At 59.7% G+C, this 66,687-nt stretch overlaps 1 long non-coding RNA gene across 1 annotated transcript; it reads right to left on the bottom strand.

Moving 5' to 3' along the window:
- Positions 1–8,769: 8,769 nt before the first annotated feature.
- LOC121274763 lies at positions 8,770–25,769 on the bottom strand. The gene is made up of 2 exons (XR_005942294.1): positions 25,601–25,769; positions 8,770–10,209 (listed from the first exon to the last, which is right to left on the bottom strand). It is a non-coding gene; the product is annotated as an uncharacterized LOC121274763 (long non-coding RNA).
- Between the last annotated feature and the right edge of the window lie 40,918 nt (positions 25,770–66,687).

Consider the following 66,687-nt stretch of genomic DNA (forward strand, 5'->3'; position numbering starts at 1 on the left):
GTGTGTGTGTATGTGCGTGTGTCTGTGTGTGTGTGTGTGCGCGCGTGTGTGTATGTGTGTGTCTGTGTATGTGTGTGTGCGTGTGTGTCTGTGTGTGTGTGTGTCTGTGTGTGTCTGTGTGTGTGTGTGTGTGTCTGTGCCCATGTGTGTGTATGTGTGTGTGTCTGTGTTTGTGTGTGTGTGTATGTGTATGTGTGTGTGTGTGTCTGTGTGTGTGTCTGTGTGAGTGTCTGTGTGTGTCTGTGTGTGTGTATGTGCGTGTGTCTGTGTGTGCGTGTGTGTCTGTCTGTGTGTGTGTGTGTCTGTGTGTGTGTGTCTGTGTCCATGTGTGTGTACGTGTGTGTGTCTGTGTGTGTGTGTCTGTGTTTGTGTGTGTGTGTATGTGTATGTGTGTGTGTGTGTCTGTGTGTGTGTCTGTGTGTGTCTGTGTGTGTCTGTGTGTGTGTATGTGCGTGTGTCTGTGTGTGTGTGCGCGCGTGTGTGTATGTGTGTGTGTGTGTGTGTGTGCGTGTGTGTCTGTGTGTGTGTGTCTGTGTGTGTCTGTGTGTGTGTGTGTCTGTGTCCATGTGTGTGTATGTGTGTGTGTCTGTGTGTGTGTGTCTGTGTTTGTGTGTGTGTGTGTGTGTGTCTGTGTGTGTGTGTGTCTGTGTGTGTGTCTGTGTGTGTGTATGTGTGTGTCTGTGTGTTTGTGTGCGTGTGTGTGTGTGTGTGTGTCTGTGTGTGTGTGTGTGTGTGTATGTGTCTGTGTGTGTGTCTGTGTCTGTGTGTGTGTGTATGTGTGTGTGTATGTGTGTGTCTGTGTGTGTGTGTGTGTGTGTGTGTGTGTCTGTGTGTATCTGTGTGTGAGTGTGTGAGGTTCAATTGTTACTGTCAAATTCAGCAGGTTCCTCTAGCATGTTTCAGTGGGTTAAAGTGCAGACAGAGGCCATTTGGCCCATCCTCTCCTTGTCAGCCCTCTGCCAGACCAACTCAGCTAACCCTTCTCCCGACCCCACCAACTTTCCCCATTGGCCTCCAATCCCTTTCTTTATTTAACCCAACCCCCAACTCCACCCCCACCCCGCTCCCTCCAAATCTGTTCAGCCCCGCTTCCCCAAATCTGCCTCCCCCCTCCCCCTAAACCCCCACCTCCAACCAGCCAAGAGTATCGAACGCCCCCCTCTTCCCAAACGCTCGGTTTGTGCCCGTCCCTTTAAAGCGCTTCCCACGGGTAACAAGCTGCGCATCCTTGAGCGGGGAACGTCCTGGGGAGTGACATAACTTTACCAGCCCTTCACGTGCATGGGGAGGGTGGAGGGAGGGGTGGAGGGGAGTGGAGGGGAGGGTGAAGGGGAGGGTGGAGGGAAGTGGAGGGAAGGGTCGAGGGGTGGGTAGAGGGGAGTGGAGGTAAGGGTGGAGTGGAGTGAAGGAGAGGGTGGAGGGGAATGGAGGTGAGGGTGGAGGGGAGGGTGGAGGGGAGTGGAGGGGAGGGTGGAGGGGAGGGTGGAGGGGAGGGTTGAGGGGAGGGTGGAGGGGAGTGGAGGTGAGGGTGGAGGGGAGGGTGGAGGGGAGTGGAGGTAAGGGTGGAGGGTGGGTAGAGGGGAGTGGAGGGGAGGGTGGAGGGGAGTGAAGGGGAGGGTGGAGGGGAGGGGTGGGGGGAGTGGAGGGGAGGGGTTAGGGGAGGGTGGAGGGAAGGGGTGGGGGCAGTGGAGGGGAGGGTGGAGGATAGGGGAGGGTGGAGGGGAGGGGAGGGGAGTGTGGAGGTGAGGGTGGAGGGGAGGGTGGAGGGGAGAGTAGAGGAGAGTAGAGGGGATGTTGGAGGGTGGTGGGGAGAGTGGAGGGGAGTAGAGGGGAGTGGAGGAGAGGGTGGAAGGGAGGGTGGAGGGGAGTGGAGGTGGGTGGAGGGGAGGGTGGAGGGGATTAGAGGGGAGTAGAGGGGAGGGTGGAGGGGGGGAGGAGGGGAGTGGAGGGGAGGGGACGGTGGAGGGGAGTACAGGTGAGTAGAGGGGGGCACTGGCCTCTGGTAATCCGGAGACAGCCCCCCCCCCGCCCTCAGGGTGATACTCCCGGGACTCGGGCTTGAATCGGCTGTGCCAGGTTTTGGGATTTTTATTTGGGCCAATCAGAATCTGGAGTTGAAGGTCTAATGATGACCATGAAGTGGCTGCAGTCTGTCCCGCAGGGCCCACAGGTCAGCAATCCTCACCCGGACTGGACTGCGTGTGACTCCCAACCTCAAAGCGGCTGGACTTTTAGAGTGGACACTCGGTTATAAAACATTAAATGAGGAAGGAACGGATACACACAGACACACACTCACAATCGCACAGCACAAACGCACAGACACACTCACACACATGCATACTCACACTCACACACACACTCACACTCGCACAGCACAAACTCACAGACACACACACACACATACTCACACTCACACACATACATACACTCACATACACACTCACACAAACACACACATACACACACACTCACACTCGCACAGCACAAACTCACAGACACACACACACACACACGCTCACACTCGCACAGCACAAACTCACAGACACACTCACACACACACACACACGCTCACACTCACACAGCACAAACTCACAGACACACACACACACGCTCACACTCGCACAGCACAAACTCACAGACACACTCACACACACACACACACACAAACGTTCACACTCGCACAGCACAAACTCACAGACACACACACTCACACACATACATACTCACACAAACACACACTCACACTCGCACAGCACAAACTCACAGACACACACACACACACACGCTCACACTCGCACAGCACAAACTCACAGACAGACACATACACATATATACTCACACTCACACACACACACACACTCGCACAGCACACGCTCACAGACACACTCACAGACATACACACTCACACAGCACAAACTGACAGAAACACACACACATGCTCACACTCGCACAGCACAAACTCACAGACAGACTCACACTCACACACACACACTCACACTCACACAGCACAAACTCACAGACACACTCACACTCACACACATACATAGTCACACTGACACACACACACGCACACACACACACACACGCTCACACTCGCACAGCACAAACTCACAGCCACACTCACACATATACATACTCACACTCACACACACACACTCACACTCGCACAGCACAATCTCACAGACACACACACAGACTCACACAGCACAATCTCACAGACACACACACAGACTCACACAGCACAAACTCACAGACACACACACTCACACACACACACTCACACTCGCACAGCACAAACTCACAGACACACTCACACACACACTCACACTCGCACAGCACAAACTCACAGACACACTCACACACACACACACACACACTCGCACAGCACAAACCCACAGACACACTCACACTCACACTCACTCACACACACACACACATACACACACTCACACACATACACACACTCTCACACTCGCACAGCACAAACTCACAGCCACACTCACACTCACACACACACTGACACACACACTCACATACTCACACTCACACAATCACACACATACACACTCACACTTGCACACACTCACACACACACAGACACATACATACACACACTCTCACACTCACACAGCACAAACTCACAGGTAGACACACACTCACACACACACTCAAACACACACACTCACACACACATACACACACACTCACACACACTCACACACAGACACACACACACACACGCTTACACTCACAGACACACAAAGACACACACACACACACATACACATCACACCCTCACACGCACTCACACACCAACTCACACACGCAGAGACACACATACAGACACACAAGCGCACACAGTCACACATGCACACTCAAACACGGACACACTCAGATACACACAGATGCACACGCATACACACAGACTCAAAAACACACAAACACACTCTCATACACACACACTCACACACCCAAACACACCCACACAGTCACACTCACACACACTCACATACACACACACACAGACACACATACTCAACTCACACAGTCACACTGACCAACACACACACAGTCACACACACACGTACATACACACTCACTCAAACACACACCCACACAGACAAAAATACACACACAGACACACGCAAACACACATGCAAACACACACACACACACTAACATACACATACACACACTCGCGCACACACATACACACACTCACATACACACAGATACAAGCACACACACAGACACACAGACACACAAACATGCACAATCACACACTAACACAGACCCACACACACACACGCCCCAAAGTAATAACAGAGGAATTCCGACAAAGGTTTAAAGTCAATGTTTCAGGGTAAACGGACAGCGATGGGGGTTCGTTGAAATGGAGTCCGGTCTTATCCGCTTGCTCGCTCGGTGCTGGTCCGAGGAACAGTCGATGACGCTTGCTCCACTTTTCAGTCGGATCCCAAGGGAAACTTGCAGTCTGCCAAGTTCGGAACGGGGTGCGAATTCGGAGCAAACCCCGGGTCACTTTTGGCTTCGGGACCAGGTCCTGGAGCTCCTGGGAGCCTGCTGAATCATTTACTCAAGCAGTTGGTCCTTCATGATTTAACCCCAAAGTAAAACCAGACACGCAGCTCTGAAAACCCGGTTTCACAGGCCGGGGTGGTGGGGGTGGGTCTTCTTTAAAGTGATTTAATTACCTAGTAGTGTAAAATGCTGTCTCTTCCAGGAAAAATGGCTACCACAGCCCCTGCATTAACCCATTAAGAGACAGTCGCTCTTAAAAAATATCGTACCAATTCTTCCAGATGCTCTTAGTCCACGAAGATGTTGCGTACAGTGTTCATGACAGTGGGCAGACGCTCTCCCCTCTCTGTTCCGACACTGATGCCAGAGAAGGTTATACCCACCCAGGCAATTCTCGCCTGCATTTTTTATTCACTCACGGGGAGGTGTGGGCTGTCGCTGGCCGGGCCCAGAACTTATTCCCCTCCCCTAATTGCCCCCTTGAGAGGGCGGTGGGTGAGCCGCTTTCTTCAACTGCTGCAGTCCCCGTGTGGTGTAGGTACACCCATGGCACTGTTAGGGAGGGAGTTCCAGGATTTTGTCCCCGTGTGGTGTAGATACACCCGTGGCACTGTTAGGGAGGGAGTTCCAGGATTTTGTCCCCGTGTGGTGAAGGTACACCCGTGGCACTGTTAGGGAGGGAGTTCCAGGATTTTGTCCCCGTGTGGTGTAGATACACCCACGGTGCTGTTGGGGAGGGAGTTCCAGGATTTTGTCCCCCGTGTGGTGTAGGTACACCCACGGTGCTGTTAGGGAGGGAGTTCCAGGATTTTGTCCGTGTGGTGTAGGTACACCCACGGTGCTGTTGGGGAGGGAGTTCCAGGATTTTGTCCCGTGTGGTGTAGGTACACCCACGGCGCTGTTAGGGAGGCAGTTCCAGGATTTTGAGCCAGCGACAGTGAAGGAGCAGCCGATATATTTCCAAGTCGGGATGGTGAGGGGCTCAGAGGGGAACTTCCAGGTGGTGGTGTTCCCCATGTGTCTGCTGCCCTTGTCCTTCTAGATGGTAGAGGTCATGGGTTTGGGCAGCGCTATCGAAGAAGTCTTGGTGAGTTCCTGCAGTACATCTTGTAGATGGTACACACACTGCAGCCACTGTGCGTCGGTGGTGGAGGGAGTGAATGTTTGTGGATGGGGTGCTGATCAAGCGGGGCAGCTTCGTCCAGGATGGTGTCGAGCTTCTTGAGTGCTGTGGGAGCTGCACTCATCCAGGCAAGTGGGGAGTGTCCCATCCACACTCCTGACTGGTGCCTTGTCGATGGTGGACAGGCTTTTGGGGAGTCAGGAGGTGAGTTACTCTCCGCAGGATTCCCAGCCTCTGACCTGCTCTTGTAGCCACAGTATTTATATGGCTGGTCCAGTTCAGTTTCTGGTCAATGGTAACCCCCAGGATGTTGATAGTGGGGGATTCAGTGATGGTGATGGCATTGAACGTCAAGGGGGTTATGGTTAGATTCTCCCTTGTTGGAGATGGTCATTGCCCGACACTCGTGTGGGGCGAATATTACTGGATGTGTGTTTTATTGCCAAATGAGACAGCTCGAGAGATTGCGCTGCCTCTGCTCAACCCCTGCCTCGTAGTTGATGGTCGGAGAGTTGAACTTCTGAATCAAATCGTGAGGCAAGGTGTTGTTCCCCGGGTTTCACTGACAATATGCAGCAGACCGAGGGCAGAGAGGTCAGTGTGAGAACATGGGGGCACACTGAAAGGACAGGCCGCTGGATGCTCGGAGCTACGCTTGTGAGCTGAGTGAAGGTGTTCCGCAAATCGATCACCGAAACTGCATTTGAGGTCCCTGTAGAGGAGACTGCATTGCCAGCGGTGAGCTCGGTAGACGAAAGTTATAGAAGTGCGCTCAAAGCACTGTTTCGCACAAAAGGAGTGCTTGGGGCCTTGGTGGGTGAGGGAGAGGGGGGGTGGTGAATAATTAGGCATTGAAAGTCCAGTGCTAGCCGTTGGATTGACAGCTCGGTGGGGAAGGTAAGCTGTGTGCAGGACACAAAGAGGCCACAATGAGATTAACTCTCATTAAGTGAGCAGGAAACATAATGGCACATGGAGTATAAGGTGTTGAAATGCAAAGTTGTTGACTTTAGGCATAAGAGTAGAAAACTACAGCATTATTTAAAGGGTGAGCAACTTGTACATGTGGATTTTCAGAGGGATCTGGGTGAGATTGTACAAGGAATGCAGGTAGTTGGCATCCCTGGTGCGGCCAGTAATTGGGAAGGGGAAGGGGAAGGGCGTGTTGAAATTTATTGCAAGGGGTTTGGAGTACAGGAATAAGGAAGTCTTGCTCCAATCGTACAGGACTGTGGTGAGGCCACACCTGGAATACTCTGGACTCCATATTTGAGGAAGGACACCCTTGAGTTGGGAAGCGGTGCAGTGAAGGGTCACTCGATTGGTCCCTGGGACGATGGGGGGGGGGTTTCCTGCGAGTAAATTGGGTCTGCATTCTCCGGAGTTTCGAAGAATGAGAGGCAACCTCATTGAAACCTACCCCTATCCCTCGGCACTGACCGTCTGACAGTGCGGCGCTCCCTCAGCGGTGACCCTCCGACAGCGCGGCGCTCCCTCAGCGCTGACCCTCCGACAGTGCGGCGCTCCCTCAGCACTGACCCTCAGACAGTGCGGCGCTCCCTCAGCACTGACCCTCTGACAGTGCAGCGCTTCCTCAGTACTGACCCTCCGACAGTGCAGTGCTTCCTCAGCACTGAACCTCCGACAGTGCGGCTGTCCCTCAGCACTGACCCTCCGACAGTGCGGCTCTCCCTCAGCACTGACCCTCCGACAGTGCGGCGCTCCCTCAGCACTGACCCTCCGACAGTGCGGCTCTCCCTCAGCACTGACCCTCCCACAGTGCGGCGCTCCCTCAGCACTGACCTTCCCACAGTGCGGTGCTCCGTCAGTACTGACCCTCCGACAGTGCAGCGCTCCATCAGTACTGACCCTCCGACAGTGCAGCGCTCCCTCAGCACTGACCCTCCCACAGTGCTGTGCTCCATCAGTACTGACCCTCCCACAGTGCAGCGCTCCATCAGTGAAGACCCTCAACATTGCGATGCTCCCTCAGAGCTGACCCTCCGACAGTGCAGCGCTCCCTCGGTGAAGACCCTCGACATTGCGGCCCTCCCTCTGCACTGCCCCTCTGACAGTGCTCCCTCAGCACTTCACTCTGGTAAGCCTTGATTTTTGTGCTCAAGCACTTTGAGTGGAACACGCAAACAGCTGTCTCTTTTGCAAGAGACTTCGACAAGTTGTGTGGGTGTCAGAGCCCCTCCGAACGATCTCCAGTGACAGAAATTGAAAAGCTGCCTCTGAACCCTTCACCCAGTCTCCTCCTCCCAGCTTTGTTGGCCTCCCTATGTTTGATTTGGATATAATTGAACCTGACCATCCCTATCTTGTCTCCACTGTAATAACTAACAAGGTCAAGGAAGCCATTTTGATACTTGAGGTGGCCTCTGTCACTCGCTTTCAGAGTGTCATAAGTCTGACCACAGGATGCCTTTTGGTTTACATGGAATGTATATTTACTGTGGACATTAAGAGTATCAGGTATATTTTGTAACTAGTGTTATCCTTACAGATCTGTATATATCTGTCAAAGTATAGTTGTGGGTGAAGGAGCATTGTAATATATTTCATCTTCTTTTCTTCACTACATGTTTCATTCCTTTGTTAAAAGTTCATCAACTGACTCCTGTGACTCTGCTCAGTAGCCCCTCTCCACGTATATCAGCAAACAAATAAAATTTAGGACCTATCAAGTTGGGTTTCACACTTATCCTGGGGTAATCGCACAGCAAAGGCATAAAGCTTGAACGTGTCTCATTTCTCAGTGATGCTCAACTGTTCATTTGTTTATCCAAACAGTTTACGGCAGGTTAGAGATGGTATTTATCTGGAGTAGGACTGGCGTGTTCTGATTTGCTTCTGTTACCATCTGTGCTATCACGTAACCCTCGTTTATAAAGTGTAATCTATCATTGTTTTTTAACAATGAACATTTATTTAAAAAGTATATGACAGCTGGAGTGTTGTGATTGATGCAGTTGTCAAAGCAGAGTTATTTAAAATTCCCAGTGGGAAACATTAGACAACTGTTATAACCTTCAATTTTAGGTGTTATGTTCGAGATGCAGCTCTAAATTCAGGAAGCAGATGACCAGTTCTCAAAGTTTTACATTAAACTAATTGAACCATTTTATTAATTTATACAGGTTAAAATATATATATATAGACCTGGCTACAAATTACTACTTTCAGAATTTTCAACAAGTTCCCAAACTAATCTCTACTAAGGCAAGAGCAACCCATAGGCTTAACCAGGCACCAGGCAAAGCAGTTTCACCTTACGAATTCAAAATGAGTTTCTTTTCACTTTGGTTCCTGTGGAACCAGTTGGAGGCTTACAGCTACCTTCTGATCACCCTCTGCTCCACACACCTGAAAACTACTGAAGTTATACCTGCCACCACTGATAGAATTCAAATTCTCTTCATATTACCAACCTCTATGAGCTTTACTTTTTAACAATGAAATCCCATTCCTAATACCAATTTTATTAGCAATATAAACACGTCACTTGGTCTCTGCTAGATAGGTGCTAGATTTCACCCCACTTTATTGATTGCTCTATTCAAAGACTGCAAATGCACTCTACCTCCCTCCCATCTCAAAACTAGTACACATCAAAGTACCCAGGCGAGTTGGCTTTAATCCAATTAAGACACATGCAGACTAAACCTCTACCTTAAAAGAAAAATATTGTCCAAAATATTATACACGCTAACAGCTGCATAACATGTAGTTTCACATCTATATCCTCACCTGCCCACACAGAGATAATCACAATATCCTAGACTTCCAAGTTAGAATTCTGATACAGGGAGACTTTGGCAATAGTTTAGACAAGCTATAGTATAATGCTACATATGCCCGATCTGAGGGTAGCTTTGTTATGTCAGAGGCTCCTGGAGGGGGGAGCGGACTGTTTTATTTTGTTACCCAGTCCGTGCATGACCACGTTCCTTTAACGATTAGGAAGCTTCTTCCAGGTGATGTTCTCGGCTAACAATAAGGTCGAAGGACTGTGTTTACATTGCCGGGAAGTGGGGGTGGGGTAGCGTGGTTAAAGATCAACTTCTCCAAGGGTTGATCCCCGATCCTAACCCCTCCTCCAGCATTCCCCAGCCCCCCACCCCACCCCACCACCTTGCCCCTTCCGCTGACAACTGTCCAATCGCAAGGCACAAGGAGAGAAAGTCAGAATTGGAGAACAAAGATCAGCAGGTCGACGCCAGCCTTCTTGTGATTCCAAACGGGAGCCTGGAACAGTCACGAGAGAGGGCTCGGGTGGTGGGTCGGGGGTGGTGGGGGAGGGGGAGACGGCGGAGGGTGGGGACGGGGGGTTGGAGTGGATTTCGGGTGCCCATCCATCCCGATGAAAACGCGGCAGCTCTTCGGAAGGGGTGGGCTTCTCATAGCCCGGTGTCCCGGTCAGGGGTAGCAGCAGTTCAAGCCACCATCGCAGAACCCCTCCTCTGTACTGTGGCCGACGGGGCAGGGCAGATCACTGCACGTCCCCCCGAGGTACTCGCACTGCCAGGTCTTCGAATCTGGAACCAGAAAGGAGGCAGATAAATACCCGAGCGCTTCCCCAAGCATCAGCGCATGAACCTAGAGGAGCAGGGGGAAATTTTTATTGGTGTTCGTTCACGGGGATGTGGGCTGTCGCTGGCCGTCCCGAATTGCCCCCTAGAGAAGGTGGTGGGTGAGCGGCTGCAGTCCCGTGTGGTGTAGGTACACCCATGGCGCTGACAGGGAGGGAGTTCCAGGATTTTGTCCCCGTGTGGTGTAGATACACCCACGGCGCTGTTACGGACGGAGTTCCAGGATTTTGTCCGTGTAGTGTAGGTACACACACGGCACAGTTAGGGAGGGAGTTCCAGGATTTTGTCCCGTGTGGTGTAGGTACACCCACGGCGCTGTTAGGGAGGGAGTTCCAGGATTTTGTCCCGTGTGGTGTAGGTACACCCACGGCGCTGTTAGGGAGGGAGTTCCAGGATTTTGTCCCGTGTGGTGTAGGTACACTCACGGCGTTGTTAGGGAGGGAGTACCAGGATTTTGTCCCATGATGTGTCGGTACACCCACAGCGCTGTTAGGGAGGGAGTTCCAGGATTTTGTCCCGTGTGGTGTAGGTACACCCACGGCGCTGTTAGGGAGGGAGTTCCAGGATTTTGTCCGTGTGGTGTAGGTACACTCACGGCGCTGTTAGGGAGGGAGTTCCAGGATTTTGTCCCGTGTGGTGTAGGTACACCCACGGCGCTGTTAGGGAGGGAGTTCCAGGATTTTGTCCGTGTGGTGTAGCTACAGCCACGGCGCTGTTAGGGAGGGAGTTCCAGGATTTTTTCCCGTGTGGTGTAGGTACACCCACGGCGCTGTTATGGAGGGAGTTCCAGGATCTTTTCCCATGTGGTGTCGGTACACGCACGGCGCTGTTAGGGAGGGAGTTCCAGGATTTTGTCCGTGTGGTGTAGGTACATCCACGGCGCTGTTAGGGAGGGAGTTCCAGGATTTAGTCCCATGTGGTGTAGGGACATCCACAGCGCTGTTAGGGAGGGACTTCCAGGATTTTGTCCGTGTGGTGTAGATACACCCACGGTGCCCTTAGGGAGGGAGTTCCAGGATTTTGTCCTGTGTGGTGTAGGTACACCCACGGCGCTGTTAGGGAGGGAGTTCCAGGATTTTGTCCTGTGTGGTGTAGGTACACCTACGGCGCTGTTAGGGAGGTAGTTCCAGGATTTTGTCCTGTGTGGTGTAGGTACACCCACGGCCCTGTTAGGGAGGTAGTTCCAGGATTTTGTCCTGTGTGGTGTAGGTACACCTACGGCGCTGTTAGGGAGGTAGTTCCAGGATTTTGTCCTGTGTGGTGTAGGTACACCCACGGTGCTGTTAGTGAGGGAGTTCCAGGATTTTGTCCGTGTGGTGTAGGTACACCCACGGCGCTGTTAGGGAGCGGGTTCCAGGATTTTGTCCGTGTGGTGTAGGTACAGCCACGGCGCTGTTATGGAGGGAGCTCCAGGATTTTGTCCGTGTGGTGCAGGTACACCCACGGCGCTGTTAGGGAGCGGGTTCCAGGATTTTGTCCGTGTGGTGTAGGTACACCCACGGCGCTGTTAGTGAGGGAGTTCCAGGATTTTGTCCGTGTGGTGTAGGTACACCCACGGCCCTGTTAGGGAGGGGGTTCCAGGATATTGTCCGTCTGGTGTAGTTACACCCACGGCGCTGTTAGGGAGGGAGTTCCAGGATTTTGTCCCCGTGTGGTGTAGGTACACCTACGGCGCTGTTAGGGAGGGAGTTCCAGGATTTTGTCCGTGTGGTGTAGGTACACCCACGGCCCTGTTAGGGAGGGGGTTCCAGGATATTGTCCGTCTGGTGTAGTTACACCCACGGCGCTGTTAGGGAGGGAGTTCCAGGATTTTGTCCCCGTGTGGTGTAGGTACACCTACGGCGCTGTTAGGGAGGGAGTTCCAGGATTTTGTCCGTGTGGTGTAGGTACACCCACGGCGCTGTTAGGGAGGGAGTTCCAGGATTTTGTCCCGTGTGGTGTAGCTACACCCACGGCGCTGTTAGGGAGGGAGTTCCAGGATTTTGTCCCGTGTGGTGTAGGGTACACCCAAGGCGCTGTTAGGGAGGGAGTTCCAGGATTTTGTCTGTGTGGTGTAGGTACTCCCACGGTGCTGTTAGGGAGGGAGTTCCAGGATTTTGTCCGTGTGGTGTAAGTACACCCATGGTGCTGTTAGGGAGGGAGTTCCAGGATTTTGTCCGTGTGGTGTAGGTACACCCACGGCGCTGTTAGAGAGGGAGTTCCAGGATTTTGTCCGTGTGGTGTAGGTACACCCACGGCGCTGTTAGGGAGGGAGTTCCAGAATTTTGTCCCCGTGTGGTGTAGGTACACCTACGGCGCTGTTAGGGAGGGAGTTCCAGGATATTGTCCCATGTGGTGTAGGTACACCCACAACACTGTTAAGGAGGGAGTTCCTGTATTTTGTCCGTCTGGTGCAGGTATACCCACGCCGCTGTTAGGGAGTGAGTTCCAGGATTGTGTCCGTTTGGTGTAGGTACACCCACGGCGCTGTTAGGGAGGGAGATCCTGTATTTTGTCCGTGTGGTGTAGGTACACCCACGGCGCTGTTAGGGAGGGAGTTCCAGGATTTTGTCCGTGTGGTGTAGGTACACCCACGGCCCTGTTAGGGAGGGGGTTCCAGGATATTGTCCGTCTGGTGTAGTTACACCCACGGCGCTGTTAGGGAGGGAGTTCCAGGATTTTTTCCCCGTGTGGTGTAGGTATACCTATGGCGCTGTTAGGGAGGGAGTTCCAGGATTTTGTCCCGTGTGGTGTAGGTACACCCACAACGCTGTTATGGAGGGAGTTCCAGGATTTTGTCCGTGTGGTGTAGGTACACCCATGGCGCTGTTAGGGAGGGAGTTCCAGGATTTTGTCCGTGTGGTGTAGTTGTACCCACGGCGCTGTTAGGGAGCGAGTTCCAGGATTTTGTCCTGTGTGGTGTAGGTACACCCATGGCGCTGTTAGGGAGGGAGTTCCAGGATTTTGTCCCATGTGGTGTAGGTACACCCACAGCGCTGTTATGGAGGGAGTTCCAGGATTTTGTCACGTGTGTTGTATGTACACCCACGGCGCTGTTAGGGAGGGAGTTCCAGAAATTTGTCCCCGTGGTGTAGGTACACCCACGGTGCTGTTAGGGAGGGAGTTCCAGGATTTAGTCCCGTGTGGTGTAGGTACACCCACAGCGCTGTCATGGAGGGAGTTCCAGGATTTTGTCCGTCTGGTGAAGGTAATCCCACGGCGCTGTTGGAAGGGAGTTCCAGGATTTTGTCCGTGTGGTGTAGGTACTCCCACGGCGCTGTTAGGGATGGAGTTCCAGTATTTAGTCCCATGTGCTGTAGGTACACCCACAGCGCTGTCAGGGAGGGAGTTCCAGGATCTTGTCCATGTGGTGTAGATACACCCACGGTGCCGTTAGGGAGGAAGTTCCAGGATTTTGTCCCGTGTGGTGTAGGTACACCCACGGCGCTGTTAGGGAGGGAGTTCCAGGATTTTGTCCGTGTGGTGTAGGTACACCCACGACGCTGTTAGGGAGGGAGTTCCAGGATTTTGTCCCCGTGTGGTGTAGGTACACCTACGGCGCTGTTAGGGAGGGAGTTCCAGGATTTTGTCCCGTGTGGTGTAGGTACACCCACGGTGCTGTTAGGGAGGGAGTACCAGGATTTTGTCCGTCTGGTGCAGGTACTCCCAAGGCGCTGTTAGAAGGGAGTTCCAGGATTTTGTCCGTGTGGTGTAGGTACATCAACGGCGCTGTTAGGGAGGGAGTTCCAGGATTTAGTCCCATGTGGTGTAGGGACATCCACAGCGTTGTCATGGAGGGAGTTCCAGGATTTTGTCCGTGTGGTGTAGATACACCCACGGTGCCCTTAGGGAGGGAGTTCCAGGATTTTGTCCTGTGTGGTGTAGGTACACCCACGGCGCTGTTAGTGAGGTACTTCCAGGATTTTGTCCTGCGTAGTGTAGGTACACCCACGGTGCTGTTAGTGAGGGAGTTCCAGGATTTTGTCCCGTGTGGTGTAGGTACACCCACAGCGCTGTTAGGGAGGGACTTCCAGGATTTTGTCCTGCGTAGTGTAGGTACACCCACGGTGCTGTTAGTGAGGGAGTTCCAGGATTTTGTCCCGTGTGGTGTAGGTACACCCACGGCGCTGTTAGGGAGCGGGTTCCAGGATTTTGTCCGTGTGGTGTAGGTACACACACGGCGCTGTTATGGAGGGAGATCCAGGATCTTTTCCTGCGTGGTGTAGGTACACCCACGGCGCTGTTATGGAGGGAGCTCCAGGATTTTGTCCGTGTGGTGTAGGTACACCCACGGCGCTGTTAGGGAGGGAGTTCCAGGATTTTGTCCTTGTGGTGTAGGTACACCCACGGCCCTGTTTGGGAGGGAGTTCCAGGATATTGTCCGTCTGGTGTAGTTACACCCACGGCGCTGTTAGGGAGGGAGTTCCAGGATTTTGTCCCCGTGTGGTGTAGGTACACCTACGGCGCTGTTAGGGAGGGAGTTCCAGGATTTTGTCTGTGTGGTGTAGCTACACCCACGGCGCTGTTAGGGAGGGAGTTCCAGGATTTTGTCCCGTGTGGTGTAGGTACACCCACGGCGCTGTTAGGGAGGGAGCTCCAGAATTTTGTCCGTGTGGTGTAGGTACACCCACGGCGCTGTTAGGGAGGGAGTTCCAGGATTTTGTCCCGTGTGCTGTAGGTACACCCATGGCGCTGTTCGAGGGGGAGTTCCAGGATTTTGTCCTTTTGGTGTAGGTACACCCACGGCGCTGTTAGAGAGGGAGTTCCAGGATTTTGTCCGTGTGGTGTAGGTACACCCACGGCGCTGTTAGGGAGGGAGTTCCAGGATTTTGTCCCCATGTGGTGTAGGTACACCCACGGCGCTGTTATGGAGGGAGTTCCAGGATCTTTTTCCATGTGGTGTCGGTACACGCACGGCGCTGTTAGGGAGGGAGTTCCAGGATTTTGTCCGTGTGGTGTAGGTACACCCATGGCGCTGTTAGGGAGGGAGTTCCAGGATTTTGTCCCCGTGTGGTGTAGGTACACCTACGACGCTGTTAGGGAGGGAGTTCCAGGATTTTGTCCCGTGTGGTGTAGGTACACCCACGGTGCTGTTAGGGAGGGAGTACCAGGATTTTGTCCGTCTGGTGCAGGTACTCCCAAGGCGCTGTTAGAAGGGAGTTCCAGGATTTTGTCCGTGTGGTGTAGGTACATCCACGGCGCTGTTAGGGAGGGAGTTCCAGGATTTAGTCCCATGTGGTGTAGGGACATCCACAGCGCTGTCAGGGAGGGAGTTCCAGGATTTTGTCCGTGTGGTGTAGATACACCCACGGTGCCCTTAGGGAGGGAGTTCCAGGATTTAGTCCCATGTGGTGTAGGGACAACCACAGCGCTGTCAGGGAGGGAGTTCCAGGATTTTGTCCGTGTGGTGTAGATACACCCACGGTGCCCTTAGGGAGGGAGTTCCAGGATTTTGTCCTGCGTGGTGTAGGTACACCCACGGTGCTGTTAGTGAGGGAGTTCCAGGATTTTGTCCCGTATGGTGTAGGTACACCCACAACGCTGTTATGGAGGGAGTTCCAGGATTTTGTCCGTGTGGTGTAGGTACACCCACGGCGCTGTTAGGGAGCGGGTTCCAGGATTTTGTCCCGTGTGGTGTAGGTACACCCACGGCGCTGTTATGGAGGGAGATCCAGGATCTTGTCCTGCGTGGTGTAGGTACACCCACGGCGCTGTTAGGGAGGGAGTTCCAGGATTTTGTCCGTGTGGTGTAGGTACACCCACGGCCCTGTTAGGGAGGGGGTTCCAGGATATTGTCCGTCTGGTGTAGTTACACCCACGGCGCTGTTAGGGAGGGAGTTCCAGGATTTTGTCCCCGTGTGGTGTAGGTACACCTACGGCGCTGTTAGGGAGGGAGTCCCAGGATTTTGTCTGTGTGGTGTAGCTACACCCACGGTGCTGTTAGGGAGGGAGTTCCAGGATTTTGTCCTGTGTGGTGTAGGTACACCCATGGCGCTGTTAGGGAGGGAGTTCCAGGATTTTGTCCGTGCGGTGTAAGTACACCCATGGCGCTGTTAGTGAGGGAGTTCCAGAATTTTATCCGTGTGGTGTAGGTACACCCATGGCGCTGTTCGAGGGGGAGTTCCCGGATTTTGTCCGTGTGGGGTAGGTACACCCATGGCGCTGTTCGAGAGGGAGTTCCAAGATTTTGTCCGTTTGGTGTAGGTACACCCAGAGCGCTGTTAGGGAGGGAGTTCCAGGATATTGTCCCATGTGGTGTAGGTACACCCACAGCACTGTTAAGGAGGGAGTTCCTGTATTTTGTCCGTCTGGTGCAGGTACACCCACGGCGCTGTTAGGGAGTGAGTTCCAGGATTTTGTCCGTGTGGTGTAGGTACTCCCACGGCGCTGTTAGGGAAGGAGTTCCTGTATTTTGTCCGTCTGGTGCAGGTACTCCCACGGCGTTGTTAGGGATGGATTTCCAGGATTTTGTCCCGTGTGGTGTAGGTACACCCACGGTGCTGTAAGTGAGGGAGTTCCAGGATTTTGTCCCGGTGTGGTGTAGGTACACCTACGGCGCTGTTAGGGAGGGAGTTCCAGGATTTTGTCCGTCTGGTGCAGGTACACCCACGGCGTTGTTAGGGAAGGATTTCCAGGATTTTGTCCCATGTGGTGTAGGTACACCTACAGCGCTGTTAGGGAGGGAGTTCCTGGACTTTGTCCGTCTGGTGCAGGTACACCCACGGTGCTGTAAGTGAGGGAGTTCCAGGATTTTGTCCGTGTGGTGTAGGTACACACACGGCGCTGTTAGGGAGGGAGTTCCAGGATTTTGTCCGTGTTGTGTAGTTGCACCCACGGCGCTGTTAGGGAGCGAGTTCCAGGATTTTGTCCCGTGTGGTGTAGGTACACCCATGGCGCTGTTAGGGAGGGAGTTCCAGGATTTTGTCCGTGTGGTGTAGGTACACCTACGGCGCTGTTAGGGAGGGGGTTCCAGGATTTTGTCCCCGTGTGGTGTAGGTACACCTACGGCGCTGTTAGGGAGGGAGTTCCAGGATTTTGTCCCGTGTGGTGTAGGTACACCCACAGCGCTGTTAGGGAGAGAGTTCCAGGATTTTGTCCCCGTGGTGTAGGTACACCCACGTTGCTGTTAGGGAGGGAGTTCCAGGATTTTGTCCGTCTGGTGAAGGTAATCCCACGGCGCTGTTGGAAGGGAGTTCCAGGATTTTGTCCGTGTGGTGTAGGTACTCCCACGGCGCTGTTAGGGATGGAGTTCCAGTATTTATTCCCATGTGGTGTAGGTACACCCACAGCGCTGTCAGGGAGGGAATTCCAGGATCTTGTCCGTGTGGTGTAGATACACCCACGGTGCCGTTAGGGAGGAAGTTCCAGGATTTTGTCCTGTGTGGTGTAGGTACACCCACGGCGCTGTTAGTGAGGGAGTTCCAGGATTTTGTCCTGTGTAGTGTAGGTACACCCTTCGGCGCAGTTAGTGAGGGAGTTCCAGGATTTTGTTCGTGTTGTGTAGGTACACCCACAGCGCTGTTAGGGAGGGAGTTCCAGGATCTTGTCCGTGTGGTGTAGGTACTTCCATGGCGCTGTTCGAGAGGGAGTTCCAGGATTTTGTCCCGTGTAGTGTAGGTACACCTACAGTGCTGTTAGGGAGGGAGTTCCAGGATATTGTCCGTGTGGTGTAGGTACACCCATGGCGCTGTTCGATAGGGAGTTCCAGGATCTTGTCCGTGTGGTGTAGGTACATCCACGGCGCTGTTAGGGAGGGAGTTCCAGGATTTTGTCTGTGTGGTGTAAGTACACCCACGGCGCTGTTAGGGAGGGAGTTCCAGGATTTTGTCCGTGTGGGGTAGGTACACCCATGGCGCTGTTCGAGAGGGAGTTCCAGGATTTTGTCCCGTGTGGTGTAGGTACACCCACAGCGCTGTTAGGAAGGGTGTTCCAGGATTTTGTCCTTGTGGTGTAGGTACACCCACGGCGCTGTTAGGTATGGAGTTCCAGAATATTGTCCCGTGTGGTGTAGGTACACCCACGGCGCTGTTAGGGAGGGAGTTCCAGGATTTTGTCCGTGTGGTGTAGGTACACCCACGTTGCTGTTAGGGAGGGAGTTCCAGGATTTTGTCCCCGTGTGGTGTAGGTACACCCACGGTGCTGTTAGGGAGGGAGTACCAGAATTTTGTCCGTCTGGTGCAGGTACTCCCAAGGCGCTGTTAGAAGGGATTTCCAGGATTTTGTCCGTGTGGTGTAGGTACATCCACGGCGCTGTTAGGGAGGGAGTTCCAGGATTTAGTCCCATGTGGTGTAGGGACATCCACAGCGCTGTCAGGGAGGGAGTTCCAGGATTTTGTCCGTGTGGTGTAGATACACCCACGGTGCCCTTAGGGAGGGAGTTCCAGGATTTTGTCCTGTGTGGTGTAGGTACACCCACGGCGCTGTTAGTGAGGGAGTTCCAGGATTTTGTCCCGTGTGGTGTAGGTACACCCACAGCGCTGTTATGGAGGGAGTTCCAGGATTTTGTCAGTGTGGTGTAGGTACACCCACGGCCCTGTTAGGGAGGGGGTTCCAGGATATTGTCCGTCTGGTGTAGTTACACCCACGGCGCTGTTAGGGAGGGAGTTCCAGGATTTTGTCCCCGTGTGGTGTAGGTATACCTATGGCGCTGTTAGGGAGGGAGTTCCAGGATTTTGTCCCGTGTGTTGTAGGTACACCCACGGCGCTGTTAGGGAGGGAGTTCCAGGATTTTGTCTGTGTGGTGTAGCTACACGCACGGCGCTGTTAGGGAGGGAGTTCCAGGATTTTGTCCGTGTGGTGTAGGTACACCCACGGCGCTGTTAGGGAGGGAGTTCCAGGATTTTGTCCGTGTGGTGTAGGTACACCCACGGCCCTGTTAGGGAGGGGGTTCCAGGATATTGTCCGTCTGGTGTAGTTACCCCCACGGCGCTGTTAGGGAGGGAGTTCCAGGATTTTGTCCCCGTGTGGTGTAGCTACACACACGGTGCTGTTAGGGAGGGAGTTCCAGGATTTTGTCCCGTGTGGTGTAGGTACACCCACGGCGCTGTTAGGGAGGGAGTTCCAGGAGTTTGTCTCTGTGGTGTAGGTACACCCACGGCGCTGTTAGGGAGGGAGTTCCAGGATTTTGTCCTGTGTGGTGTAGGTACACCCATGGCGCTGTTAGGGAGGGAGTTCCAGGATTTTGTCCTGTGTGGTGTAGGTACACCCATGGCGCTGTTAGGGAGGGAGTTCCAGGATTTTGTCTGTGTGGTGTAGGTACACCCACGGCGCTGTTAGGGAGGGAGTTCCAGGATTTTGTCCGTGTGGTGTAGGTACACCCACAGTGCTGTTAGGGAGGGAGTTCCAGGATTTTGTCCGTGTGGTGTAGGTACACCCACGGCGCTGTTAGGGAGGGAGTTCCAGGATTTTGTCCGTGTGGTGTAGGTACACCCACGGCGCTGTTAGGGAGGGAGTTCCAGGATTTTGTCCCGTGTGGTGTAGCTACACCCACGGCGCTGTTAGGGAGGGAGCTCCAGGATATTGTACCATGTGGTGTAGGTACACCCACAGCGCTGTTAGGGAGTGAGTTCCAGGATTTTGTCCGTGTGGTGTAGGTACTCCCACGGCGCTGTTAGGGAGGGAGTTCCTGTATTTTGTCCGTGTGGTGCAGGTACTCCCACGGCGTTGTTAGGGATGGATTTCCAGGATTTTGTCCCGTGTGGTGTAGGTACACCCACGGTGCTGTAAGTGAGGGAGTTCCAGGATTTTGTCCCGGTGTGGTGTAGGTACACCTACGGCGCTGTTAGGGAGGGAGTTCCAGGATTTTGTCCGTGTGGTGTAGGTACACCCACGGTGCTGTTAGGGAGGGAGTTCCAGGATTTTGTCCGTGTGGTGTAGGTACACCCACAGCGCTGTTAGGAAGGGAGTTCCAGGATTTTGTCCGTGTGGTGTAGGTACACCCACAGCGCTGTTAGGGAGGGAGTTCCAGGATTTTGTCCCTTGTGTTGTAGGTACACCCACAGTGCTGTTAGGAAGGCAGTTCCAGGATTTTGTCCCATGTGGTGTAGGGACATCCACAGCGCTGTCAGGGAGGGAGTTCCAGGATTTTGTCCGTGTGGTGTAGATACACCCACGGTGCCCTTAGGGAGGGAGTTCCAGGATTTTGTCCTGTGTGGTGTAGGTACACCCACGGCGCTGTTAGTGAGGTACTTCCAGGATTTTGTCCTGCGTGGTGTAGGTACACCCACGGTGCTGTTAGTGAGGGAGTTCCAGGATTTTGTCCCGTGTGGTGTAGGTACACCCACAGCGCTGTTATGGAGGGGGTTCCAGGATATTGTCCGTCTGGTGTAGTTACACCCACGGCGCTGTTAGGGAGGGGGTTCCAGGATTTTGTCCCCGTGTGGTGTAGGTACACCTACGGCGCTGTTAGGGAGGGAGTTCCATGATTTTGTCCCGTGTGGTGTAGGTACACCCACAGCGCTGTTAGGGAGAGCGTTCCAGGATTTTGTCCCCGTGGTGTAGGTACACCCACGGCGCTGTTAGTGAGGGAGTTCCAGGATTTTGTCCTGTGTAGTGTAGGTACACCCTTTGGCGCAGTTAGTGAGGGAGTTCCAGGATTTTGTCTGTGTGGTGTAAGTACACCCATGGCGCTGTTAGGGAGGGAGTTCCAGGATTTTGTCCGTGTGGTGTAGGTACACCCACGGCCCTGTTAGGGAGGGGGTTCCAGGATATTGTCCGTCTGGTGTAGTTACACCCACGGCGCTGTTAGGGAGGGAGTTCCAGGATTTTGTCCCCGTGTGTTGTAGGTATACCTATGGCGCTGTTAGGGAGGGAGTTCCAGGATTTTGTCCCGTGTGGTGTAGGTACACCCACGGCGCTGTTAGGGAGGGAGTTCCAGGATTTTGTCTGTGTGGTGTAGCTACACGCACGGCGCTGTTAGGGAGGGAGTTCCAGGATTTTGTCCATGTGGTGTAGGTACACCCACGGCGCTGTTAGGGAGGGGGTTCCAGGATATTGTCCGTCTGGTGTAGTTACACCCACGGCGCTGTTAGGGAGGGAGTTCCAGGATTTTGTCCTGTGTGGTGTAGGTACACCCATGGCGCTGTTAGGGAGGGAGTTCCAGGATTTTGTCCTGTGTGGTGTAGGTACACCCATGGCGCTGTTAGGGAGGGAGCTCCAGAATTTTATCCGTGTGGTGTAGGTACACCCATGGCGCTGTTCGAGGGGGAGTTCCCGGATTTTGTCCGTGTGGGGTAGGTACACCCATGGCGCTGTTCGAGAGGGAGTTCCAAGATTTTGTCCGTGTGGTGTAGGTACACCCACAGCGCTGTTAGGGAGGGAGTTCCAGGATATTGTACCATGTGGTGTAGGTACACCCACAGCGCTGTTAGGGAGGGAGTTCCAGGATTTTGTCCGTGTGGTGTAGGTACTCCCACGGCGCTGTTAGGGAGGGAGTTCCTGTATTTTGTCCGTGTGGTGCAGGTACTCCCACGGCGTTGTTAGGGATGGATTTCCAGGATTTTGTCCCGTGTGGTGTAGGTACACCCACGGTGTTGTAAGTGAGGGAGTTCCAGGATTTTGTCCCGGTGTGGTGTAGGTACACCTACGGCGCTGTTAGGGAGGGAGTTCCAGGATTTTGTCCGTGTGGTGTAGGTACACCCACGGTGCTGTTAGGGAGGGAGTTCCAGGATTTTGTCCGTGTGGTGTAGGTACACCCACAGCGCTGTTAGGAAGGGAGTTCCAGGATTTTGTCCGTGTGGTGTAGGTACACCCACAGCGCTGTTAGGGAGGGAGTTCCAGGATTTTGTCCCTTGTGTTGTAGGTACACCCACAGTGCTGTTAGGAAGGCAGTTCCAGGATTTTGTCCCATGTGGTGGAGGTACACCCACAGCGCTGTTAAGGAGATAGTTCCTGTGTTTTGTCCATCTGGTGCAGGTACACCCACGGCGCTGTTAGGGAGGGAGTTCCAGGATTTTGTCCGTGTGGTGTAGGTACACCCACGGCGCTGTTAGGGAGGGAGATCCTGTACTTTGTCCGTCTGGTGCAGGTACACCCACGGCGTTGTTAGGGAGGGATTTCCAGGATTTTGTCCCATGTGGTGTAGGTACACCTACAGCGCTGTTAGGGAGGGAGTTCCTGGACTTTGTCCGTCTGGTGCAGGTACACCCACGGTGCTGTAAGTGAGGGAGTTCCAGGATTTTGTCCGTGTGGTGTAGGTACACACACGGCGCTGTTAGGGAGGGAGTTCCAGGATTTTGTCCGTGTTGTGTAGTTGCACCCACGGCGCTGTTACGGAGCGAGTTCCAGGATTTTGTCCCGTGTGGTGTAGGTACACCCATGGCGCTGTTAGGGAGGGAGTTCCAGGATTTTGTCCGTGTGGTGTAGGTACACCTACGGCGCTGTTAGGGAGGGGGTTCCAGGATTTTGTCCCCGTGTGGTGTAGGTACACCTACGGCGCTGTTAGGGAGGGAGTTCCATGATTTTGTCCCGTGTGGTGTAGGTACACCCACAGCGCTGTTAGGGAGAGAGTTCCAGGATTTTGTCCCCGTGGTGTAGGTACACCCACGGCGCTGTTAGTGAGGGAGTTCCAGGATTTTGTCCTGTGTAGTGTAGGTACACCCTTTGGCGCAGTTAGTGAGGGAGTTCCAGGATTTTGTCTGTGTGGTGTAAGTACACCCATGGCGCTGTTAGGGAGGGAGTTCCAGGATTTTGTCCGTGTGGGGTAGGTACACCCATGGCGCTGTTCGAGAGGGAGTTCCAGGATTTTGTCCCGTGTGGTGTAGGTACACCCACAGCGCTGTTAGGGAGGGAGTTCCAGGATTTTGTCCGTGTGGTGTAGGTACACCCACGGCGCTGTTAGGAAGGGTGTTCCAGGATTTTGTCCGTGTGGTGTAGGTACACCCACGGCGCTGTTAGGTATGGAGTTCCAGAATATTGTCCCGTGTGGTGTAGGTACACCCACGGCGCTGTTAGGGAGGGAGTTCCAGGATTTTGTCCCGTGTGGTGTAGGTACACCCACGGCGCCGTTAGGGAGGGAGTTCCAGGATTTTGTCCCGTGTGGTGTAGGGACACCCACGGCGTTGTTAGGGAGTGAGTTCCAGGATTTTGTCCGTGTGTTGTAGGTACACCCACAGCGCTGTTAGAGAGGGAGTTCCAGGATTTTGTCCCGTGTGGTGTAGGTACACCCACAGCGCTGTTAAGGAGGGAGTTCCAGGATATTGTCCCATGTGGTGTAGGTACACCCACAGCACTGTTAAGGAGGGAGTTCCTGTATTTTGTCCGTCTGGTGCAGGTACACCCACGGCGCTGTTAGGGAGTGAGTTCCAGGATTTTGTCCGTGTGGTGTAGGTACTCCCACGGCGCTGTTAGGGAGGGAGTTCCTGTATTTTGTCCGTCTGGTGCAGGTGCACCCACGGTGCTGTAAGTGAGGGAGTTCCAGGATTTTGTCCCCGTGTGATGTAGGTACACCTACGGCGCTGTTAGGGAGGGAGTTCCAGGATTTTGTCCGTGTGGTGTAGGTACTCCCACGGCGCTGTTAGGGAGGGAGTTCCAGGATTTTGTCCGTGTGGTGTAGGTACACCCACGGCGCTGTTAGGGAGGGAGTTCCAGGATTTTGTCCGTGTGGGTTAGGTACACCCACGGCGCTGTTAGGGAGGGCGTTCCAGGATTTTGTCCGTGTGGTGTAGGTACACCCATGGCACTGTTTGGGAGGGAGTTCCAGGATTTTGTCCATGTGGTGTAGATACACCCACGGCGCTGTTAGGGAGGGAGTTCCAGGATTTTGTCCGTGTGGTGTAGGTACACCCCTGGCACTCTTTGGGAGGGAGTTCCAGGATTTTGTCCCGTGTGGTGTAGGTACACCTACGGCGCTGTTAGGGAAGGTGTTCCAGGATTTTGTCCGTGTTGTGTAGGTACACCCGCGGCGCTGTTCGGGAGGGAGTTCCAGGATTTTGTCTTTGTGGTGTAAGTACACCCACGGCGCTGTTAGGGAGGGAGTTCCAGGATTTTGTCTTTGTGGTGTAAGTACACCCACGGCGCTGTTAGGGAGGGAGTTCCAGGATTTTGTCCCGTGTGGTGTAGGTACACCCACAGTGCTGTTAGGGAAGGAGTTCCAGGATTTTGTCCGTGTGGTGTAGGTACACCCACAGCGCTGTTAGGGAGGGATTTCCAGGATTTTGTCCCGTGTGGTGTAGGTACACCCACGGCGCTGTTTGGGAGGGAGTTCCAGGTTTTTGACCCAGCGACAGTGAAGGAACGGCCGATATATTTCCAAGTCGGGATGGTGAGGGTCTCAGAGGGTAACTTCCAAGTGGTAGTATTCCCTTTGTGTCTGCTGCCCTCGTCTTTCTAGACGGTAGCGCTAGGTTGCAGGTACCCCCCACGGCGCTGCTTCTGAGTCAATGCTGGCTGCTCCTTCCCAGCCACATCTTGGAGGGGAGCCGCATTTATTTTTCAACAGTGTTCCCTGGAGCCTGGTCCCTTCCACACCTTTTTCCATATCCTCCTTTTCATGCTCCCCCCAGGGAGTATATCAACATCCTGGGTGTTACCATTGACCAGAAACGGAACTGGACCAGCCGTATAAATACAGTGGCTACAAGAGCAGGTCAGAGGCTGGGAATCCTGTGGAGAGTAACTCACCTCCTGACTCCCCAAAGCCTGTCCACCATCTACAAGGCACCAGTCAGGAGTGTGATGGGACACTCCCCACTTGCCTGGATGAGTGCGGCTCCCACAACACTCAAGAAGCTCGACACCGTCTAGGACAAAGCAGCCCCCGCTCGATCAGCACCCCATCCACAAACATTCACTCCCTCCACCACCGACACACAGTAGCAGCAGTGTGTGTACCATCTACAAGATGCACTGCAGCAACTCATCAAGGGCTCCTTCGATAGCGCCGCCCAAACCCACGACCTCTACCATCTAGAAGGACAAGGGCAACAGACACATGGGGAACACCACTACCTGAAAGTTCCCCTCCGAGCCCCTCACCATCCTGACTTGGAAATATATCGACCGTTCCTTCACTGTCGCTGGGTAAAAATCCTGGAACTCCCTCCCTAACAGCGGCGTGGGTGTACCTACACCACATGGGACAAAATCCTGGGACTCCCTCCCTAACAGCGCCGTGGGTGTACCTACACCACATGGACAAAATCCTGGGACTCCCTCCCTAACAGCGCCGTGGGTGTACCTACACCACACGGGCAAAATCCTGGAACTCCATCCCTAACAGCGCTGTGGGTGTACCTGCACTACACGGACAAAATCCTGGAACTCCCTCCTTAACAGCGCTGTTGGTGTACCTATAAATACTGGGCCCGGCCAGAAATATGTGGCAATTAGGCGAGGGGCTGGGAGTAGGGAAGTGAGATACCTGGAGGCTGGAGTCTGTTGGTGCTGTTTCTGACTTCCACCCTCTACTTCACTTCTCCAGCACCTCCTACACTCGCCTGCAGCTGCCTCTCAGCTCTTTCCTCTGCCTGTCTCTCTTCACTTGGAAGGGGCCAATCTGCAGAGGGTAGAGGAGCGAGGGGACTTCAGAGGGCCCCTAAATCAATCACCAGAAGTTGCGTCAGGGGCGAGTAAGACCACAAGGGGGCAAGAGCATTCGCTCGCCTCTCTATCCAGAGATAGAATTGAAAAGGAGGGAAGATGGGCCACATTTAAGGGTCTGGTGTGCAGTTCTGGTCGCCATGGAGCCAAGGGAAAGTTACAAGGCAGAAGGAGGCCCTTCAGCCCATCTTGTCCATGCCAGCCCGAGGACACCCAGGTGCCCTTTCTAACCCCACCTTCCTGCACCCGGCCCATAGCCCTGCAGCTTACAGCACTTAAGGTGCAGATCCAGGGACTTTTTAAAAGAGTTTAGAGTTTCTGCCTCTACCACCAACTTGGGCAGCGATTTCCAGACCCCCACTACCCTCTGTGTAAAAAAGTTCTACCTCATGTCCCCCCTACACCTCCTGACACTCATCTTGAATCTAAGTCCCCTGGTTCAAGAATTCTCCACCAAGGGAAACAATTTTATCCTGTCCACTCGATCTATTCCCCTCATCATTTTGTAAACCTCAATCGAGTCACCTCTCAGCCTTCTTTGTTCTAAGGAAAATAACCCCAACCTCTCCAATCTCTCCTCGTAGCTACAATTCTCTAACCCTGGAAACATTCTTGTAAACCTCCTCTGCCCTCTCTCCAGAGCTAATCCACCCTCCCTGTAATGTGGTGACCAGAGCTGCGCACCATTCTCCAGTAGGGGGCGCCAGCCCTACAAACATGCCCCTCCCCCACCCCGCAAATGGCAGCAGTGATCGGGACCAGGGACCATCACCCCTTCCCCCATTCCCCTAACCCCACCCCCACCCCAACCCATCAGGTCCATAACCCCTTCCCCCATTCCCCTAACCCCACCCCCACCCCAACCCATCAGGTCCATCACCCCTTCCCCCATTCCCCTAACCCCACCCCCACCCCAACCCATCAGGTCCATCACCCCTTCCCCCATTCCCCTACCCCATCCCCAGCCCAACCCATCAGGTCCATCAGCCCTTCCCCCATTCCCCTACCCCATCCCCAGCCCAACCCATCAGGTCCATCAGCCCTTCCCCCATTCCCCTCCCCCTACCCCCACCCCAACCCATCAAGTCCATCAGCCCTTCCGCCATTCCCCTAACCCCACCCCCACCCCAACCCATCAGGTCCATCACCCCTTCCCCCATTCCCCTAACCCCACCCCCACCCCAACCCATCAGGTCCATCATCCCTTCCCCCATTCCCCTAACCCCACCCCCAACCCAACCCATCAGGTCCATCACCCCTTCCCCCATTCCCCTAACCCCACCCCCACCCCAACCCATCAGGTCCATCACCCCTTCCCCCATTCCCCTACCCCCACCCCCACCCCCACCCCAACCCATCAAGTCCATCAGCCCTTCCGTCATTCCCCTACCCCCACCCCATCAGGTCCATCACCCCTTCCCCCATTCCCCTACCCCCACCCCCACCCCAACCCATCAGGTCCATCATCCCTTCCCCCATTCCCCTACCCCCACCCCCACCCTAACCCATCAGGTCCATCATCCCTTCCCCCATTCCCCTACCCCCACCCCCCCCAACCCATCAGGCCCATCACCCCTTCCCCCATTCCCCTTCCCCCACCCCCACCCCAACCCATCAGGTCCATCACCCCTTCCCCCATTCCCCTACCCCCACCCCCACCCCCACCCCATCAGGTCCTTCACTCCTTCCCCCATTCCCCTCCCCCCATTCCCCTTCCCTGATTCCCCTTCCCCCACCCCAACCCATCAGGTCCATCATCCCTTCCCCCATTTCCCTCCCACCAACCCCCACCCCCATCCCATCAGGTCCATCACCCCTCATCCCATTCCCCTCCACCCACCCCAACCCATCAGGTCCATCATCCCTTCCTCCACACCCCACCACCAACCCATCAGCTCCATCACCCCTTCCCCCATTTCCCTCCCCCCACCCCCAACCCAACGCCGTGCAATCGTCCCTCGGTCCTGAGGCCAAAGGCGCAGTCTGAGTGTGGGGGAGGGTCAAAGCTTCCGGCTGGGACCAATCAATGGGCAGGAGAGTGACGGGGCATGGGAGGTTTTAAGTCACCCTGCCACGTCTAGACAATCCATCCCTACCCCTACCCCCACTCACTTTACTGGCTTGAGAAACAGGGAGACTGGGTGAGTTGGTGGCTTGGGATTGGGGGTTGGGGTTTGGGGTGGGGGTGGGGCTTGGCTGTAGGTTTGGGTGGGGGGTGGGGGTTGGGGTGGGGGTTGGTGTTGGGTTTGGGAGTTGAGTTTGGGGGTTGGGGATTGGGGTTGGGTGGTGGTTGGGGTTTGGGGTTGGGGGTGGGGGTTGGGTGGAGGTTGGGGGTTAGGAGTTGGAGTTGGGGTGGGGGTTGATGTTGGGTGGAGGTTGGGGATGAGGTTTGGTGTTGGTTGGGGGTTAAGTGTTGGGGGTTGGAGGTTAGGGTTGGTGCTTGGGGGTTGGGGTTGGGGCTTGGGAGTTAAGGTTGGTGTTGGTTGGGTGTTGGGGGTTGGGGGTTGGGAATTAGGGTTGGGGTTGGGGTGGGGGTTTGAGGTTGGAAGTTAGGGTGGGGATTAGGGTTTAGGGTAGGGAATTGGGGATTGGTGTTGGGTGGGGGTTGGGGTTTGGGGGTTGGGAGTTAGGGTTGGGGTTGGGGTTTGAGGTTGGGAGTTAGGGTGGGGATTAGGGTTTGGGGTTGGGAGTTGGGGGTTGGTGTTGGGTGGGGGTTGGTGTTGGGGTTGGGGATTGGGAATTGGGGTTGGGGGTTGGGAGTTAGGTTTGGGGTTAGGGTTGGGGGTAGGTGTGGGGGTTGGGAGTTAGGGCTGGTGGGGGTAGGGGTTGGGGGTTGGTGGGAGTGGTGGTGGGGATGGGTGTTGGGAGTTAGGGTTGGGGTTACGGTTGGGGGTTGGTGGGGTTGTGGGTGGGGGTTGAGGGTTAGGGTTGGTGCTTGGGGGTTAGGATTGGTGCTTGGAGGTTGGGGCTGGGGCTTGGGAGTTAAGGTTGGTGTTGGTTGGGGGTTGGGGTTTGGGTGTTAGGGTTGGAGTTTGAGGTTGGAAGTTAGAGTGGGGATTAGAGTTTGGGGTAGGGAATTGTGGATTGGTGTTGGGTGGGGGTTGGGGGTTGGGAGTTAGGGTTGGGGTTGGGGTTTGAGGTTGGGAGTTAGGGTGGGGATTAGGGTTTGGGGTTGGGGTTTGGTGTTGGGTGGGGGTTGGTTTTGGGTGGGGGTTGGCTGGGTCTTGGTGTTGGGGTTGGGGATTGGGAGTTGGGGTTGTAGGTTGGGGGTCAGTGTTGGGAGTTAGGGCTGGTGGGGGTAGGGGTTGGGGGTTGGTGGGAGTGGGGGTGGGGATGGGTGTTGGGAGTTAGGGTTTGGGTTAGGATTGGGGTTGGTGGGGTTGTGGGTGGGGGTTGGGGGTTAGGGTTGGTGCTTGGGGGTTGGGGGTTGGGAGTTAGGGTTGGAGTTGGGGTGGGGGTTTGAGGTTGGAAGTTAGGGTGGGGATTAGGGTTTGGGGTTGGGAGTTGGGGGTTGGTTTTGGGTGGGGGTTGGGGGTTGGGAGTTCGGGTTGGGGTTGGGGTGGGGGTTTGAGGGTTAGGGTTAGGGTTAGCGGTTAGGGGTTGGGGGTTGGGAGTTAGGGTTGGTGGGGGTGGGGGTTGGGGGTTGGGAGTTAGCGTTGGTGGGGGTGGGGGTTGGGGGTGGGGGCTTGGAGTTAGGGCTGGTGGGGGTGGGGGTGGGTGTTGGGGGTTGGGAGTTAGGGTTGGTGGGGGTGGGGGTGGGTTTTGGGAGTTAGGGCTTGTGAGGGTGGGGGTTGGGGGTTGGGTTGGTGGGGGTGGGGGTTGGGAGTTAGAGCAGGTGGGGGTGAGGGTTTGGAGTTAGAGTTGGTGGGGGTGGGGGTTGGAAGTTAGTGCTGGTGGGGATGGGGTGGGTGTTGGGGGTTGGGAGTTAGGGTTGGTGGGGTTGGGGGTTGGGGTTAGGGTTAAGGTTGGTAGGAATTAGGGTTGGTGGGGGTGGGGAACTGGCTCCGGGTCAACATTTCTCCAGCCCCTCCCACACCCCCTCCCCCACACCCACATGCCCCGGCCGTTTGCGAAGGGGGTCGGAAAGCGGGCTGACTTCACTCACTCACCCACGACCCCTTCCCCCATGCCCCTCCCCCCACCCCCAGCCCGTCAGGTCCATCACCCCTTCCCCCATTCCGCACGCCCCCCCGACCCCAACCCATCAGGTCCATCCCACCTTCCCCCATTCTCCTCACCCCAGCCCTAACCCAACCCCTTGCTATCGTCCCTCAGTCCTGAGGCCAACGTCTCAGTCTGAGTGTGGGGGAGGGTCAAAGCCTCCGGCTGGAACCAATCAATGGGCAGGAGAGTGGGGGGGGCACGGGCAGTTTTAAGTCACCCTGCCACGTCTAGACCATCCATCCCCACCCCTACCCCCACTCACTTTACCGGCTTGAGAAACAGAGAGACTGGGTGGGTTGCGGGCTGGGGATTGGGAGTTGGGGGTTGGGGTGGAGCATGGGGTGGGAGTGGGGCCTGGGTGTGGGTTTGGGTGGGGTGTTGGGGTTGAGGTGGAGATTGGTGTCGTGTGTGTGTTGGGTTTGGGAGTTGGGTTTGGGGGTTGGGGATGGTGTTGGGTGGGGGTTGGGGTTGGGTGGAGGTTGGGGGTTAGGAGTTGGGGTTGGGGTGGGGTTGATGTTGGATGGAGGTGGGGGTGGGAGTTGGTATTGGTTGGGGTTGGGTTGGGGGTTGGGGGTTAGGGTTGGTGCTTGGGGGTTGGGGTTGGGGCTTGGGAGTTAGTGTTGGTGTTGGGTGGGGGTTGAGGGTTGGGGGTTGGGAGTTGGAGTTGTGGTTGGGGTGGGGGTTTGAGGTTGGAATTTAGGGTGGGGATTAGGTTTTGGGTTTGGGAGTTGGGGGTTGGTGTTGGGTGGGGGTGGGGGGTTGGGGGTTGGAAGTTAGGGTTGGGGTTGGGGTTTGAGATTGGGAGTTAGGGTGGGGATTAGGTTTTGGGGTTGGGAGTTGGGAGTTGGTGTTCGGTGGGGGTTGATGTTGGGGTTGGGGTTTGGGAGTTGGGGTTGGGGGTTGGGAGTTAGGTTTGGGGTTGGGGTGGTGGTTTGAGGTTGGAAGTTAGGGTGGGGATTAGGGTTTGGGCTTGGGAGTTGGTGGTTGGTGTTGGGTGGGCTGTGGTGTTGGGGTTGGAGATTGGGAGTTGGGGTTGGGGGTTGGGGGTTGGGAGTTAGGTTTGGGGTTAAGGTTGGGGGTTGGGAGTTGGGCGTTGGGAGTTAGGTTTGGTGTTAGGGTTGGGGGTTGGGAGTTAGCGTGGGGATTAGCGTTTGGTGTTGGGAGTTGGGGGTTGGTGTTAGGTGGGAGTTGGTGTTGGGGTTGGGGATTGCGAGTTGGGGTTGGGGGTTGGGAGTTGGGAGTTAGGTTTGGGGTTAGGATTGGGGGTTGGGGGTGTGGGTTGGGAGTTAGGGCTGGTGGGGGTAGGGGTTGGGGGTTGGTGGGGGTGGGGGTGGGGATGGGTGTTGGGAGTTAGGGTTGGGGTTAGGGTTGGGGATTGGTGGGGGTGGGAGTTGGGGGTTAGGGTTGGTGTTTGGGGGTTGGGGTTTGTGTTGGGGTTGGGGGTTGGTGTTTGGGAGTTAGGGTTGGTGTTGGGTGGGGGTTGGTGTTGAGGTTGGGTGTTGGGGATGGAGGTTGGGGGTTAGGGTTGGTGTTTGGGAGTTAGGGCTGGTGTTGGGTGGGGGTTGGTGTTGGTTTGGGGATTGGGAGTTTGTGTTGGTGTTGGATGGGGGTTGGGAGTTGGCAGTTGAGGTTGGGGTTAGGTTTAGGCTTGGGGGTTGGGGGTTAGGGTTGGTGGGGGTGGGGGTTGGGGGTTGGGAGTTACAGCTGGTGTTGGTGTTGGGTGGGGTTTGGGAGTTAGGGTTAGGGTTGGGGGTTGAGGGTTGGGAGTTAGGGCTGGTGGGGGTGGGGGTTGGGAGTTACGGCTGGTGTTGGTGTTGGGTGGGGTTTGGGAGTTAGGGTTAGGGTTGGGGGTTGAGGGTTGGGAGTTAGGGCTGGTGGGGGTGGGGGTTGGGGGTTACGGCTGGTGTTGGTGTTGGGTGGGGTTTGGGAGTTAAGGTTAGGGTAGGGAGTTGAGGGTTGGGTGTTAGGGCTGGTGGGGGTGAGGGTTGGGAGTTAGGGCTGGTGGGGGTGGGGGTTGGGAGTTACGGCTGGTGTTGGTGTTGGGTGGGGTTTGGGAGTTAGGGTTAGGGTTGGGGGTTGAGGGTTGGGAGTTAGGGCTGGTGGGGGTGGGGGTTGGGGGTTACGGCTGGTGTTGGTGTTGGGTGGGGTTTGGGAGTTAAGGTTAGGGTAGGGGGTTGAGGGTTGGGTGTTAGGGCTGGTGGGGGTGAGGGTTGGGAGTTAGGGCTAGTGGGGGTGGGTGTTGGGTTTTGGGAGTTAGGGTTGGTGGGGGTGGGGGTTGGGTTTTGGGAGTTAGGGTTGGTGGGGGTGGAGGTTGGAGGTGGGGTTTGGGGGTTGGGAGTTAGGGTTGGTGGGGGTGGGGGTTGGGGGTGGGGTTGGGAGTTGGGAGTTGGCATTGGGGTTAGGGTTAGGCTTCGGGGTTGGGAGTTGGGAGTTAGGGCCAGTAGGGGTGGGGGTTGGGGGTTGGGAGTTAGGGCTGGCGTGGGTGGGGGTGGGGGTTGGGAGTTAGGGCTGGTGGGGGTGTGGGTTGGGTATTGGAGTTTGGGAGTTAGGGCTGGTGTTGGTGGGGGTGGGGGTTGGGGGTTAGGGCTGGTGGTGGTGGGGGTAGGGGATTAGGGCTGGTGGGGGTGGGGTTTGGGCGTTGGGGGTTGGGAGTTAAGGTTGGTGTGGGTTGGGGGTGGGGTTTGGGAGTTAGGGCTGGTGGGGGTGGGGGTTGGGGGTTGGGGATTGGGAGTTAGGTTTGGTGGGCGTGAGGGTTGGGCATTAGGGTTGGTGGGGATGGGGGTTGGGAGTTAGGGTTGGTGGGGGCGGGGATGGGGGTTGGGGGTGGGGGTTGGGAGTTAGGGTTGGTGGGGGTGGGATTGAGTGTTGGGCTTTGGTAGTTAGGGCTGGTGGGGGTGTTGGTTTGGGGTGGGGGATGGGAGTTAGGGTTGGTGGGGGTGGGGTTGGGGTTTGGGGGTTGGGAGTTAGGGTTGGTGGGTGTGGGGGTTGTGGTTGGGGTTTTGGAGTTATAGTTGGTGTTTGGGGGTTGGGTGTTGGGGTTGGGGGTTGGGAATTAGGGTTGGTGGGGGTGGGGTTGGGGCTGGTGTTGGTGTTAGCTGGGGTTTGGGGGTTAGGGTTAGGGTTGGGGGTTGGGAGTTGGGGCTGGTGTGGGTGGGGTTTGGGAGTTATAGCTGGTGGGCGTGGGGGTTGTGGGTTGGGAATTAGGGCTGGTGGGGGTGGGGGTTGGGAATTAGGGTTGGTGGGCGTGGGGGTTGGGGGTGGGGTTTGGAGTTAGAGTGGGGAGTTGGGGGTGGGGTTGGGGGTTAGATGTTGGGAGTTAGGGTTGGGAGTTGGGGGTGGGGTTGGGGGGTGGGGATTGGGAGTGGGGTTGGGGGGTGGGGGTTGGGAGTTAGGTTTGGTGGGGGTTGGGGGTGGGGGTTGGCAGTTAGGGTTGGGAGTTGGGAGTTGGAGGTGGGGTTCGGGGCTGGAGGTTGGGAGTTAGGGTTGGTGGTGGTGGGGTTGGGGGTTGGGGCTGGTGTTGGTGTTAGCTGGGGTTTGGGGGTTAGGGTTAGGGCTGGGGGTTGGGAGTTGGGGCTGGTGGGGGTGGGGGTTGGGGGTGGGGGTTGGGAATTAGGGTTGGGAGTTGGGGGTGGGGTTGGGGGGTGGGGGTTGGGAGATAGGTTTGGTGGGGGTTGGGGTTTGGGGGTGGGGGTTGGGAGTTAGGGTTGGGAGTTGGGAGTTGGAGGTGGGGTTGGGGGCTGGAGGTTGGGAGTTAGGGTTGGTGGGGGTTGGGTATTGGGGGTTGGGAGTTAAGGCTGGTGGGGGTGGGGGTTGGGGTTGGGGGTTGGGAGTTAAGGTTGGTGGGGGTGGGGGTGTGGGTGGGGTTTGGGAATTAGGGTCGGTGGGGGTGGGGGTTGGGGCTGGGAGTTGGGAGTTGGGGGCTAGTGTTGGCGGGGGTGTGGGTGGGGGATGGTGGTGGGAGTTGGGAGTTAGGGTTGGTGGGGGTGGGGGTTGGGAGTTAGGGCTGGTGTGGGTGGGGGTGGGGGTTGGGAGTTAGGGCTGGTGTGGGTGGGTTGGGGTTGGGAGTTAGGGCTGGTGGGGGTTGGGGGTTGGGAGTTAGGTCTGGTGGGGGTGGGGGTTGGGGTTTGGGAGTTAGGTTTGGTGGGCGCGAGGGTTGGGCATTAGGGTTGGTGGGGATGGGGGTTGGGAGTTAGGGTTGGTGGGGGCGGGGATGGGGGTTGGGGTTTGGGGTTGGGAGTTAGGGTTGTTGGGTGTGGGGTTGGGTGTTGGGCTTTGGTAGTTAGGGCTGGTGGGGGTGTTGGTTTGTGGTGGGGGATGGGAGTTAGGGTTGGTGGGTGTGGGGGTTGGGGGTGGGGGATGGGAGCTAGGGTTGGTGGGGGTGGGGTTGGGGGTTGGGTGTTGGGAGTTTGGGTTGGTGGGTGTGGAGGTTGTGGTTGGGGTTTTGGAGTTAGAGTTGGTGTTTGGGGGTTGGGAGTTAGGGTTGGGTGTTGGGGGTTGGGAATTAGGGTTGGTGGGGGTGGGGTTGGGGGTTGGGAGTTAGGGCTGGTGGGGGTGGGGGTGGGGGTTGGGGGTTAGGGCCGGTGGTGGTGGGGGTTGGGGGTTAGGGCTGGTGGGTATGGGGGTTGGGTGTGGGGGTTGGGAGTTAGGGCTGGTGGGGGTGGGGGTTGGGGGTTGGGGGTTGGGAGTTAGGTTTGGTGGGCGTGAGGGTTGGGCATTAGGGTTAGTGGGGATGGGGGTTGGGAGTTAGGGTTGGTGGGGGCGGGGATGGGGGTTGTGGGTTGGGGTTGGGAGTTAGGGTTGGTGGGTGTGGGGTTGGGTGTTGGGCTTTGGTAGTTAGGGCTGGTGGGGGTGTTGGTTTGGGTTGGGGGATGGGAGTTAGGGTTGCTGGGTGTGGGGGTTGGGGGTGGGGGATGGGAGCTAGGGTTGGTGGGGGTGGGGTTGGGGGTTGGGTGTTGGGAGTTTGGGTTGGTGGGTGTGGAGGTTGTGGTTGGGGTTTTGGAGTTAGAGTTGGTGTTTGGGGGTTGGGAGTTAGGGTTGGGTGTTGGGGGTTGGGAATTAGGGTTGGTGGGGGTGGGGTTGGGGGTTGGGAGTTAGGGCTGGTGGGGGTGGGGGTGGGGGTTGGGGGTTAGGGCCGGTGGTGGTGGGGGTTGGGGGTTAGGGCTGGTGGGTATGGGGGTTGGGTGTGGGGGTTGGGAGTTAGGGCTGGTGGGGGTGGGGGTTGGGGGTTGGGGGTTGGGAGTTAGGTTTGGTGGGCGTGAGGGTTGGGCATTAGGGTTAGTGGGGATGGGGGTTGGGAGTTAGGGTTGGTGGGGGCGGGGATGGGGGTTGTGGGTTGGGGTTGGGAGTTAGGGTTGGTGGGTGTGGGGTTGGGTGTTGGGCTTTGGTAGTTAGGGCTGGTGGGGGTGTTGGTTTGGGTTGGGGGATGGGAGTTAGGGTTGCTGGGTGTGGGGGTTGGGGGTGGGGGATGGGAGCTAGGGTTGGTGGGGGTGGGGTTGGGGGTTGGGTGTTGGGAGTTTGGGTTGGTGGGTGTGGAGGTTGTGGTTGGGGTTTTGGAGTTAGAGTTGGTGTTTGGGGGTTGGGAGTTAGGGTTGGGTGTTGGGGGTTGGGAATTAGGGTTGGTGGGGGTGGGGTTGGGGGTTGGGAGTTAGGGTTGGTGGGTGTGGGGGTTGTGGTTGAGGTTTTGGAGTTAGAGTTGGTGTTTGGGGGTTGGGAGTTAGGGTTGGGTGTTGGGGGTTGGGAATTAGGTTTGGTGGGGTTGGGGTTGGGGGTGGGGGCTGGTGTTGGTGTTCGCTGGGGTTTGGGGGTTTGGGTTTGGGTTGGGGGTTGGGAGTTGGGGCTGTTGTGGGTGGGTTTTGGGAGTTATAGCTGTTGGGCGTGGGGGTTGGGGTTTGGGAATTAGGTCTGGTGGGGGTGGGGGTCGGGGGTGGGGTTTGGGAATTAGGGTTGGTGGGTGTGGGGGTTGGGAATTAGGGTTGGTGGGGGTGGGAGTTGGGGGTGGGGTTTGGAGTTAGGGTGGGGAGTTGGGGTGGGGTTGGGGGTGGGGTTTGGGAGTTAGGGTTGGGAGTTGGGGGTGGGGTTGGGGGGTGGGGGTTGGGAGTTAGGTTTGGTGGGGGTTGGGTGTTGGGGTTTGGGGGTTGGGGGTGGGGGTTGTGAGTTAGGGTTGGGAGTTGGGAGTTGGAGGTGGGGTTGGGGGCTGGAGGTTTGGAGTTAGGGTTGGTGGTGGTGGGGTTGGGGGTTGGGGCTGGTGTTGGTGTTAGCTGGGGTTTGGGGGTTAGGGTTAGGGCTGGGGGTTGGGAGTTGGGGCTGGTGGGGGAGGGGGTTGGAAGTTGGGGGTGGGGGTTGGGAGTTAGGTTTGGTGGGGGTTGGGGGTTGGGGGTTGGGGGTGGGGGTTGGGAGTTTGGAGTTGGAGGTGGGGTTGGGGGCTGGAGGTTGGGAGTTAGGGTTGGTGGGGGTTGGGAGTTAAGGCTGGTGGGGGTGGGGGTTGGGGTTGGGGGTTGGGAGTTAAGGTTGGTGGGGGTGGGCTGGGGGGTGGGGGTTGGGAATTAGGGCTGGTGGGGGTTTGGGTTGGGGGTGGGGTTGAGAGTTAGGATTGGTGGGGGTGGGGGTGGGGGTTGGGGCTGGGAGTTGGGAGTTGGGGGCTAGTGTTGGCGGGGGTGTGGGTGGGGGATGGTGGTGGGAGTTGAGAGTTAGGGTTGGTGGGGGAGGGGGTGGGGGTTGGGAGTTAGTGCTGGTGGGGGTGGGGGTTGGGAGTTAGGGTTGGTGGGGGTGGGGGTGGGGGTTGGGAGTTAGTGCTGGTGGGGGTGGGGGTTGGGAGTTAGGGTTGGTGGGGGTGGGGGTGGGGGTTGGGAGTTAGGGCTGGTGTGGGTTGGGGGTGGGGGTTGGGAGTTAGGGCCGGTGGGGGTTGGGGGTTGGGAGTTAGGGCTGGTGTGGGTGGGGGTTGGGGGTGGGGGTTGGGAGTTAGTGTTGGTGGGGGTGGGGGTGGGGGTTGGGGGTTGGGGGTGGGGGTTGGGAGTTAGGGTTGGAGGTGGGGGTTGGGAGTTAGGGCTGGTGGGGGTGGGCGTGGGGGTTGGGGGTGGGAGTTGGGAGTTAGGGTTGGTGGGGTGGGGGTGGGGGTGGGGGTTGTGGTTGGGGGTTAGGAGTTAGGGTTGGTGTTTGGGGGTTGGGGGTTAGGTTTGGGGGTGGGGGTTGGGAATTAGGGCCAGTGGGGGTGGGTGTTGGGAGCTAGGGCTGGTGGGGGTGGGCGTTGGGGGTGGGGGTTGGGAGTTAGGGTTGGTGGGGGTTGGGGGTGGGAGTTGGGAGTTAGGGTTGGTGCGGGGGGGGGTGGGGGTGGGGGTTGGGGTTTAGGGTTGGTGGGGGTGGGGGTTGGGAGTTAGGGCTGGTGGGGGTGGGGGTGTGGGTGGGGGTTGGGAGTTAGGGCTGGTGCAGGTGGGGGTGGGGGTGGGGGTTGGGGGTGGGAGTTGGGAGTTAGGTTTGGTGGGGGTTGGGGTTTAGGGTTGGTGGGGGTGGGGGTTGGGAGTTAGGGTTGGTGGGGTTGGGGGTGGGGGTGGGGGTTGGGGTTTAGGGTTGGTGGGTTTTGGGGTTGGGAGTTAGGGCTGGTGGGGGTGGGGGTGGGGGTTGGGGGTGGGAGTTGGGAGTTAGGGTTGGTGGTGGTGGGGTTGGGGGTGGGGGTTGGGGTTTAGGGTTGGTGGGGTTGGGAGTTGGGAGTTAGGGTTGGTGGGAGTGGGGGTGGGGGTTGGGGCTGGGAGTTGGGAGTTGGGGACTAGTGTTGGCGGGGGTGGGGGTGGGGGATGGTGGTGGGGGTTGGGAGTTAGGGTTGGTGTGGGTGCGGGTTGGAGGTGGGGTTTGGGGGTTGGGAGTTAGGGTTGGTGGGGGTGGGGGTTGGGGGTGGGGTTGGGGGTTGGGAGTTAGGGCTGGTGGGGATGGGGGTGGGGGTTGGGGGTTAGGGCCGGTGGTGGTGGGGGTTGGGGGTTAGGGCTGGTGGGGGTGGGGGTTGGGTGTGGGGGTTGGGAGTTAGGGCTGGTGGGGGCGGGGATGGGGGTTGGGGGTTGGGGTTGAAAGTTAGGGTTGGTGGGTGTGGGGTTGGTTGTTGGGCTTTGGTAGTTAGGGCTGGTGGGGGTGTTGGTTTGGGTTGGGGGATGGGAGTTAGGGTTGGTGGGTGTGGGGGTTGGGGGTGGAGGATGGGAGCTAGGGTTGGTGGGGGTGGGGTTGGGGGTTGGGTGTTGGGTGTTTGGGTTGGTGGGTGTGGAGGTTGTGGTTGGGGTTTTGGAGTTAGAGTTGGTGTTTGGGGGTTGGGAGTTAGGGTTGGGTGTTGGGGGTTGGGAATTAGGGTTGGTGGGGGTGTGGTTGGGGGTTGGGAGTTAGGGTTGGTGGGTGTGGGGGTTGTGGTTGGGTTTTGGAGTTAGAGTTGGTGTTTGGGGGTTGGGAGTTAGGGTTGGGTGTTGGGGGTTGGGAATTAGGTTTGGTGGGGTTGGGGTTGGGGGTTGGGGCTGGTGTTGGTGTTAGCTGGGGTGTGGGGGTTAGGGTTAGGGTTGGGGGTTGGGAGTTGGGGCTGTTGTGGGTGGGTTTTGGGAGTTATAGCTGTTGGGCGTGGGGGTTGGGGGTTGGGAATTAGGTCTGGTGGGGGTGGGGGTCGGGGGGTGGGGTTTGGGAATTAGGGTTGGTGGGTGTGGGGGGTGGGAATTAGGGTTGGTGGGTGTGGGGGTTGGGAGTTAGGTTTGGTGGGGGTTGGGTGTTGGGGGTTGGGGGTTGGGGGTGGGGGTTGGGAGTTAGGGTTGGGAGTTGGGAGTTGGAGGTGGGGTTGGGGGCTGGAGGTTGGGAGTTAGGGTTGGTGGTGGTGGGGTTGGGGGTTGGGGCTGGTGTTGGTGTTAGCTGGGGTTTGGGGGTTAGGGTTATGGCTGGGGGTTGGGATTTGGGGCTGGTGGGGGAGTGGGTTGGAAGTTGGGGGTGGGGGTTGGGAGTTAGGTTTGGTGGGGGTTGGGGGTTGGGGGTTGGGGGTGGGGGTTGGGAGTTTGGAGTTGGAGGTGGGGTTGGGGGCTGGAGGTTGGGAGTTAGGGTTGGTGGGTTTTGGGTATTGGGGGTTGGGAGTTAAGGCTGGTGGGGGTGGGGGTTGGGGTTGGGGGTTGGGAGTTAAGGTTGGTGGGGGTGGGCTGGGGGGTGGGGGTTGGGAATTAGGGCTGGTGGGGGTTTGGGTTGGGGGTGGGGTTGAGAGTTAGGATTGGTGGGGGTGGGGGTGGGGGTTGGGGCTGGGAGTTGGGAGTTGGGGGCTAGTGTTGGCGGGGGTGTGGGTGGGGGATGGTGGTGGGAGTTGGGAGTTAGGGTTGGTGGGGGTGGGGGTGGGGGTTGGGAGTTAGTGCTGGTGGGGGTGGGGGTTGGGAGTTAGGGTTGGTGGGGGTGGGGGTGGGGGTTGGGAGTTAGTGCTGGTGGGGGTGGGGGTTGGGATTTAGGGTTGGTGGGGGTGGGGGTGGGGGTTGGGAGTTAGGGCTGGTGTGGGTGGGGGTGGGGGTTGGGAGTTAGGGCCGGTGGGGGTTGGGGGTTGGGAGTTAGGGCTGGTGTGGGTGGGGGTTGGGGGTGGGGGTTGGGAGTTAGGGTTGGTGGGGGTGGGGGTGGGCGTTGGGGGTTGGGGGTGGGGGTTGGGAGTTAGGGTTGGAGGTGGGGGTTGGGAGTTAGGGCTGGTGGGGGTGGGCGTGGGGGTTGGGGGTGGGAGTTGGGAGTTAGGGTTGGTGGGGTGGGGGTGGGGTTGGGGGTTGTGGTTGGGGGTTAGGAGTTAGGGTTGGTGTTTGGGGGTTGGGGGTTAGGTTTGGGGGTGGGGGTTGGGAATTAGGGCCAGTGGGGGTGGGTGTTGGGAGTTAGGGCTGGTGGGGGTGGGCGTTGGGGGTGGGGGTTGGGAGTTAGGGTTGGTGGGGGTGGGGGTGGGGGTTGGGGTTTAGGGTTGGTGGGGGTGGGGGTTGGGAGTTAGGGCTGGTGGGAGTGGGGGTGTGGGTGGGGGTTGGGAGTTAGGGCTGGTGCGGGTGGGGGTGGAGGTGGGGGTTGGGGGTGGGAGTTGGGAGTTAGGTTTGGTGGGGGTTGGGGTTTAGGGTTGGTGGGGGTGGGGGTTGGGAGTTAGGGTTGGTGGGGTTGGGGGTGGGGTTGGGTGTTGGGGTTTAGGGTTGGTGGGTGTTGGGGTTGGGAGTTAGGGCTGGTGGGGGTGGGGGTGGTTGTTGGGGGTGGGAGTTGGGAGTTAGGGTTGGTGGGGGTGGGGTTGGGGGTGGGGGTTGGGGTTTAGGGTTGGTGGGGTTGGGAGTTGGGAGTTAGGGTTGGTGGGAGTGGGGGTGGGGGTTGGGGCTGGGAGTTGGGGACTAGTGTTGGCGGGGGTGGGGGTGGGGGTTGGTGGTGGGGGTTGGGAGTTAGGGTTGGTGTGGGTGCGGGTTGGAGGTGGGGTTTGGGGGTTGGGAGTTAGGGTTGGTGGGGGTGGGGGTTGGGGGTGGGGTTGGGGGTTGGGAGTTAGGGCTGGTGGGGATGGGGGTGGGGGTTGGGGGTTAGGGCCGGTGGTGGTGGGGGTTGGGGGTTAGGGTTGGTGGGGGTTGGGGTTGGGTGTGGGGGTTGGGAGTTAGGGCTGGTGGGGGCGGGGATGGGGGTTGGGCGTTGGGGTTGGGAGTTAGGGTTGGTGGGTGTGGGGTTGGGTGTTGGGCTTTGGTAGTTAGGGCTGGTGGGGGTGTTGGTTTGGGTTGGGGGATGGGAGTTAGGGTTGCTGGGTGTGGGGGTTGGGGGTGGGTGATGGGAGCTAGGGTTGGTGGGGGTGGGGTTGGGGGTTGGGTGTTGGGAGTTTGGGTTGGTGGGTGTGGAGGTTGTGGTTGGGGTTTTGGAGTTAGAGTTGGTGTTTGGGGGTTGGGAGCTAGGGTTGGGTGTTGGGGGTTGGGAATTAGGGTTGGTGGGGGTGTGGTTGGGGGTTGGGAGTTAGGGTTGGTGGGTGTGGGGGTTGTGGTTGGGGTTTTGGAGTTAGAGTTGGTGTTTGGGGGTTGGGAGTTAGGGTTGGGTGTTGGGGGTTGGGAATTAGGTTTGGTGGGGTTGGGGTTGGGGGTTGGGGCTGGTGTTGGTGTTAGCTGGGGTTTGGGGGTTAGGGTTAGGGTTGGGGGTTGGGAGTTGGGGCTGTTGTGGGTGGGTTTTGGGAGTTATAGCTGTTGGGCGTGGGGGTTGGGGTTTGGGAATTAGGTCTGGTGGGGGTGGGGGTCGGGGGTGGGGTTTGGGAATTAGGGTTGGTGGGTGTGGGGGTTGGGAATTAGGGTTGGTGGGGGTGGGGGTTGGAGGTGGGGTTTGGAGTTAGGGTGGGGTTGGGGGTTGGGGGTTGGGAGTTAGGGTTGGGAGTTGGGGGTGGGGTTGGGGGGCGGGGGTTGGGAGTTAGGTTTGGTGGGGGTTGGGTGTTGGGGGTTGGGGGTTGGGGGTGGGGGTTGGGAGTTAGGGTTGGGAGTTGGGAGTTGGAGGTGGGGTTGGGGGCTGGAGGTTGGGAGTTAGGGTTGGTGGTGGTGGGGTTGGAGGTTGGGGCTGGTGTTGGTGTTAGCTGGGGTTTGGGGGTTAGGGTTAGGGCTGGGGGTTGGGAGTTGGGGCTGGTGGGGGAGGGGGTTGGAAGTTGGGGGTGGGGGTTGGGAGTTAGGTTTGTTGGGGGTTGGGGGTTGGGGGTTGGGGGTGGGGGTTGGTAGTTTGGAGTTGGAGGTGGGGTTGGGGGCTGGAGGTTGGGAGTTAGGGTTGGTGGGGGTTGGGTATTGGGGGTTGGGAGTTAAGGCTGGTGGGGATGGGGGTTGGGTTTGGGGGTTGGGAGTTAAGGTTGGTGGGGGTGGGCTGGGGGGTGGGGTTTGGGAATTAGGGCTGGTGGGGGTTTGGGTTGGGGGTGGGGTTGAGAGTTAGGATTGGTGGGGGTGGGGGTGGGGGTTGGGGCTGGGAGTTGGGAGTTGGGGGCTAGTGTTGGCGGGGGTGTGGGTGGGGGATGGTGGTGGGAGTTGGGAGTTAGGGTTGGTGGGGGTGGGGGTGGGGGTTGGGAGTTAGTGCTGGTGGGGGTGGGGGTTGGGAGATAGGGTTGGTGGGGGTGGGGGTGGGGGTTGGGAGTTAGTGCTGGTGGGGGTGGGGGTTGGGAGTTAGTGCTGGTGGGGGTGAGGGTTGGGAGTTAGGGTTGGTGGGGGTGGGGGTGGGGGTTGGGAGTTAGGGCTGGTGTGGGTGGGGGTGGGGGTTGGGAGTTAGGGCCGGTGGGGGTTGGGGGTTGGGAGTTAGGGCTGGTGTGGGTGGGGGTTGGGGGTGGGGGTTGGGAGTTAGGGTTGGTGGGGGTGGGGGTGGGGGTTGGGGGTTGGTGGTGGGGGTTGGGAGTTAGGGTTGGAGGTGGGAGTTGGGAGTTAGGGCTGGTGGGGGTGGGCGTGGTGGTTGGGGGTGGGAGTTGGGAGTTAGGGTTGGTGGGGTGGGGGTGGGGGTGGGGGTTGTGGTTGGGGGTTAGGAGTTAGGGTTGGTGTTTGGGGGTTGGGGGTTAGGTTTGGGGGTGGGGGTTGGGAATTAGTGCCAGTGGGGGTGGGTGTTGGGAGTTAGGGCTGGTGGGGGTGGGCGTTGGCGGTGGGGGTTGGGAGTTAGGGTTGGTGGGGGTTGGGGTGGGAGTTGGGAGTTAGGGTTGGTGGGGGTGGGGGTGGGGGTGGGGGTTGGGGTTTAGGGTTGGTGGGGGTGGGGGTTGGGAGTTAGGGCTGGTGGGGGTGGGGGTGTGGGTGGGGGTTGGGAGTTAGGGCTGGTGCGGGTGGGGGTGGGGGTGGGGGTTGGGGGTGGGAGTTGGGAGTTAGGTTTGGTGGGGGTTGGGGTTTAGGGTTGGTGGGGGTGGGGGTTGGGAGTTAGGGTTGGTGGGGTTGGGGGTGGGGGTGGGGGTTGGGGTTTAGGGTTGGTGGGTTTTGGGGTTGGGAGTTAGGGCTGGTGGGGGTGGGGGTGGGGGTTGGGGGTGGGAGTTGGGAGTTAGGGTTGGTGGGGGTGGGGTTGGGGGTGGGGGTTGGGGTTTAGGGTTGGTGGGGTTGGGAGTTGGGAGTTAGGGTTGGTGGGAGTGGGGGTGGGGGTTGGGGCTGGGAGTTGGGAGTTGGGGACTAGTGTTGGCGGGGGTGGGGGTGGGGGATGGTGGTGGGGGTTGGGAGTTAGGGTTGGTGTGGGTGCGGGTTGGAGGTGGGGTTTGGGGGTTGGGAGTTAGGGTTGGTGGGGGTGGGGGTTGGGGGTGGGGTTGGGTGTTGGGAGTTAGGGCTGGTGGGGATGGGTGTGGGGGTTGGGGGTTAGGGCCGGTGGTGGTGGGGGTTGGGGGTTAGGGCTGGTGGGGGTGGGGGTTGGGTGTGGGGGTTGGGAGTTAGGACTGGTGGGGGCGGGGATGGGGGTTGGGGGTTGGGGTTGGGAGTTAGGGTTGGTGGGTGTGGGGTTGGTTGTTGGGCTTTGGTAGTTAGGGCTGGTGGGGGTGTTGGTTTGGGTTGGGGGATGGGAGTTAGGGTTGGTGGGTGTGGGGGTTGGGGGTGGAGGATGGGAGCTAGTGTTGGTGGGGGTGGGGTTGGGGGTTGGGTGTTGGGAGTTTGGGTTGGTGGGTGTGGAGGTTGTGGTTGGTGTTTTGGAGTTAGAGTTGGTGTTTGGGGGTTGGGAGTTAGGGTTGGGTGTTGGGGGTTGGGAATTAGGGTTGGTGGGGGTGTGGTTGGGGGTTGGGAGTTAGGGTTGGTGGGTGTGGGGGTTGTGGTTGGGTTTTGGAGTTAGAGTTGGTGTTTGGGGGTTGGGTGTTAGGGTTGGGTGTTGGGGGTTGGGAATTAGGTTTGGTGGGGTTGGGGTTGGGGGTTGGGGCTGGTGTTGGTGTTAGCTGGGGTGTGGGGGTTAGGGTTAGGGTTGGGGGTTGGGAGTTGGGGCTGTTGTGGGTGGGTTTTGGGAGTTATAGCTGTTGGGCGTGGGGGTTGGGGGTTGTGAATTAGGTCTGGTGGGGGTGGGGGTCGGGGGTGGGGTTTGGGAATTAGGGTTGGTGGTTGTGGGGGGTGGGAATTAGGGTTGGTGGGTGTGGGGGTTGGGAGTTAGGTTTGGTGGGGGTTGGGTGTTGGGGGTTGGGGGTTGGGGGTGAGGGTTGGGAGTTAGGGTTGGGAGTTGGGAGTTGGAGGTGGGGTTGGGGGCTGGAGGTTGGGAGTTAGGGTTGGTGGTGGTGGGGTTGGGGGTTGGGGCTGGTGTTGGTGTTAGCTGGGGTTTGGGGGTTAGGGTTAGGGCTGGGGGTTGGGAGTTGGGGCTGGTGGGGGAGGGGGTTGGAAGTTGGGGGTGGGGGTTGGGAGTTAGGTTTGGTGGGGGTTGGGGGTTGGGGGTTGGGGGTGGGGGTTTGGGGTTTGGAGTTGGAGGTGGGGTTGGGGGCTGGAGGTTGGGAGTTAGGGTTGGTGGGGGTTGGGTATTGGGGGTTGGGAGTTAAGGCTGGTGGGGGTGGGGTTTGGGGTTGGGGGTTGGGAGTTAAGGTTGGTGGGGGTGGGCTGGGGGGTGGGGGTTGGGAATTAGGGCTGGTGGGGGTTTGGGTTGGGGGTGGGGTTGAGAGTTAGGATTGGTGGGGGTGGGGGTGCGGGTTGGGGCTGGGAGTTGGGAGTTGGGGGCTAGTGTTGGCGGGGGTGTGGGTGGGGGATGGTGGTGGGAGTTGGGAGTTAGGGTTGGTGGGGGTGGGGGTGGGGGTTGGGAGTTAGTGCTGCTGGGGGTGGGGGTTGGGAGATAGGGTTGGTGGGGGTGGGGGTGGGGGTTGGGAGTTAGTGCTGGTGGGGGTGGGGGTTGGGAGTTAGGGTTGGTGGGGGTGGGGGTGGGGGTTGGGAGTTAGGGCTGGTGTGGGTGGGGGTGGGGGTTGGGAGTTAGGGCCGGTGGGGGTTGGGGGTTGGGAGTTAGGGCTGGTGTGGGTGGGGGTTGGGGGTGGGGGTTGGGAGTTAGGGTTGGTGGGGGTGGGGGTGGGCGTTGGGGGTTGGGGGTGGGGGTTGGGAGTTAGGGTTGGAGGTGGGGGTTGGGAGTTAGGGCTGGTGGGGGTGGGCGTGGGGGTTGGGGGTGGGAGTTGGGAGTTAGGGTTGGTGGGGTGGGGGTGGGGGTGGGGGTTGTGGTTGGGGGTTAGGAGTTAGGGTTGGTGTTTGGGGGTTGGGGGTTAGGTTTGGGGGTGTGGGTTGGGAATTAGGGCCAGTGGGGGTGGGTGTTGGGAGTTAGGGCTGGTGGGGGTGGGCGTTGGGGGTGGGGGTTGGGAGTTAGGGTTGGTGGGGGTGGGGGTGGGGGTTGGGGTTTAGGGTTGGTGGGGGTGGGGGTTGGGAGTTAGGGCTGGTGGGAGTGGGGGTGTGGGTGGGGTTGGGAGTTAGGGCTGGTGCGGGTGGGGGTGGAGGTGGGGGTTGGGGGTGGGAGTTGGGAGTTAGGTTTGGTGGGGGTTGGGGTTTAGGGTTGGTGGGGGTGGGGGTTGGGAGTTAGGGTTGGTGGGGTTGGGGGTGGGGTTGGGTGTTGGGGTTTAGGGTTGGTGGGTGTTGGGGTTGGGAGTTAGGGCTGGTGGGGGTGGGGGTGGGGGTTGGGGGTGTGAGTTGGGAGTTAGGGTTGGTGGGGGTGGGGTTGGGGGTGGGGGTTGGGGTTTAGGGTTGGTGGGGTTGGGAGTTGGGAGTTAGGGTTGGTGGGAGTGGGGGTGGGTGTTGGGGCTGGGAGTTGGGAGTTGGGGACTAGTGTTGGCGGGGGTGGGGGTGGGGGATGGTGGTGGGGGTTGGGAGTTAGGGTTGGTGTGGGTGCGGGTTGGAGGTGGGGTTTGGGGGTTGGGAGCTAGGGTTGGTGGGGGTGGGGGTTGGGGGTGGGGTTGGGGGTTGGGAGTTAGGGCTGGTGGGGATGGGGGTGGGGGTTGGGGGTTAGGGCCGGTGGTGGTGGGGGTTGGGGGTTAGGGCTGGTGGGGGTGGGGGTTGGGTGTGGGGGTTGGGAGTTAGGGCTGGTGGGGGCGGGGATGGGGGTTGGGCGTTGGGGTTGGGAGTTAGGGTTGGTGGGTGTGGGGTTGGGGGTGGGTGATGGGAGCTAGGGTTGGTGGGGGTGGGGTTGGGTTTGGGTGTTGGGAGTTTGGGTTGGTGGGTGTGGAGGTTGTGGTTGGGGTTTTGGAGTTAGAGTTGGTGTTTGGGGGTTGGGAGCTAGGGTTGGGTGTTGGGGGTTGGGAATTAGGGTTGGTGGGGGTGTGGTTGGGGGTTGGGAGTTAGGGTTGGTGGGTGTGGGGGTTGTGGTTGGGGTTTTGGAGTTAGAGTTGGTGTTTGGGGGTTGGGAGTTAGGGTTGGGTGTTGGGGGTTGGGAATTAGGTTTGGTGGGGTTGGGGTTGGGGGTTGGGGCTGGTGTTGGTGTTAGCTGGGGTTTGGGGGTTAGGGTTAGGGTTGGGGGTTGGGAGTTGGGGCTGTTGTGGGTGGGTTTTGGGAGTTATAGCTGTTGGGCGTGGGTGTTGGGGGTTGGGAATTAGGTCTGGTGGGGGTGGGGGTCGGGGGTGGGGTTTGGGAATTAGGGTTGGTGGGTGTGGGGGTTGGGAATTAGGGTTGGTGGGGGTGGGGGTTGGAGGTGGGGTTTGGAGTTAGGGTGGGGTTGGGGGGTGGGGGTTGGGAGTTAGGGTTGGGAGTTGGGGGTGGGGTTGGGGGGTGGGGGTTGGGAGTTAGGTTTGGTGGGGGTTGGGTGTTGGGGGTTGGGGGTTGGGGGTGGGGGTTGGGAGTTAGGGTTGGGAGTTGGGAGTTGGAGGTGGGGTTGGGGGCTGGAGGTTGGGAGTTAGGGTTGGTGGTGGTGGGGTTGGAGGTTGGGGCTGGTGTTGGTGTTAGCTGGGGTTTGGGGGTTAGGGTTAGGGCTGGGGGTTGGAGTTGGGGCTGGTGGGGGAGGGGGTTGGAAGTTGGGGGTGGGGGTTGGGAGTTAGGTTTGTTGGGGGTTGGGGGTTGGGGGTTGGGGGTGGGGGTTGGTAGTTTGGAGTTGGAGGTGGGGTTGGGGGCTGGAGGTTGGGAGTTAGGGTTGGTGGGGGTTGGGTATTGGGGGTTGGGAGTTAAGGCTGGTGGGGATGGGGGTTGGGGTTGGGGGTTGGGAGTTAAGGTTGGTGGGGGTGGGCTGGGGGGTGGGGTTTGGGAATTAGGGCTGGTGGGTGTTTGGGTTGGGGGTGGGGTTGAGAGTTAGGATTGGTGGGGGTTGGGGTGGGGGTTGGGGCTGGGAGTTGGGAGTTGGGGGCTAGTGTTGGCGGGGGTGTGGGTGGGGGATGGTGGTGGGAGTTGGGAGTTAGGGTTGGTGGGGGTGGGGGTGGGGGTTGGGAGTTAGTGCTGGTGGGGGTGGGGGTTGGGAGTTAGGGTTGGTGGGGGTGGGGGTGGGGGTTGGGAGTTAGTGCTGGTGGGGGTGAGGGTTGGGAGTTAGGGTTGGTGGGGGTGGGGGTGGGGGTTGGGAGTTAGGGCTGGTGTGGGTGGGGGTGGGGGTTGGGAGTTAGGGCCGGTGGGGGTTGGGGGTTGGGAGTTAGGGCTGGTGTGGGTGGAGGTTGGGGGTGGGGGTTGGGAGTTAGGGTTGGTGGGGGTGGGGGTGGGGGTTGGGGGTTGGTGGTGGGGGTTGGGAGTTAGGGTTGGAGGTGGGAGTTGGGAGTTAGGGCTGGTGGGGGTGGGCGTGGTGGTTGGGGGTGGGAGTTGGGAGTTAGGGTTGGTGGGGTGGGGGTGGGGGTGGGGGTTGTTGTTGGGGGTTAGGAGTTAGGGTTGGTGTTTGGGGGTTGGGGGTTAGGTTTGGGGGTGGGGGTTGGGAATTAGGGCCAGTGGGAGTGGGGGTTGGGAGTTAGGGATGGTGGGGGTGGGCGTTGGGGGTGGGGGTTGGGAGTTAGGGTTGGTGGGGGTTGGGGGTGGGAGTTGGGAGTTAGGGTTGGTGGGGGTGGGGGTGGGGGTGGGGGTGGGGGTTGGGGTTTAGGGTTGGTGGGGGTGGGGGTTGGGAGTTAGGGCTGGTGGGGGTGTGGGTGGGGGTTGGGAGTTAGGGGTGGTGCGGGTGGGGGTGGGGGTTGGGGGTGGGAGTTGGGAGTTAGGTTTGGTGGGGGTTGGGGTTTAGGGTTGGTGGGGGTGGGGGTTGGGAGTTAGGGTTGGTGGGGGTGGGGGTGGGGCTGCGGGTTGGGGTTTAGGGTTGGTGGGTGTGGGGGTTGGGAGTTAGGGCAGGTGGGGGTGGGGGTGGGGGTTGGGGGTGGGAGTTGGGAGTTAGGGTTGGTGGGGGTGGGGTTGGGGGTGGGGGTGGGGGTTGGGGTTTAGGGTTGGTGGTGTTGGGAGTTGGGAGTTAGGGTTGGTGGGAGTGGGGGTGGGGGTTGGGGCTGGGAGTTGGGAGTTGGGGGCTAGTGTTGGCGGGGGTGGGGGTGGGGGATTGTGGTGGGGGTTGGGAGTTAGGGTTGGTGTGGGTGCGGGTTGGAGGTGGGGTTTGGGGGTTGGGAGTTAGGGTTGGTGGGGGTGGGGGTTGGGGGCGGGGATGGGAGTTGGGAGTTGGCATTGGGGCTAGGGTTATGCTTCGGGGTTGGGAGTTGGGAGTTAGGCCCAGTAGGAGTGGGGGTTGGGGGTTGGGAGTTAGGGCTGGTGTGGGTGGGGGTGGGGATTGGGAGTTAGGGCTGGTGGTGGTGTGGGTTGGGGGTTGGGGGTTAGGGCTGGTGGTGGTGGGGGTAGGGGGTTAGGGCTGGTGGGGGTGGGGTTTGGGGGTTGGGGGTTGGGAGTTAAGGTTGGTGTGGGTTGGGGGTGGGGTTTGGGAGTTAGGGCTGGTGGGGGTGGGTGTTGGGGGTTTGGGATTGGGAGTTAGGTTTGGTGAGCGTGAGGGTTGGGCATTAGGGTTGGTGGGGATGGGGGTTGGGAGTTAGGGTTGGTGGGGGCGGGGATGGGGGTTGGGGGTGGGGGTTGGGAGTTAGGGTTGGTGGGGGTGGGGTTGGGGGTTGGGGGTTGGGAGTTAGGGTTGGTGGGTGTGGGGGTTGTGGTTGGGGTTTTGGAGTTAGAGTGGGTGTTTGGGGGTTGGGAGTTAGGGTTGGGGGTTGGGGGTTGGGAATTAGGGTTGGTGGGGGTGGGGTTGGGGGTTGGGGCTGGTGTTGGTGTTAGCTGGGTTTTGGGGGTTAGGGTTAGGGTTGGGGGTTGGGAGTTGGTGCTGGTGTGGGTGGGGTTTGGGAGTTATAGCTGGTGGGCGTGGGGGTTGGGGGTTGGGAATTAGGGCTGGTGGGGGTGGGGGTTGGGAATTAGGGTTGGTGGGCGTGGGGGTTGGGGTTGGGGTTTGGAGTTAGGCTGGGGTGTTGGGGGTGGGGTTGGGGGGTGGATGTTGGGAGTTAGGGTTGGGAGTTGGGGGTGTTGTTGGGGGGTGGGGGTTGGGAGTGGGGTCGGGGGGTGGGGGTTAGGTGTTAGGTTTGGTGCGGGTTGGGGGTTGGGGGTTGGGGGTGTGGGTTGGGAGTTAGGGTTGGGAGTTGGGAGTTGGAGGTGGGGTTCGGGGCTGGAGGTTGGGAGTTAGGGTTGGTGGTGGTGGGGTTGGGGGTTGGGGCTGGTGTTGGTGTTAGCTGGGGTTTGGGGGTTAGGGTTAGGGCTGGGGGTTGGGAGTTGGGGCTGGTGGGGGTGGGGGTTGGGGGTGGGGGTTGGGAATTAGGGTTGGGAGTTGGGGGTGGGGTTGGGGGGTGGGGGTTGGGAGATAGGTTTGGTGGGGGTTGGGGGTTGGGGGTGGGGGTTGGGAGTTAGGGTTGGGAGTTGGGAGTTGGAGGTGGGGTTGGGGGCTGGAGGTTGGGAGTTAGGGTTGGTGGGGGTTGGGTATTGGGGATTGGGAGTTAAGGCTGGTGGGGGTGGGGGTTGGGTTTGGGGGTTGGGAGTTAAGGTTGGTGGGGGTGGGGGTGGGGGTGGGGTTTGGGAATTAGGGCTGGTTGGGATTGGGGTTGGGGGTGTGGGTTTGGGAATTAGGGTTGGTGGGGGTGGGTGTGGGGGTTGGGGCTGGGAGTTGGGAGTTGGGGGCTAGTGTTGGCGGGGGTGTGGGTGGGGGATGGTGGTGGGAGTTGGGAGTTAGGGTTGGTGGGTGTGTGGGTTGGGAGTTAGGGCTGGTGTGGGTGGGGGTGGGGGTTGGGAGTTAGGGTTGGTGGGGGTGGGGGTGGGGGTTGGGTGTTAGGGCTGGTGTGGGTGGGGGTGGGGGTTGGGAGTTAGGGCCGGTGGGGGTTGGGGGTTGGGAGTTAGGGCTGGTGTGGGTGGGGGTTGGGGGTGGGGGTTGGGAGTTAGGGTTGGTGGGGGTGGGGGTGGGGGTTGGGGGTTGGGGGTGGGGGTTGGGTGTTAGGGTTGGAGGTGGGAGTTGGGAGTTAGGGCTGGTGGGGGTGGGCGTGGGGGTTGGGGGTGGGAGTTGGGAGTTAGGGTTGGTGGGGTGGGGGTGGGGGTGGGGGTTGTTGTTGGGGGTTAGGAGTTAGGGTTGGTGTTTGGGGGTTGGGGGTTAGGTTTGGGGGTGGGGGTTGGGAATTAGGGCCAGTGTGGGTGGGCGTTGGGGGTGGGGGTTGGGAGTTAGGGTTGGTGGGGGTTGGGGGTGGGAGTTGGGAGTTAGGGTTGGTGGGGGTGGGGGTGGGGGTGGGGGTGGGGGTTGGGGTTTAGGGTTGGTGGGGGTGGGGGTTGGGAGTTAGGGCTGGTGGGGGTGGGGGTGTGGGTGGGGGTTGGGAGTTAGGGGTGGTGCGGGTGGGGGTGGGGGTGGGGGTTGGGGGTGGGAGTTGGGAGTTAGGGTTTGTGGGGGTGGGGTTGGGGGTGGGGGTGGGGGTTGGGGTTTAGGGTTGGTGGGGTTGGGAGTTGGGAGTTAGGGTTGGTGGGAGTGGGGGTGGGGGTTGGGGCTGGGAGTTGGGAGTTGGGGGCTAGTGTTGGCGGGGGTGGGGGTGGGGGATGGTGGTGGGGGTTGGGAGTTAGGGTTGGTGTGGGTGCGGGTTGGAGGTGGGGTTTGGGGGTTGGGAGTTAGGGTTGGTGGGGGTGGGGGTTGGGGGCGGGGTTGGGAGTTGGGAGTTGGCATTGGGGTTAGGGTTATGCTTCGGGGTTGGGAGTTGGGAGTTAGGCCCAGTAGGAGTGGGGGTTGGGGGTTGGGAGTTAGGGCTGGTGTGGGTGGGGGTGGGGATTGGGAGTTAGGGCTGGTGGTGGTGTGGGTTGGGGGTTGGGGGTTAGGGCTGGTGGTGGTGGGGGTAGGGGGTTAGGGCTGGTGGGGGTGGGGTTTGGGGGTTGGGGGTTGGGAGTTAAGGTTGGTGTGGGTTGGGGGTGGGGTTTGGGAGTTAGGGCTGGTGGGGGTGGGGGTTGGGGGTTGGGGATTGGGAGTTAGGTTTGGTGGGCGTGAGGGTTGGGCATTAGGGTTGGTGGGGATGGGGGTTGGGAGTTAGGGTTGGTGGGGGCGGGGATGGGGGTTGGGGGTGGGGGTTGGGAGTTAGGGTTGGTGGGGGTGGGGTTGGGGGTTGGGGGTTGGGAGTTAGTGTTGGTGGGTGTGGGGGTTGTGGTTGGGGTTTTGGAGTTAGAGTGGGTGTTTGGGGGTTGGGAGTTAGGGTTGGGGGTTGGGGGTTGGGAATTAGGGTTGGTGGGGGTGGGGTTGGGGGTTGGGGCTGGTGTTGGTGTTAGCTGGGTTTTGGGGGTTAGGGTTAGGGTTGGGGGTTGGGAGTTGGGGCTGGTGTGGGTGGGGTTTGGGAGTTATAGCTGGTGGGCGTGGGGGTTGGGGGTTGGGAATTAGGGCTGGTGGGGGTGGGGGTTGGGAATTAGGGTTGGTGGGGGTGGGGGTTGTGGTTGGGGTTTGGAGTTAGGCTGGGGATTTGGGGGTGGGGTTGGGGGGTGGATGTTGGGAGTTAGGGTTGGGAGTTGGGGGTGGGGTTGGGGGGTGGGGGTTGGGAGTGGGGTTGGGGGGTGGGGGTTAGGAGTTAGGTTTGGTGGGGCTTGGGGGTTGGGGGTGGGGGTTGGGAGTTAGGGTTGGGAGTTGGGAGTTGGAGGTGGGGTTCGGGGCTGGAGGTTGGGAGTTAGGGTTGGTGGTGGTGGGGTTGGGGGTTGGGGCTGGTGTTGGTGTTAGCTGGGGTTTGGGGGTTAGGGTTAGGGCTGGGGGTTGGGAGTTGGGAGTTGGAGGTGGGGTTGGGGGCTGGAGGTTGGGAGTTAGGATTGGTGGGGGTTGGGTATTGGGGATTGGGAGTTAAGGCTGGTGGGGGTGGGGGTTGGGGTTGGGGGTTGGGAGTTAAGGTTGGTGGGGGTGTGGGTGGGGGTGGGGTTTGGGAATTAGGGCTGGTTGGGGTTGGGGTTGGGGGTGGGTTTTGGAATTAGGGTTGGTGGGGGTGGGTGTGGGGGTTGGGGCTGGGAGTTGGGAGTTGGGGGCTAGTGTTGGCGGGGGTGTGGGTGGGGGATGGTGGTGGGAGTTGGGAGTTAGGGTTGGTGGGTGTGGGGGTTGGGAGTTAGGGCTGGTGTGGGTGGGTGTGGGGGTTGGGAGTTAGGGCTGGTGGGGGTTGGGGGTTGGGAGTTAGGGCTGGTGGTGGTGGGGGTTGGGGGTTAGGTCCGGTGGTGGTGGGGGTTGGGGGTTAGGGCTGGTGGGTTAGGGGTTGGGGGTGGGGGTTGGGAGTTAGGTCTGGTGGGTGTGGGGGTTGGGGGTTGGGGGTTGGGAGTTAGGTTTGGTGGGCGTGAGGGTTGGGCATTAGGGTTGGTGGGGATGGGGTTTGGGAGTTAGGGTTGGTGGGGGCGGGGATGGGGGTTGGGGGTTGGGGTTGGGAGTTAGGTTTGGTGGGGGTGGGGTTGGGTGTTTGGCTTTGGTAGTTAGGGCTGGTGGGGGTGTTGGTTTGGGGTGGGGGATGGGAGTTAGGGTTGGTGGGTGTGGGGGTTGGGGGTGGGGGATGGGAGCTAGGGTTGGTGGGGGTGGGGTTGGTGGGTGTGGATTTTGTGGTTGGGGTTTGGGAGTTAGAGTTGGTGTTTGGGGGTTGGGAGTTAGGGTTGGGTGTTGGTGGTTGGGAATTAGGGTTGGTGGGGGTGGGGTTGGGGGTTGGGAGTTAGGGTTGGTGGGTGTGGGGGTTGTGGTTGGGGTTTTGGAGTTAGAGTTGGTGTTTGGGGGTTGGGAGTTAGGGTTGGGGGTTGGGGGTTGGGAATTAGGGTTGGTGGGGGTGGGGTTGGGGGTTGGGGCTGGTGTTGGTGTTAGCTGTGGTTTGGGGTTTAGGGTTAGGGTTGGGGGTTGGGAGTTGGGGCTGGTGTGGGTGGGGTTTGGGAGTTATTGCTGGTGGGCGTGGGGGTTGGGGGTTGGGAATTAGGGCTGGTGGGGGTGGGGGTTGGGGGTGGGGGTTGGGAATTAGGGTTGGTGGGTGTGGGGGTTGGGAATTAGGGTTGGTGGGGGTGGGGGTTGGGGGTGGGATTTGGAGTTAGGGTGGGGAGTTGGGGGTGTGGTTGGGGGGTGGGGGTTGGGAGTTAGGTTTGGTGGGGGTTGGGGGTTGGGGGTTGGGGGGTGGGGGTTGGGAGTTAGGGTTGGTGGGGGTTGGGTATTGGGGGTTGGGAGTTAAGGCTGGTGGGGGTGGGGGTTGGGGTTGGGGGTTGGGAGTTAAGGTTGGTGGGGGTGGGTGTGGGGTTGGGGGTTGGGAATTAGGGCAGGTGGGGGTGGGGGGTGGGGGTGGGGTTGGGAGTTAGGGTTGGTGGGGGTGGGGGTGGGGGTTGGGGCTGGGAGATGTGAGTTGGGGGCTAGTGTTGGCGGGGGTGGGGGTGGGGGATGGTGGTGGGAGTTGGGAGTTAGGGTTGGTGGGGGTTGGGGTGGGGGTTGGGGATTAGGGCCGGTGGTGGTGGGGGTTGGGCGTTAGGGCTGGTGGTGGTGGGGTTTGGGGGTTGGGGGTTGGGAGTTAAGGTTGGTGTGGGTTGGGGTTGTGGGTTGGGAGTTAGGGCTGGTGTGGGTGGGGGTTGGGGTTTGGGGGTTGGGAGTTAGGTTTGGTGGGCGTGAGGGTTGGGCATTAGGGTTGGTGGGGATGGGTTTGGGAGTTAGCGTTGGTGGGGGTGGGGATGGGGGTTGGGGGTTGGGGTTGGGAGTTAGGGTTGGTGGGGGTGGGGTTGGGTGTTGGGGGTTGGGAGTTAGGTTTGGTGGGCGTGAGGGTTGGGCATTAGGGTTGGTGGGGATGGGTGTTGGGAGTTAGGGTTGGTGGGGCGGGGATGGGTGTTGGGCTTTGGTAGTTAGGGCTGGTGGGGGTGTTGGTTTATGGTGGGGGATGGGAGTTAGGGTTGCTGGGTGTGGGGGTTGGGGGTGGGGGATGGGAGCTAGGGTTGGTGGGGGTGGGGTTGGGGGTTGGGGGTTGGGAGTTAGGGTTGGTGGGTGTGGAGGTTGTGGTTGGGGTTTTGGAGTTAGAGTTGGTGTTTGGGGGTTGGGAGTTAGGGTTGGGGGTTGGGGGTTGGGGGTTGGGAATTAGGTTGGTGGGGGTGGGGTTGGGGGTTGGGAGTTGGAGGTGGGGTTGGGGGCTGGAGGTTGGGAGTTAGGGTTGGTGGTGGTGGGGTTGGGGGTTGGGGCTGGTGTTGGTGTTAGCTGGGGTTTGGGGGTTAGGGTTAGGGCTGGGGGTTGGGAGTTGGGGCTGGTGGGGGTGGGGGTTGGGGGTGGGGGTTGGGAATTAGGGTTGGGAGTTGGGGGTGGGGTTGGGGGGTGGGGGTTGGGAGTTAGGTTTGGTGGGGGTTGGGGGTTGGGGGTTGGGGGTGGGGGTTGGGAGTTAGGGTTGGTGGGGTTTGGGTATTGGGGGTTGGGAGTTAAGGCTGGTGGGGGTGGGGGTTGCGGTTGGGGGTTGGGAGTTAAGGTTGTTGGGGGTGGGTGTGGGGGTGGGGGTTGGGAATTAGGGCTGGTGGGCGTGGGGGTTGGGGGTCGGGTTGGGAGTTAGGGTTGGTGGGGGTGGGGGTGGGGATTGGGGCTGGGCGTTGGGATTTGGGGGCTAGTGTTGGCGGGGGTGCGGGTGGGGGATGGTGGTGGGAGTTGGGAGTTAGGGTTGGTGGGGGTGGGGGTGGGGGTTGGGAGTTAGGGCTGGTGTGGGTGGGGGTTGGGGGTTGGGAGTTAGGGCTGGTGGGGGTGCGGGTGGGGGTTGGGAGTTAGGGCTGGTGGGGGTGGGGGTGGGGATTGGGGTTGGGCGTTGGGAGTTGGGGGCTAGTGTTGGCGGGGGTGGGGGTGGGGGATGGTGGTGGGAGTTGGGAGTTAGGGTTGGTGGGGGTGGGGGTGGGGGTTGGGAGTTAGGGCTGGTGTGGGTGGGGGTTGGGTGTTAGGGCTGGTGTGGGTGGGGGTGGGGGTTGGGAGTTAGGGCTGGTTGTGGGTGGGGGTGGGGGCTGGGAGTTAGGGCTGGTGGCTGTTGGGGGTTGGGAGTTAGGGCTGGTGTGGGTGGTGGTGGGGTTTGGGAGTTAGGGCTGGTGGGGGTGGGGGTGGGGGTGGGGGTTCGGGATTAGGGCCAGTGGTGGTGGGGGTTGGGGGTTAGGGCTGGTGGTGGTGGGGTTTGGGGGTTGGGAGTTAAGGTTGGTGTGGGTTGGGGTTGGGGGTTGGGAGTTAGGGCTGGTGGGGGTGGGGGTTGGGGGTTGGGGGTTGGGAGTTAGGTTTGGTGGGCGTGAGGGTTGGGCATTAGGGTTGGTGGGGATGGGGGTTGGGAGTTAGCGTTGGTGGGGCCGGGGATGGGGGTTGGGTGTTGGGGTTGGGAGTTAGGGTTGGTGGGGGTGGGGTTGGGTGTTGGGGGTTGGGAGTTAGGTTTGGTGGGCGTGAGGGTTGGGCATTAGGGTTGGTGGGGATGGGTGTTGGGAGTTAGGGTTGGTGGGGGCGGGGATGGGTGTTGGGCTTTGGTAGTTAGGGCTGGTGGGGGTGTTGGTTTGTGGTGGGGGATGGGAGTTAGGGTTGCTGGGTGTGGGGGTTGGGGGTGGGGGATGGGAGCTAGGGATGGTGGGGGTGGGGTTGGGGGTTGGGGGTTGGGAGTTAGGGTTGTTGGGTGTGGAGGTTGTGGTTGGGGTTTTGGAGTAAGAGTTGGTGTTTGGGGGTTGGGAGTTAGGGTTGGCGGTTGGGGGTTGGGGGTTGGGAATTAGGGTTGGTGGGGGTGGGGTTGGGGGTTGGGAGTTGGAGGTGGGGTTGGGGGCTGGAGGTTGGGAGTTAGGGTTGGTGGTGGTGGGGTTGGGGGTTGGGGCTGGTGTTGGTGTTACCTGGGGTATGGGGGTTAGGGTTAGGGCTGGGGGTTGGGAGTTGGGGCTGGTGGGGGTGGGGGTTGGGGGTGGGGGTTGGGAATTAGGGTTGGGAGTTGGGGGTGGGGTTGGGGGGTGGGGGTTGGGAGTTAGGTTTGGTGGGGGTTGGGGATTGGGGGTTGGGGGTGGGGGTTGGGAGTTAGGGTTGGTGGGGTTTGGGTATTGGGGGTTGGGAGTTAAGGCTGGTGGGGGTGGGGGTTGGGGTTGGGGGTTGGGAGTTAAGGTTGGTGGGGGTGGGTGTGGGGGTGGGGGTTGGGAATTAGGGCTGGTGGGCGTGGGGGTTGGGGGTGGGGTTGGGAGTTAGGGTTGGTGGGGGTGGGGGTGGGGTTTGTGGCTGGGCGTTGGGAGTTGGGGGCTAGTGTTGGCGGGGGTGCGGGTGGGGGATGGTGGTGTGAGTTGGGAGTTAGGGTTGGTGGGGGTGGGGGTGGGGGTTGGGAGTTAGGGCTGGTGTGGGTGGGGGTTGGGGGTTGGGAGTTAGGGCTGGTGTGGGTGGGGGTTGGGAGTTAGGGCTGGTTGTGGGTGGGGGTGGGGATTGGGAGTTAGGGCTGGTGGGGGTTGGGGGTTGGGAGTTAGGGCTGGTGTGGGTGGTGGTGGGGTTTGGGAGTTAGGGCTTGTGGGGGTGGGGGTGGGGGTTGGGGATTAGGGCCGGTGGTGGTGGGGGTTGGGGGTTAGGGCTGGTGGTGGTGGGGTTTGGGGGTTGGGGGTTGGGAGTTAAGGTTGGTGTGGGTTGGGGTTGGGGGTTGGGAGTTAGGGCTGGTGGGGGTGGGTGTTGGGGGTTGGGAGTTAGGTTTGGTGGGCGTGAGGGTTGGGCATTAGGGTTGGTGGGGATGGGGGTTGGGAGTTAGGGTTGGTGGGGCCGGGGATGGGGGTTGGGGGTTGGGGTTGGGAGTTAGGGTTGGTGGGGGTGGGGTTGGGTGTTGGGGGTTGGGAGTTAGGTTTGGTGGGCGTGAGGGTTGGGCATTAGGGTTGGTGGGGATGGGGTTTGGGAGTTAGGGTTGGTGGGGGCGGGGATGGGTGTTGGGCTTTGGTAGTTAGGGCTGGTGGGGGTGTTGGTTTGGGGTGGGGGATGGGAGTTAGGGTTGGTGGGGGTGGGGTTGGGGGTTGGGGGTTGGGAGTTAGGTTTGGTGGGCGTGAGGGTTGGGCATTAGGGTTGGTGGGGATGGGGGTTGGGAGTTAGGGTTGGTGGGGGCGGGGATGGGGGTTGGGGGTGGGGGTTGGGAGTTAGGGTTGGTGGGGGTGGGGTTGGGGGTTGGGGGTTGGGAGTTAGGGTTGGTGGGTGTGGAGGTTGTGGTTGGGGTTTATGGAGTTAGAGTTGGTGTTTGGGGGTTGGGAGTTAGGGTTGGGGGTTGGGGGTTGGGAATTAGGGTTGGTGGGGGTGGGGTTGGGGGTTGGGAGTTAGGGTTGGTGGGTGTGGGGGTTGTGGTTGGGGTTTTGGAGTTAGAGTTGGTGTTTGGGGGTTGGGAGGTAGGGTTGGGGGTTGGGGGTTGGGAATTAGGGTTGGTGGGGGTGGGGTTGGAGGTTGGGGCTGGTGTTGGTGTTAGCTGGGGTTTGGGGGTTAGGGTTAGGGTTGGGGGTTGGGAGTTGGGGCTGGTGTGGGTGGGGTTTGGGAGTTATAGCTGGTGGGCGTGGGGGTTGGGGGTTGGGAATTAGGGCTGGTGGGGGTGGGGGTTCGGGGTGGGGGTTGGGAATTACGGTTGGTGGGGGTGGGGGTTGGGGGTGGGGTTTGGAGTTAGGGTGGGGAGTTGGGGGTGGGGTTGGGGGGTGGGGGTTGGGATTTAGGGTTGGGAGTTGGGGGTGGGGTTGGGGGGTGTGGGTTGGGAGTTAGGTTTGGTGGGGGTTGGGGGTTGGGAGTTGGGGGTGGGGGTTGGGAGTTGGGGGTGGGAGTTGGGAGTTGGGGGTGGGGTTGGGGGCTGGAGGTTGGGAGTTATGTATGGTGGGGGTGGGGGTGGGGGTTGGGGCTGGGAGTTGGGAGTTGGGGGCTAGTGTTGGCGGGGGTGGGGGTGGGCGATGGTGGTGGGAGTTGGGAGTTAGGGTTGGTGGGGGTAGGGGTGGGGGTTGGGAGTTAGTGCTGGTGGGGGTGGGGGTTGGGAGTTAGGGCTGGTGTGGGTGGGGCTGGGGGTTGGGAGTTAGGGCCGGTGGGGGTTGGGGGTTGGGAGTTAGGGCTGGTGTGGGTGGGGGTGGGTTTTGGGAGTTAGGGCTTGTGGGGGTGGGGGTGGAGGTGGGGGTTGGGGGTTATGGCCGGTGGTGGTGGGGGTTGGGAGTTAGGGTTGGTGGGGGTGGGGGTGGGGGTTGGGGGTTGGGAGTTAAGGTTGGTGTGGGTTGGGGTTGGGGGTTGGGAGTTAGGGCTGGTGGGGGTTGGGGTTGGGGTTGGGTGTTGGGAGTTAGGTTTGGTTGGCGTGAGGGTTGGGCATTAGTGTTGGTGGGGATGGGGGTTGGGAGTTAGGGTTGGTGGGGGCGGGGATGGGGGTTGGGGGTTGGGGTTGGGAATTAGGGTTGGTGGGGGTGGGGTTGGGTGTTGGGGGTTGGGAGTTAGTTTTTGTGGGCGTGAGGTTTGGGCATTAGGGTTGGTGGGGATGGGGGTTGGGAGTTAGGGTTGGTGGGGGCGGGGATGGGTGTTGGGCTTTGGTAGTTAGGGCTGGTGGGGGTGTTGGTTTGTGGTGGGGTTGGGAGTTAGTGTTGGTGGGGGTGGGGGTGGGGGTTGGGGCTGGGAGTTGGGAGTTGGGCGCTAGTGTTGGCGGGGGTGGGGGTGTGGGATGGTGGTGGGAGTTGGGAGTTAGGGTTGGTGGGGGTGGGTGTTGGGAGTTAGTGCTGGTGGGGGTGGGGTTTGGGAGTTAGGGTTGGTGGGGGTGGGTGTGGGGGTTGGGAGTTAGTGCTGGTGGGGGTGGGGGTTGGAGTTAGGGTTGGTGGGGGTGGGGGCGGGGGTTGGGAGTTAGGGTTGGTGGGGGTGGGGATGGGGGTTGGGGGTTGGGGGTGGGGGTTGGGAGTTAGGGTTGGAGGTGGGGGTTGGGAGTTAGGGTTGGAGGTGGGGGTTGAGAGTTAGGGCTGGTGGCGGTGGGCGTGGGGGTTGGGGGTGGGAGTTGGGAGTTAGGGTTGGTGGGGTGGGGGTGGGGGTGGGGGTTGTGGTTGGGGGTTAGGAGTTAGGGTTGGTGTTTGGGTGTTGGGGGTTAGTTTTGGGGGTGGGGGTTGGGAATTAGGGCCAGTGGGGGTGGGGGTTGGGAGTTAGGGCTGGTGGGGGTGGGCGTTGGGGGTGGGGGTTGGGAGTTAGGGTTGGTGTGGGTTGGGGGTGGGAGTTGGGAGTTAGGGTTGGTGGGGGTGGGGGTGGGGGTGGGGTTTGGGGTTTAGGGTTGGTGGGGGTGGGGGTTGGGAGTTAGGGCTGGTGGGGGTGGGGGTGTGGGTGGGGGTTGGGAGTTAGGGCTGGTGCGGGTGGGGGTGGGGGTTGGGGTGGGAGTTGGGAGTTAGGTTTGGTGGGGGTTGGGGTTTAGGGTTGGTGGGGGTGGGGGTTGGGAGTTAGGGTTGGTGGGGGTGGGGGTGGGGGTGGGGGTTGGGGTTTAGGGTTGGTGGGGGTGGGGGTTGGGAGTTAGGGCTGGTGGGGGTGGGGGTGGGGGTTGGGGGTGGGAGTTGGGAGTTAGGGTTGGTGGGGGTGGGGTTGGGGGTGGGGGTGGGGGTTGGGGTTTAGGGTTGGTGGGGTTGGGGGTTGGGAGTTAGGGTTGGTGGGAGTGGGGGTGGGGGTTGGGGCTGTGAGTTGGGAGTTGGGGGCTAGTGTTGGCGGGGCTGGGGCTGGGGGATGGTGGTGGGGGTTGGGAGTTAGGGTTGGTGGGGGTGGGGGTGGGGGTTGGGGGTTGGGAGTTAAGGTTGGTGTGGGTTGGGGTTGGGGGTTGGGAGTTAGGGTTGGTGGGAGTGGGGGTGGGGGTTGGGGCTGTGAGTTGGGTGTTGGGGGCTAGTGTTGGCGGGGCTGGGGGTGGGGGATGGTGGTGGGGGTTGGGAGTTAGGGTTGGTGGGGGTGGGGGTGGGGGGTGGGGGTTGGGAGTTAAGGTTGGTGTGGGTTGGGGTTGGGGGTTGGGAGTTAGGGCTGGTGGGGGTTGGGGTTTGGGGGTTGGGAGTTAGGTTTGGTTGGCGTGAGGGTTGGGCATTAGTGTTGGTGGGGATGGGGGTTGGGAGTTAGGGTTGGTGGGGGCGGGGATGGGGGTTGGGGGTTGGGGTTGGGAATTTGGGTTGGTGGGGGTGGGGTTGGGTGTTGGGGGTTGGGAGTTAGTTTTTGTGGGCGTGAGGGTTGGGCATTAGGGTTGGTGGGGATGGGGGTTGGGAGTTAGGGTTGGTGGGGGCGGGGATGGGTGTTGGGCTTTGGTAGTTAGGGCTGGTGGGGGTGTTGGTTTGTGGTGGGGGATGGGAGTTAGGGTTGCTGGGTGTGGGGGTTGGGGGTGGGGGATGGGAGCTAGGGTTGGTGGGGGTGGGGTTGGGGGTTGGGAGTTAGGGTTGGTGAGTGTGGAGGTTGTGGTTGGGGTTTTGGAGTTAGAGTTGGTGTTTGGGGGTTGGGAGTTAGGTTGGGGGTTGGGGGTTGGGAATTAGGGTTGGTGGGGGTGGGGTTGGGGGTTGGGGCTGGTGTTGGTGTTAGCTGGGGTTTGGGGGTTAGGGTTAGGGTTGGGGGTTGGGAGTTGGGGCTGGTGGGGGTGGGGGTTGAGAGTTAGGTTTGGGAGTTGGGGGTGGGGTTGGGGTGTGGGGGTTATGATTTAGGTTTGCTGGGGGTTGGGGTTTGGGTGTTGGGGGTGGGGGTTGGGAGTTAGGGTTGGGACTTGGGAGTTGGGGGTGGGGTTGGGGGCTGGAGGTTGGGAGTTAGGGTTGGTGGGGGTTGGGTATTGGGGGTTTGGAGTTAAGGCTGGTGGGGGTGGGGGTTGGGGTTGGGGGTTGGGAGTTAATGTTGGTGGGGGTGTGGGTGGTTTGGGGGTTGGGAATTAGGGCTGGTGGGGGTGGGGGTTGGGGGTGGGGGATGGGAGCTAGGGTTGGTGGGGGTGGGGTTGGTGGGTGTGGATTTTGTGGTTGGGGTTTGGGAGTTAGAGTTGGTGTTTGGGGGTTGGGAGTTAGGGTTGGGTGTTGGTGGTTGGGAATTAGGGTTGGTGGGGGTGGGGTTGGGGGTTGGGAGTTAGGGTTGGTGGGTGTGGGGGTTGTGGTTGGGGTTTTGGAGTTAGAGTTGGTGTTTGGGGGTTGGGAGTTAGGGTTGGGGGTTGGGGGTTGGGAATTAGGGTTGGTGGGGGTGGGGTTGGGGGTTGGGGCTGGTGTTGGTGTTAGCTGTGGTTTGGGGTTTAGGGTTAGGGTTGGGGGTTGGGAGTTGGGGCTGGTGTGGGTGGGGTTTGGGAGTTATTGCTGGTGGGCGTGGGGGTTGGGGGTTGGGAATTAGGGCTGGTGGGGGTGGGGGTTGGGGGTGGGGGTTGGGAATTAGGGTTGGTGGGTGTGGGGGTTGGGAATTAGGGTTGGTGGGGGTGGGGGTTGGGGGTGGGATTTGGAGTTAGGGTGGGGAGTTGGGGGTGTGGTTGGGGGGTGGGGGTTGTGAGTTAGGTTTGGTGGGGGTTGGGGGTTGGGGGTTGGGGGGTGGGGGTTGGGAGTTAGGGTTGGTGGGGGTTGGGTATTGGGGGTTGGGAGTTAAGGCTGGTGGGGGTGGGGGTTGGGGTTGGGGGTTGGGAGTTAAGGTTGGTGGGGGTGGGTGTGGGGTTGGGGGTTGGGAATTAGGGCTGGTGGGGGTAGGGGTTGGGGGTGGGGTTGGGAGTTAGGGTTGGTGGGGGTGGGGGTGGGGGTTGGGGCTGGGAGATGTGAGTTGGGGGCTAGTGTTGGCGGGGGTGGGGGTGGGGGATGGTGGTGGGAGTTGGGAGTTAGGGTTGGTGGGGGTGGGGGTGGGGGTTGGGGATTAGGACCGGTGGTGGTGGGGGTTGGGGGTTAGGGCTGGTGGTGGTGGGGTTTGGGGTTTGGGGGTTGGGAGTTAAGGTTGGTGTGGGTTGGGGTTGTGGGTTGGGAGTTAGGGCTGGTGTGGGTGGGGGTTGGGGTTTGGGGGTTGGGAGTTAGGTTTGGTGGGCGTGAGGGTTGGGCATTAGGGTTGGTGGGGATGGGTTTGGGAGTTAGCGTTGGTGGGGGTGGGGATGGGGGTTGGGGGTTGGGGTTGGGAGTTAGGGTTGGTGGGGGTGGGGTTGGGTGTTGGGGGTTGGGAGTTAGGTTTGGTGGGCGTGAGGGTTGGGCATTAGGGTTGGTGGGGATGGGTGTTGGGAGTTAGGGTTGGTGGGGGCGGGGATGGGTGTTGGGCTTTGGTAGTTAGGGCTGGTGGGGGTGTTGGTTTGTGGTGGGGGATGGGAGTTAGGGTTGCTGGGTGTGGGGGTTGGGGGTGGGGGATGGGAGCTAGGGTTGGTGGGGGTGGGGTTGGGGGTTGGGGGTTGGGAGTTAGGGTTGGTGGGTGTGGAGGTTGTGGTTGGGGTTTTGGAGTTAGAGTTGGTGTTTGGGGGTTGGGAGTTAGGGTTGGGGATTGGGGGTTGGGGGTTGGGAATTAGGGTTGGTGGGGGTGGGGTTGGGGGTTGGGAGTTGGAGGTGGGGTTGGGGGCTGGAGGTTGGGAGTTAGGGTTGATGGTGGTGGGGTTGGGGGTTGGGGCTGGTGTTGGTGTTAGCTGGGGTTTGGGGGTTAGGGTTAGGGCTGGGGGTTGGGAGTTGGGGCTGGTGGGGGTGGGGTTTGGGGGTGGGGGTTGGGAATTAGGGTTGGGAGTTGGGGGTGGGGTTGGGGGGTGGGGGTTGGGAGTTAGGTTTGGTGGGGGTTGGGGGTTGGGGGTTGGGGGGGGGGGTTGGGAGTTAGGGTTGGTGGGGTTTTGGGTATTGGGGGTTGGGAGTTAAGGCTGGTGGGGGTGGGGGTTGCGGTTGGGGGTTGGGAGTTAAGGTTGGTGGGGGTGGGTGTGGGGGTGGGGGTTGGGAATTAGGGCTGGTGGGCGTGGGGGTTGGGGGTCGGGTTGGGAGTTAGGGTTGGTGGGGGTGGGGGTGGGGGTTGGGAGTTAGGGCTGGTGTGGGTGGGGGTTGGGGGTTGGGAGTTAGGGCTGGTGGGGGTGCGGGTGGGGGTTGGGAGTTAGGGCTGGTGGGGGTGGGGGTGGGGATTGGGGTTGGGCGTTGGGAGTTGGGGGCTAGTGTTGGCGGGGGTGGGGGTGGGGGATGGTGCTGGGAGTTGGGAGTTAGGGTTGGTGGGGGTGGGGGTGGGGGTTGGGAGTTAGGGCTGGTGTGGGTGGGGGTTGGGTGTTAGGGCTGGTGTGGGTGGGGGTGGGGGTTGGGAGTTAGGGCTGGTTGTGGGTGGGGGTGGGGTCTGGGAGTTAGGGCTGGTGGCTGTTGGGGGTTGGGAGTTAGGGCTGGTGTGGGTGGTGGTGGGGTTTGGGAGTTAGGGCTGGTGGGGGTGGGGGTGGGGGTTCGGGATTAGGGCCAGTGGTGGTGGGGGTTGGGGGTTAGGGCTGGTGGTGGTGGGGTTTGGGGGTTGGGAGTTAAGGTTGGTGTGGGTTGGGGTTGGGGGTTGGGAGTTAGGGCTGGTGGGGGTGGGGGTTGGGAGTTGGGGGTTGGGAGTTAGGTTTGGTGGGCGTGAGGGTTGGGCATTAGGGTTGGTGGGGATGGGGGTTGGGAGTTAGCGTTGGTGGGGCCGGGGATGGGGGTTGGGTGTTGGGGTTGGGAGTTAGGGTTGGTGGGGGTGGGGTTGGGTGTTGGGGGTTGGGAGTTAGGTTTGGTGGGCGTGAGGGTTGGGCATTAGGGTTGGTGGGGATGGGTGTTGGGAGTTAGGGTTGGTGGGGGCGGGGATGGGTGTTGGGCTTTGGTAGTTAGGGCTGGTGGGGGTGTTGGTTTGTGGTGGGGGATGGGAGTTAGGGTTGCTGGGTGTGGGGGTTGGGGGTGGGGGATGGGAGCTAGGGATGGTGGGGGTGGGGTTGGGGGTTGGGGGTTGGGAGTTAGGGTTGTTGGGTGTGGAGGTTGTGGTTGGGGTTTTGGAGTTAGAGTTGGTGTTTGGGGGTTGGGAGTTAGGGTTGGCGGTTGGGGGTTGGGGGTTGGGAATTAGGGTTGGTGGGGGTGGGGTTGGGGGTTGGGAGTTGGAGGTGGGGTTGGGGGCTGGAGGTTGGGAGTTAGGGTTGGTGGTGGTGGGGTTGGGGGTTGGGGCTGGTGTTGGTGTTACCTGGGGTATGGGGGTTAGGGTTAGGGCTGGGGGTTGGGAGTTGGGGCTGGTGGGGGTGGGGGTTGGGGGTGGGGGTTGGGAATTAGGGTTGGGAGTTGGGGGGTGGGGTTGGGGGGTGGGGGTTGGGAGTTAGGTTTGGTGGGGGTTGGGGATTGGGGGTTGGGGGTGGGGGTTGGGAGTTAGGGTTGGTGGGGTGGGGGTGGGGGTTGGGAGTTAGGGGCTGGTTGTGGGTGGGGGGTGGGGAATTGGGAGTTAGGGCTGGTGGGGGTTGGGGGTTGGGAGTTAGGGCTGGTGTGGGTGGTGGAGGGGTTTGGGAGTTAGGGCTTGTGGGGGTGGGGGTGGGGGTTGGGGATTAGGGCCGGTGGTGGTGGGGGTTGGGGGTTAGGGCTGGTGGTGGTGGGGTTTGGGGGTTGGGGGTTGGGAGTTAAGGTTGGTGTGGGTTGGGGTTGGGGGGTTGGGAGTTAGGGGCTGGTGGGGGTGGGTGTTGGGGGTTGGGAGTTAGGTTTGGTGGGCGTGAGGGTTGGGCATTAGGGTTGGTGGGGATGGGGGTTGGGAGTTAGGGTTGGTGGGGCCGGGGATGGGGGTTGGGGGTTGGGGTTGGGAGTTAGGGTTGGTGGGGGTGGGGTTGGGTGTTGGGGGTTGGGAGTTAGGTTTGGTGGGCGTGAGGGTTGGGCATTAGGGTTGGTGGGGATGGGGGTTGGGAGTTAGGGTTGGTGGGGGCGGGGATGGGTGTTGGGCTTTGGTAGTTAGGGCTGGTGGGGGTGTTGGTTTGGGGTGGGGGATGGGAGTTAGGGTTGGTGGGGGTGGGGTTGGGGGTTGGGGGTTGGGAGTTAGGTTTGGTGGGCGTGAGGGTTGGGCATTAGGGTTGGTGGGGATGGGGGTTGGGAGTTAGGGTTGGTGGGGGCGGGGATGGGGGTTGGGGGTGGGGGTTGGGAGTTAGGGTTGGTGGGGGTGGGGTTGGGGGTTGGGGGTTGGGAGTTAGGGTTGGTGGGTGTGGAGGTTGTGGTTGGGGTTTATGGAGTTAGAGTTGGTGTTTGGGGGTTGGGAGTTAGGGTTGGGGGTTGGGGGTTGGGAATTAGGGTTGGTGGGGGTGGGGTTGGGGGTTGGGAGTTAGGGTTGGTGGGTGTGGGGGTTGTGGTTGGGGTTTTGGAGTTAGAGTTGGTGTTTGGGGGTTGGGAGGTAGGGTTGGGGGTTGGGGGTTGGGAATTAGGGTTGGTGGGGGTGGGGTTGGAGGTTGGGGCTGGTGTTGGTGTTAGCTGGGGTTTGGGGGTTAGGGTTAGGGTTGGGGGTTGGGAGTTGGGGCTGGTGTGGGTGGGGTTTGGGAGTTATAGCTGGTGGGCGTGGGGGTTGGGGGTTGGGAATTAGGGCTGGTGGGGGTGGGGTTTCGGGGTGGGGGTTGGGAATTACGGTTGGTGGGGTGGGGTTTGGGGGTGGGGTTTGGAGTTAGGGTGGGGAGTTGGGGGTGGGGTTGGGGGGTGGGGGTTGGGATTTAGGGTTGGGAGTTGGGGGTGGGGTTGGTGGGTGTGGGTTGGGAGTTAGGTTTGGTGGGGGTTGGGGGTTGGGAGTTGGGGGTGGGGGTTGGGAGTTAGGGTTGGGAGTTGGGATTTGGGGGTGGGGTTGGGGGCTGGAGGTTGGGAGTTATGTATGGTGGGGGTGGGGGTGGGGGTTGGGGCTGGGAGTTGGGAGTTGGGGGCTAGTGTTGGCGGGGGTGGGGGTGGGGCGATGGTGGTGGGAGTTGGGAGTTAGGGTTGGTGGGGGTGGGGTGGGGGTTGGGAGTTAGTGCTGGTGGGGGTGGGGGTTGGGAGTTAGGGCTGGTGTGGGTGGGGCTGGGGGTTGGGAGTTAGGGCCGGTGGGGGTTGGGGGTTGGGAGTTAGGGCTGGTGTGGGTGGGGGTGGGTTTTGGGAGTTAGGGCTTGTGGGGGTGGGGGTGGGGGTGGGGGTTGGGGGTTATGGCCGGTGGTGGTGGGGGTTGGGAGTTAGGGTTGGTGGGGGTGGGGGTGGGGGTTGGGGGTTGGGAGTTAAGGTTGGTGTGGGTTGGGGTTGGGGGTTGGGAGGTTAGGGCTGGTGGGGGTTGGGGTTGGGGTTGGGGGTTGGGAGTTAAGGTTTGGTTGGCGTGAGGGTTGGGCATTAGTGTTGGTGGGGATGGGGGTTGGGAGTTAGGGTTGGTGGGGGCGGGGATGGGGGTTGGGGGCGGGGGTTGGAAGTTAGGGTTGGTGGTGGTGGGGTTGGGTGTTGGGGGTTGGGAGTTAGTTTTTGTGGGCGTGAGGTTTGGGCATTAGGGTTGGTGGGGATGGGGGTTGGGAGTTAGGGTTGGTGGGGGCGGGGATGGGTGTTGGCTTTGGTAGTTAGGGCTGGTGGGGGTGTTGGTTTGTGGTGGGGTTGGGAGTTAGTGTTGGTGGGGTGGGGGTGGGGGTGGGGCATGGGAGTTGGGAGTTGGGCGCTAGTGTTGGCGGGGTGGGGGGTGTGGGATGGTGGTGGGAGTTGGGAG

This window comes from Carcharodon carcharias, assembly GCF_017639515.1.
Source record: "Carcharodon carcharias isolate sCarCar2 chromosome 38 unlocalized genomic scaffold, sCarCar2.pri SUPER_38_unloc_1, whole genome shotgun sequence".
In the NCBI taxonomy this organism is placed as follows: domain Eukaryota; kingdom Metazoa; phylum Chordata; class Chondrichthyes; order Lamniformes; family Lamnidae; genus Carcharodon; species Carcharodon carcharias.